Source organism: Bos taurus, chromosome 16 (genome assembly GCF_002263795.3).
Source record: "Bos taurus isolate L1 Dominette 01449 registration number 42190680 breed Hereford chromosome 16, ARS-UCD2.0, whole genome shotgun sequence".
Classification (NCBI taxonomy): Eukaryota; Metazoa; Chordata; class Mammalia; order Artiodactyla; family Bovidae; genus Bos; species Bos taurus.
The window spans coordinates 5,123,909-5,195,997 of NC_037343.1; the positions used below are offsets into that span (position 1 = coordinate 5,123,909).

The 72,089-nt window shown below is 39.6% G+C and overlaps 1 protein-coding gene across 1 annotated transcript; it reads left to right on the forward strand.

The window, feature by feature from the left end:
* Nucleotides 1–18,567: 18,567 nt before the first annotated feature.
* On the forward strand, nt 18,568–25,933 carry LOC515150 (apolipoprotein R). The gene is made up of 4 exons (XM_002693873.7): nt 18,568–18,772; nt 23,803–23,973; nt 24,754–24,929; nt 25,487–25,933. The coding sequence occupies exons 1-4, from the start codon at nt 18,688–18,690 to the stop codon at nt 25,640–25,642; spliced, it is 588 nt and encodes a 195-aa protein (XP_002693919.1). The 5' UTR covers nt 18,568–18,687; the 3' UTR covers nt 25,643–25,933.
* Nucleotides 25,934–72,089: the final 46,156 nt, after the last annotated feature.

Sequence of the window (72,089 nt, forward strand, 5' to 3'; positions counted from 1 at the left end):
TCTCTTTTCAGTGATTCTGAAATAAACAGTTTATGCTTAAATCCTAGGTCCTCCCTTTGTTGTTCTCTTTATTACTTTGATTCCAAGTCTTTGTTTTGATTTATTTCCTCATTTTTGCTGGAACAGATCCTTCAAAAGCTGCATAAGAAAGAGTATCTGGGAAGTAAATTTCTGAGTTGTTACATGTTTTAAAATATCTTTTTCCCCACTACCCTCATACTTATAGACTGCATGTAGAAGTTTGGGTTCTCTCAGAATTTTGAAGGCATTTCTCCATTGCCATGCCCCTTCCAGTTTTGCTATGGAACAATCCATGATATTCCAGTCCTTGATACAGTGTTGACTTTTCTCTCTCTCTGGGAAATATTGAGGCTTCCCTAGTAGCTCAGATAGTAAAGTATTCGCCTGCAATTCAGGAGACCCAGGTTTGATCCCTGGGTCAGAGAGATCCCCTAGAGAAGGAAATGGCAACCCACTCCAGTATTCTTGCCTGGAGAATTCCAAGGACAGAGGAGCCTGGAGGGCTAAGTCCATGAGGTTGCAAAGAGTTGGACACGATTGAGTGACTAACACACACTGAAAAATATTAATATTTTCTTTTTTATCCCTGTGGCCTTGCTGTAAGATGTTTTTCATGCATTAACTTGGGTACTTGTCAGAAATTTATGATCTGTAAACACATGTGCTTTAGGTCAGGGAAAACTTTTAGAATATTTTTCTGTTATTTTTGGTTTTAATTTTCTCTTATCTCCCTGATCCCTCCCCTAGAACTCCCTTTAATAAAATATTGTTTTAACTATTTTTTTCTGTTTTACTTCCCATATTTTGTTTGTTATGTTCTACTTTTGGGAATATTTTCCAGACTTTGTATTTTAAGATTTTTATTGAAGTTTAAAATCTATCATATTTTAATTTCTAATAACTTGCTCTTGTTTTCTGCATTTTTAAAAATGTATCATTATGTTCTTTCTTCAGATTCAGTATGATTTTTTTCTGTCTCTGAAAGTAAAAGTCTCTCAGTGGTGTTCAACTCTTTGTGATCCCATGGACTATACAGTCCAGGGAATTCTCCAGGCTAGAATACTGAGTGGATAGCCTTTCCCTTCCCCAGGGAACCTTCCCAACCCAGGGATCGAACTCAGGTCTCCTGCATTACAGGCAGATTCTTTACCAGCTGAGCTACTAGGGAAGCCTGTCTCTGGAAATACTAATTATAGAGTGGAGTTTGGGGGACATTCTTTTTTTTTTCTTCTATTCATATAAAGGAGTGGAACCCTAAAATATTGTTTGATATCTCTGCATGTATAAGCAAGGCTTCTCTACTGGTGAACTTCTTTGGAGCATGGTAGCAGCAAGGTTTAACTATTTGTATGTTTGTTTTGGGCTTCCCTGGTGGCTCAGTGGTAAAGAATCCACCTGCAATGCAGGAAACCTGAGTTTAATCCCTGGATTGGGATGATCCCCTGGAGGAGGGCATGGCAACCCACTCTAGTGTTCTTGCTTGGAGAATCCCATGGACAGAGGAGCCTGGCAGGCTGCAGATCATAGGGTCACAAAGCGTCAGACATGACTGAGGCGACTGAGCACACAGGCATGGTTGTTTTCTTTTTAAATGGGACATGTATTTATCAGTCTTTGCAGATGCCCAATGTCTTCTGAGAAGATTTCCATAATCCTATTGATAATAGGATTTCCATAATCTCTATTGATTTATAAATCTTAGTTTTTTTTCTATTGAGTTTATAACACTTATTTAAAATGAAGAAATGGGTACTTCTAAGTTTATGTTCAACTTCACTGTCCTTCCACCTGTCAACTTCTGTCAACAAACCATTATTTTTATACTGCATCATTTATAGCCCTGTGATTCTATTGAGTATCTCTGACCACTACCCACTGAAGGTGAAACTAACCTCTGTCATATACTGCCCTTGCTATTTCATTTGTGGATTGTGTTCACAGTAGGTATCCAAAAATCATTTCATAAAAGGATGTTCAAATTTCATGAGCTAAGACTTAATACAAAAGATCAATTTTTAAAAGCCTCTGTTGAATGGAATTTCTTCTGTGGTACCAAAGGCCAAAACCAAGTGGTCTGTTCATTTTCTGGGTTTATCAGAAGACACTCAGGGGCATGAAAACATCCAAGAATAGCCAAGATAATTTTGAAACAGAACAAAGTTGGAGAACTAATATTACTAGATTTTAAGAGAGATGAACTATAAAGGTGTATTAATTAAAACAGTGGGTATTGGTACCAATGCAATTGAGTTGATTATACTTATATGTATTTTATATATACATATATACAAATTGATATTCATAGTAAAATATTTACCTTAATTGTGAAAAATTTGACTCTTCAGTGTTGTGGAAGAAATGATGTCTTTTCAATGCATATTTCATACATTAATTGTAGAGCTACATGGAAAAATTGTAACTTGACTCCTTACCTTACATTTACTGAAAAGAAGTCTGAAGTGATTGTAGATCTACATGTGAAAGGTAAAAAAAATAAGTGACACATGTAAAAGAATTCTTTCATGATCTTAAAGTAGGCAAATAACCTTGTATATAACAACACAAAGCACATTATGAAAAGAGTTGTAAATTTTCTAATATTAAAACAAGCATTTCTGCTTATATTAAGTGTGAAAGGAAAATTAAAAAAATGTTTGACAAAGAAGATGTACAAATTGCCAGTAGGTACATGAAAGATACTCAGCATTATTAGTTTTAGAGAAACACAAACCAGAACTGCAATGGCATACCACTCCCCACCTACCGAAGTAACTATAATTATTTTTAGTAGAAAATAAAAAGTGTTGGGAGGATGTGGAGAAATTAGAACACTAATAAATTGCTGGTAGGAATGTGAAATACTGTAGCTGTTTGAAAAAAAGTTGACAGGTTCTCAAAAATTGGAGTGCCTATGTGATCCAGCAGCTCATTGTCAGTCATATACCTAAGAGAACAGAAAGCGTATCTTCCTACAAACACATGCACAAGAATGTGCACAGCAGCATTATTCATAATAACCCCAAAGTGAAAACAACTCAATGGATGATTGGATAAACAAAATGTGGTCTATTCATACATGTGGTATATACTATGTATGTGTGTGCTAAGTTGCTTCAGTCATGTCTAACTTTTTGCGACCCTATGGACTGTAGACTGCCAGACTTTCCTGTCCATGGGATTCTCCAGGCAAGAATACTGAAGTGGGTTACCATGCCTTCCTCCAGCGGATCTTCCCAACCCAAACATTGAACCAGTGTCTTTTATGTCTCCTGCATTGGCAGGTGGGTTCTTTACCATTCACATCACTTGAGAAGCCCAAATGGTGTACTACTTAGCAACAAAGAAGAATGAAGTATTGACACATTCTACAATGTGGATGAACCTTGGGAACATTATGCTAAGGAAAAAAAAAAAAAACCAGACATAAAGGACTGTCCATCCTGTATGCTTTAATTTATATGAAATGTCAACTCTATAGAGACAAAAGGAGACTAGTATTTGGCAGAGCTTAGGGGAGCAAGCAGAGAAGGCAATGGCAACTCACTCCAGTACTCTTGCCTGGAGAATCCCATGGATGGAGGAGCCTGGTAGGCTATAGTCCATGGGGCTGCTAAGAGTCGGACCCGACTGAGCAACTTTACTTTCACTTTCACTTTCACTTTTATGCATTGGAGAAGGAAATGGCAACCCACTCCAGTGTTCTTTCCTGGAGAATCCCAGGGACAGAGGAGCCTGTTGGGCTGCCGTCTATGGGGTCACACAGAGTCGGACATGACTGACGAAACTTAGCAGCAGCAGGAGGGGAGCGAAAGAATGAAGAGTGAGTGCTAAAGGATAAGAAGTTTCTTTTTGGAGTGATGTAAGCATTCTGAAATTAGATAGTGATGATGGCTGCACACTTTATGAATTATAGACATTAAAATGATAAATTTTGTGTTATGTCAATTATATCTCAAAAAAGAGCTACTGAATTGAGGTGAATTGTGTCCACCCCAAACTCATATGTTGAAATTTGAGGTACTCTAGCACTTCAGAATGTAACACTATTTGGAGATAAGATCTTTTAGTAGATCTTTAGGATGAAAACACTAATTCAAAAACACGCACCCCAATGTTCATAACAGTTCTATTCACAATAGCCAAGACATGGAAACAACCCAAATGCCAAAAACAGATGATTGGTTTAACATAAGAACCTAATAGAAGCAGAGGAGATTAAGAAGAGGTGGCAAGAATACACAGAAGAATTATACAGAAAAGGTCTTAATGACCGGGATAACCACAATAGTTTAGTCACTAACCTAGAGCCAGACATCCTGGAGTGGGAAGTGAAGTAGGCCTTAGGAGCATTACTATGAACAAAGTTGGTTGAGATGATGGAATTCCAGCTGAGCTATTTCAAATCCTATAAGATGATGCTGTTAAAGTGCTACATTCAATATGTAAGCAAGTTTGGAAAACAGCTGTGGCCACAGGACCAGAAAACATCAGATTTCATTCCAATCCCAAAGAAGGGAAATGCCAAAGAATGTTCAGACTATCATATAGTTGTGCTCATTTACCATGCTGGTAAGGTTATGCTCAAAATTCTTCAAGCTAGGCTTTAGTAGTACATGAACTGAGATTTTCAAGACGTACAATCTGTGTTTAGAAAAGGCATAGGAACCAGAAATGAAATTGTCAACATTCCTTGGATCACAGAGAAAGCAAAGGAATGCCAGAAAAACATCTACTTCTGCTTCATTGACTACTCTAAAACCTTTGACAGTGTGGATCACAACAAACTGTGGAAAATTCCTAAAGAGATGGGACCACATTACCTGCCTCTTGGGAAGCCTGTAAGCAGGTTAGGAAGCGACAGTTACAGCCAAACAGGAACAATGGACTGGTTCAAAATTGGGAAAGGAGTATGTCAAGTCTGTATATTGTCACTCTGCTTATTTAACTTATATGCAGACTACATCATGTGAAATGCCGGACTGGATGAAGCACAAGCTGGAATCAAGATTGCAGGGAGAAATATCAATAAACTCAGATATACAGATGACACCATCCTGATGGCAGAGAGTGAAGAGGAGCTAAAGAACCTCTTGATGAAAGTGAAAGAGGAGCATGAAAAAGCTGATTTAAAACTAAAATCATGGCATCTGTTCCCATAATTTCATAGTAAATAGATGGTGGCAAAGTGAAAACAGTAACAGATTTTTTTTTCTTGGGCTCAAGAATCACTGCAGATGGTGACTGCAGCCATGAAAGGAAAGCTATGACAAACCTAGACATAATATTAAAAAGCAGAGACATTACTTTGCCAACAAAGGTACTTTTGGTCAAAGCTGTGGTTTTCCCAGTAATCATGTATGCATGTTAGAGTTGGACCATAAAGAAGGCTGAGTTCCAAAGAATTGATGCTTTTGAACTGTGGTTTTAGAGAAGACTCTTGAGAGTCCCTTGGGCTGCAAGGAGGTCCAACCAGTCCATCCTAAAGGAGATCAGTCCTGAGTGTTAATTGGAAGGACTGATGTTGAAGATGAAACTCCAATACTTTGGCCACCTGATGTGAAGAACTGATCCACTGGAAAAGACCCTGATGCTGGGAAAGGTTGAAGGCAGGAGGGAAAGGGGTGACAGAGGATGAGATGGCATCATAAACTCAATGGACATGAGTTTGAGTCAAACTCCAGGAGATAGTGAAAGACAGGGAACCCTGGTTGGTTGCAATCCATGGGGTTTCAAAGTGTCAGACATGACAGAGCAACTAAACAACAACGTGTCCATTGAGTCAGTGATGTCATCTAACCATCTCTTCCTCTGTCACCCCCTTCTTCTGCCCTCAATCTTTTCCAGCATCAGGGTTTTTTTTTTTTTTTTTTTTCCGGTGAGTCAGCTCTTATCATCAGGAGGCAAAAGTATTGGAGCTTCAGCTTCATCATCAGTCCTTCCAATGAGTATTCAGGGTTGATTTCCTTTAGGATTGACTGGTTGGATCTCCTTGCTGTCCAAGGGACTCTCAAGGGTCTTCTCCAGCATCACAGTTTGAAAGCATCAATTCTTCAATGCTCAGCCTTTTTTATGGTCCAGCTCTCATATCTGTACATGATAACTGGAAAAACATAGCTTTTAGAGAGGTGGCCTCAAGATGGCAGAGGAATAGGATGGGGAGACAACTTTCTCCCCCACAAATTCATCAAAAGATCATTTGAACGCTGGTCAACTTCCACAAAACAACTTCAGAATGCTGGCAAAGGACACCAGGCACCCAGAAAGGCAGCCCATTCTCTTTGAAAGGAGGTAAGGCAAAATATAAAAGACAAAAGGAGAGACAAAAGAGTTAGGGACGGAGACCCATCCTGGGGAGGGAGTCGTGAAGGAGAAATTTTCACACAGTAGGAAACCCTCTCACAGGCAGGTTTATAGGGAGTTTTGGAATCTCAGAGGGCAACATAACCGGGAGGAAAAAAAAAACAAACAAGCAAACAGAGAATAGTGCCTAACTGCAACTGCTAATGGAGAAGTAGCCCAGATGCTCACGTCCACCACCAGTGAGCAGAAGCTGGAGGGCGTGGGCTGCATAATTGTTGCTTAGGGTAAGGACCGGGGCTAAATACCCTGAGGACAATCTGAGGGAGCTAATGTGAGATAGCAACCCAAACTGTGGGATCACCAGAGAGGGAGAAAAAAAAGAAAGAAAGAGAACTTTCCTGCGAAAGTGCAAAAGGCTCTAATGTGCAGCCTGGCCCAGTCACAGAACAAGGAATTGAGTGAACACCAAAGGAGAGCTAACCAGCTGCATACAGACCCCTCCTCCCCCAACTCCCCCAAGGCAGAGAGGCAGGTGTGTGACAGCCAGAGTCGGAAGGCAAGGGGCTGCTGTAATCTTGGTCCCAGAGACAGCATTTTCTCCAAACTGTGAGCAGGCTCCCAGTTGCTAACCACGTCTTTCTGGGATCCTGGATGATTGGCATCTGGCAGGAGGGTTGCAGCCTCAGATCAGCACCCCAGAGGAGACACACAGCACAACTTGAGAAGGTGCTCTTGCGGTGCACCTGCAATCCTGGTGGGGACTGGGGAAGTGTTTAAGATGCTCAGCCTACCTGGACAGTGAGCTCGCCAAGCACCTGGTTGCCTGAGCAGCTCGGACCTGGGAAGGGCACAAAACACATGCCCAGCTGAGTCTGTGCCCTGGCAGAGTACCTGAGAACCTAAGTGGCTTAGACCTGGGAAGTACATGAAACGCAGGGCCCACTTGGGACAGTGCCCTTGCAGAGCACCCTGGAGCCTGAGCAGTCTAGACCTGTAAAGCACATGCTGTTGTGAGCTGTGGCAAACCCAGTGTGTCCATACACTGTGAGCACTCCCCACACATGCCAGTGATATTTGTTTGCAGTGTTCCTCCCTCCCCACAACACAACTGAACAAGTGAGCCTAAATAAGTGACCACCTTCGCCCCCCTTGTGTCAGGGCAGAAATTATATGCTGAAGAAACTTGCAAAAGGAGGAAGCCAAAATAAACAAAGAAGAAGGAACCTCTCTGGAAGTGACAGGCACAATATATTAAAACCCTGTAGTTAATATTGACTAAGCATTGGAAGGGGCTGATAGACCTTGAGGACAAGTACAAGGTGGAACAAGGAACTATCTGAAACTGAACTGACCCCACACTGCCCACAACAGCTCCAGAGAAATTCCTAGATATATTTTCACTATTATTACTTTTTAATTTTGTTTTTCAAATTTAAGTTCCTTATTACTTCTTTTAGTTTTTATAACCTACTATTACCTTGCAAAAAAAAGACCCTATTTTTAAAGCAACTTTCATATATTAAAAAAAAATTTTTGTGACTGATTTTGTTTTGTATTTTTTATATTGCATTTTTAAATTTATTTTTTATATTATATTTTTGAGAGTCTAACCTCTATTCTAGATTTTTAATCTTTGTTTTTTGATATTTGTTATCAATTTTGTACCTTTATGAATCTAATCTTCAGTATCCATTTTCACTTAGGGATGTGATTCCTGGCTTGATTGCTCTCTCCCCTTTTGACTTTCCCTTTTCTCCCCCAGGTCACCTTTATCTTCCTCCTCCCTCTTCTCTTCTCTATGTAACACACCTAACCACCAGTAGCACCCTGTGCATGATGCCTTATCTAAACAAAAAACAAAACAAAAATACAAACCCCGTCATCAGCAGACTGGATTACCATCTCACTCAGCTTTGCCCATCAGAGAAAAAACAAACAAACAAACAAAACAAACAAAAAACTAAGCACAAATCTCACCCTATATAAAGATTCTTAGAAAAGTTCAATCTTCCAAGACTGAACCAGGAAGAAATAGAAATTATGAACAACCCAATTATAAGTACTGAAATTGAAGCTGTGATCAAAAATCTCCCTCAAAACAAAACCCCAGGACCAGATGGCTTCACAAGAGAATTCTATCAAACATTTAGCAAAGAGCTATTGCCTATCCTTCTAAAACTCTTCCAAAAAATTGCAGAGGAAGGAACACTTCCAAACTCATTCTACAAGACCACCATCACCCTGATACCAAAACCGGACAAAGACAATACACAAAAAGAAAACTGCAAGCCAATATCACTGAGGAACATAGATGCAAAAATCCTCAACAAAATTTTGCAAAACAGAATTCAACAACAACATCAAAAAGTTTATATATCATGATCAAGTTGGGTTTGTTCCAGGGATGCAAGGATTCTTCAATATATGCAAATTGATCAATGTGATACACTATATTGACAAATTGAAAGATAAAAACCACATGATAATCTCAATAGATGCAGAAAAAGCCTTTGATAAAATTCAACATGCATTTATGATTAAAGCTCTTCAAAAAATGGGCATAGAAGGAACCTACCTCAACATAGTAAAGGCCATATATGATAAGCCTACAACAAACATTATTCTCAATGGCGAAAAACTGAAACATTCCCCCTAAGATCATGAACAAGACAAGGGTGTCCACTTTCACCACTATTATTCAACATAGTTGTGGAAGTCCTAGCTACAGCAATCAGAGAAAAAAAGAAATAAAAGGAATTCAGATCAGAAAAGAAGTAAAGCTCTCACTGTTTGCAGATGGTATGATACTGTACATAGAAAACCCTAAAGATACCACCAGAAAATTACTAGAGCTAATCAATGAATATAGTAAAGTTGTAGGATATAAAAGTAATACACAGAAATCCCTTGCATTCCTATATACTAACAATGACAAAACAGAAAGAGAAATTAGGGAAATAATCCCATTCACCATTGTGATGAAAAGAATAGAAAACTTAGGAATAAATTTACCTAAAGAAACAAAAGACCTATATATATAAAACTATAAAACACTGATGAAAGAAATCAAAGATGACACAAATAGATGGAGAAATATACCATATTCATGGATAAGAAGAATCAATATAGTGAAAATGAGTATACTACCCAAAGCAATCTATAGATTCAATGCAATCCCTATCAAGCTACCAACAGTATTTTTCACATAACCATGAACAAATTATTTCATGATCTGTTTGGAAACACAGAAAACCTTGAATAGCCAAAGAAATCTTGAGAAAGAGCAATGGAACTAGACGAATCAATGTGCCTGACTTCAGATTATACTACAAAGCTATGGTCATCAAGACAGAATGGTCCTGGCACAAAGACAGAAATATAGATCAATGGAACAACATAAAAAGCCCAGAGATAAATCCACACACCTATGGATATCTTATCTTTGAAAAAGGAGACAAAAATATACAGTGGAGAAAAGACAATCTCTATAACAAGTGCTGCTGGGAAAATTGGTTAACCACCTGTAGAAGAATGAAACTAGAACAGTTTCTAACACCATACAAAAAAATAAACTCAAAATGGAGGATAGATCTAAATGAAGATCAGAAACTATAAAACTCCTAGAGGAAAACATAGGTGGAACACTCTCTGACATAAATCACAGCAAGATCCTCTATGACCTACCTCCCGGAGTAATGGAAATAATAGCAATGGAAAAATAAAAATAAAAGTAATGGAAACAAATGGGACCTAATTAAACTTAAAAGCTTTTGCACAGTGAAGAAAACTATAAGCAAGGTGAAAAGACAGCCTTCAGAATGGGAGAAAATAATAGCCAACAAAGCAATTGACAAAGAATTAATCTCAAAAATATACAAGAAGCTCATGCAGCTCAATACCAGAAAAATAAATGACCCAATCAAAAAATGGGCCAAAGAACTAAACAGACATTTCTCCAAAGAAGACATACAGATGGCTAATAAACACATGAAAAGATGTTCAACATCACTTATTATCAGAGAAATGCAGATCAAAACCAATGTGAGGTATCATGCTGCTGCTGCTGCTAAGTCACTTCAATCATGTCTGACTCTGTGTGACCCCATAGACGGCAGCCCACTAGGCTCCCCTGTCCCTGGGATTCTCCAGGCAAGAACACTGGAGTGGGTTGCCATTTCCTTCTCCAATGCATGAAAGTGAAAAGTGAAAGTGAAGTCGTTCAGTCGTGTCCGACTCTTCGAGACCCCATGGACTGCAGCCTATTAGGCTCTTCCATCCATGGGATTTTCCAGGCAAGAGTGCTGGAGTGGGGTGCCATTGCCTTCTCCATCTGGTCAGAATGGCTTCTATCAAAAAGTCTACAAACAATAAATGTTGGAGAGGGTGTGGAGAAAAGGGAACCCTCTTACACTGTTGGTGGGAATGCAAACTAATACAGCTACTATGAAGAACAGTGTGGAGATTCCTTAAAAAGCTGGAAATAGAACTGCCATCAGTTCACTTCAGTCGCTCAGTAGTGTCCAACTCTTTGCGACCCCATGAATCGCAGCACACCAGGCCTCCCTGTCCATCACCAACTCCTGGAGTTCACTCAGACTCATGTCCATTGAGTCAGTGATGCCATAGGACCCAGAAATCTCACTGCTGGGCACACACACCAAGGAAACCAGAATTGAAAGAGACAGGTGTACCCCAGTGTTCATTACAACATTGTTTACAATAGCTAGGACATGAAAGCAACCTAGATGTCCATTGGCAGACGAACGGATAAGAAAGCTGTGGTACATATACACAATGAAATATTACTCAGCTATTAAAAAGAACACATTTGAGTCAGTTCTAATGAGGAGGATGAAACTGGAGCCTCTTGTATAGAGTGAAATAAGTCAGAAAGAGAAACACCAATACACTATATTAATGCATATATATGGAATTTAGAAAGATGGTGACAATGATACTATATGCAAGACAGCAAAAGATACACAGATATAAAGAACAGACTTTTGGCCTCTGTGGGAGAAGGCAAAAGTGGGATGATTTGAAAGAATAACTTTGAAACATGTATATTACCATATGTGAAAAAGATGAACAGTTCAAGTACTAGAGTGGGGTGCCATTGCCTTCTCTCTTATCTTAAGGTTGGGTAATTTCTATTAATGTATCCTTTGTAGGTTAAGGGAGTTAGAGAAGGCGAGATTCAGAAAAAGAATGAGACTGGCACTTTACAGGAACAGATCACCTTTAATCAGGTGAGAAGGGGCAGCAGTCAGATTAGTGAGCGGCTGCACTAACCCAAGAAAAGAGTAAGTATATATAGGCATATATGTGGAAACCTAATGTCTTAAGGGGGCCTGTTCTTCTCCAAGGTTGTTAGGAGTGGTTATCTCTTAAACAGCTGGGGCAAGGAATTGTGGAGATTGCCCAGAGGCTGGACTGGCTGGGAGCTGGGCCTAATCAACTTTAATGTCCATTTTTTTCTTCAGGTCAGAGAGTTTTTTGTTTTGCATAGAATGGTGGGGAGGACCTGGAGGGGAGTTTTAACTTCAGGTTATTTTGAGCTGTATAACTTTGCTTCATCCTTAAGTTCATTGATTCTTTCATCTGTCATTAAGTTCCTCCAGTAATGTTTTAAAGACTGTATTTTTCAGTTTTAGAATTTCTTTAGGTGGTTTTATATAGTTTTTGTTTTTCTACTGAAATTTGTTTCCTTTCATTAATAAGCTTATATTCCTTTACATCATTGAGCATAGTTTTTGTAGTTATCTTTAGATCTTTATTTACTTATTTCAACATTTGGATAATCTTGAGGATAGTTTTTTTACTTTTTCCCCTTAAGAATGGTTCAGGTTTTCTAGTTTCTTCATGTCAAATAATTTTGGACTGTATACTGGTCATTGTGAATGGATTCTGTTATTTCCCTCCAAAAGATGGGTTAAGGTTTGTTGGTTTAAGCGTGTAATTAGTTGGACTCAAACTGAAAATTCTGTCCTGGATAGCAGCTCAAACCTTAGTTTAGTTCTTTTACCCTTAGCTGGGGTGTTTTCACTAATAAGTGATTAGAGATCAGCCAGAGACAGGCAGGGTTTACAGACAGGAAGGTCTCCCCCTCTTTTGGCTCCTTAATTTTTAGCCCTTCATTTTCCAGTGGCTCTTATTACCAGAAAGTCTGCTGATTTTCTATATATATCCCTCACCAGGCCAAATGCAATCTTCCTTCTTCTAGTAGCTATTGCTCTCTAGAATGTATCCACTGAGGTTCACTCTCTAGTCCCTTTAGGTAGGTACTCCTCGCCTCCATGTCTTGCTCAGAGTTCATACTAGTTATCTGTGAGGGAGTAGAAACATAGAAGCTTACACAGCTATACTGAAAATAGAACTCTCCATACTCTTACACACATCCAGTCAAGTTTGCAGGACATGTTCTCTCTTTCAAGAAATATTTCCGCTGGGTATTTGCACAGTTTACTCTCCATATTTAATTCAAGTCTTCACTCAAGTGTCAATTATTCAGAAAGAACTTCCTTGGACAAATTGTTTAATATATGCTGCTCATTCCTCCTGAGACATTACTATCTTCCAATTTACCCTGCATTATTTTATTTCACAGTACTTATCTTTCTGACTTCATGATATGCATTAATTTTTCTTTTGCTGATATTGATTTTTCTTACTAGACCATAAGCTCTAGGAGTATGGAAATTTTTGTGTGCCTTGAGTAGTGTTGCACCCACAGCACCTAGAAGAGATTTTGGCTCATTTTGGGGGTTCAGTAAACATTTGTTGAATTAACAGCTCATGCTAGATAGTTAAAAACAAATCTACATACAAATATGCTTAACTGATTTTTGATGAAAGCAATAGCAAGCCAATGGAGAAAAGGTAGCCTTTTGGACAAACAGTGCTAGAGCAACTGGACATCTATTGGCAAAAAATGGACTTTGATCTAAACCTCCCACTTTACATAAAAATTAACTCAAAATGAATCCTGACTTAAAAGTGAAACATAAAATTAAAAAAAAATTATGAAAATGTAGAGGAGATACAAATGGAATCTAAGACTTAAATGCAATGTGTAAAACTATAACACTTCTAGAAAAAAACATAGGAGAACTTCTTGGGATATAAGTCTAGGGAAATATTTTAGGCTTGACACCAAAAGACATAAAAGTAAATTCATAAAAGTAAAGTTGATAAGCTGGGCCTCATTAAAATGAAAAACTTTTCTCTGCAAAATACCATGTGAAGGGATGAAAGACAAGCTACAATCTTTTAAATCATATATATGACTAGAACTAATATGCCAGCAAAATTGGAAAACTAAGCAGTGGCTGCAGAACTGGAAAAGGTCAGTTTTCATTCCAATCCCCAAAACAGGCAATGAAAAAGAGTGTCCAAACTACTGTACAATTACACTCATTTCTCATGTTAGCAAAGTAATGATTAAAATCCTTCAAGCTAGGTTTCAGCAGTATGGAAACTGAGAACTTTCGGATATACAAGCTGGATTTAGAAAAGGCAGAGGAACTAGAGATCAAATTGCCAACATCGGTTGGATCATAGCAAAAACTAGAGAATTCCAGAAAAATATCTGCTTCAGCTTCATTGACTACTCTATAGCCTTTGACTATGAGGATCACAACAAACTGTGGAAAGTTCTTCAAGAGATGGGAATACCAGACCACCTTACCTGTGAAACCTGTGTGCAGGTCAGGAAGCAATAGTTAGAGCCAGACATGAAACAACAGACTGGTTCAAAATTGGGAAAAGAGTATGTCAAGAATGTATATTGTCACCCTGCTTATTTAACTTCTATGCAGACTACATCATGTGAAATGCTGGGCTGGATGAAGCTCAAGCTGGAATCAAGACTGGGGAGAAATATCAATAACTTCAGATATGCAGATGACACCATTCTTATGGCAGAAAGTGAAGAGGTGATAAGCCTCTTGATGAAAGTGAAAATTAGTCACTCAGGGTCTGACTCTTTGTGACCCCATGGACTAGGGTCCTCCGTACAGGCTCCTCTGTACATGGGATTTTCCTGGCAAGAGTACTGGAGTGGGTTGCCATTTCCTTCTCCAGAGGATCTTCCCCACCTAGGGATCGAACCTGGGTCTCCAACATTGAAGGCAGATGCTTTACCATCTGAGCCACTAGGGAAGTATTGATGAAAGTGGAAGAGCTGGCTTAAAACTCAACATTTGTAAAGCAAAGATCGTGGCATCCAGTTCCATCACTTCATGGCAAACAGATGGGGAAACAATGGAAACAATGACAGATTTTATTTTCTTGTGACTGAATCCATGAAATGAAAAGATGCTTGCTCCTTGGAAGAAAAGCAGTGACCAACCTAGACTGCATATTAAAAAGTAGAGCATTACTTTGCCTACAAATGTCCATATAATCAGAACTATGGTTTTTCCAGGAGTCATGTATGGATGCGAGACCTGGATGATTAAAAAGGCTGAGTGCCAAAGGATTGATGCCTTTGAACTAGAGAAGACTCTTGAGAGTCCCTTGGACTGCAAGGAGATCAAACCAGTCAATCCTAAAGGAAATCAACCCTGAATATTCATTGGAAGGACTGATGCTGTAGCTGAAGCTTCAATACTTTGTCCACCTGATGCAAAAAGCTGACACACTGGAAAAACCCTGATGCTGGTAAAGATTGAGGGCAGGTGGAAAGGGAACGGTGACAGGGATGAGATGGTTGGATGGCATCACTGACTCAATGGACATGAGTTTGAGCAAGCTCCGGGAGATGGTGAAGGACAAGGAAGCCTGGCGTGCTGCAGTCCATGAGGTCACAAAGGTTTGGACGTGACTGAGTGACTGAACAATAACAACGACAACAATATCTAGAATAAAGGATTCTCAAAACTTTACAGTGAAAAACAATATAATTAGGAAATGGGCAAAAATCATGAAGAAATTGAAGAGCACATATAAATGGCAAATTAGCACAAGAAAAGCTGTTCAACATCATTACCTATTAAGGAAATGCAAATTAAGACCACAAGGTATTACTGCACACTTATTAGAATGGCTAAAATAAAAAATGGTAACAACATCAAATTCTGGCAAGAATGTGGAAACCCTCATTAGGTGAACACTGTGTGATACATCTGTACCATGGAATACCACTCAGCAATTAAAAGGAAAAGACTGTTGACACGTACAAAGACTTGAATGGATGTCAAAGGAATTATGGTGAATGAAAGAAATCTAATGCCCAAAGATTTTACTGTACATTCTATCTACGTAACAGTTTTAAAATGACAAAGTTTTAGAAATGGAAACCAGATTAGTGGTTGCCAGGGGTGAGGAATAAGGAGATAGCCAAGAAAGAGGTGGGTGTGGCTATAAAAATTCCTTGTGATGATGGAATTGTTCTGGATTTTGACTGTGGCAGTGGATACACCAACTTACATACATGATAAAACAGTACAGAACTGACTAAATTCACACACAAGTATAACCATTTGAATAACATGAGTGGGTTGTATCAATATTGTCCATTTAGTGGCTCTTTAGGAGATGAATCTTGGATCAGCCATTTGTTTTTTGTAAATTTTTGGCAAGTCTTAACATTTTTCAATTAAAATTACTTATGGAACTTGCTTGGCACAGAGTAAGGGCTTAATAGAAGTGAGAATTCAAAATTGTCTTCTAGTGGATGTTCTAAGTTGCCTTTTTTCCTAATATTTGGTAATATCTTGGATTCTCTTTCTAAATTAAAGTAAACTCATGGTAAATGTGTTTGTTTTCCTTCATTTCTGGTAAGGCTGAAATTTGGTTGTGCTGTGATCAGTATTGCACCATAATTTACACAGCCCTGGTGAGAGTCAGCACTTTGGATTTTGAACACTTAAAAAAACTCTTTACCCACAGCTGAACTTGCTGGGAAGTTCATTTTCAGGCATTTCCCAAAACTCATTGCCTTCTTTTAATAAACATCAGTATATTTCCAGTTATTCCATTACAGATGAAAATTATGCAGGTAAACCCTTGTCTTTTGCTGTCTTTGTCAGAAATATAACACAGGACTGGATGTGTCTTTTGGCATTCTGAATACATTCTGAATATTCTTAAGGTCTTCTGGAACCTTTCTCTTTTCATACTTAACCACTCCCGACCTCTTCACAGTCTAGTGCCTGATTATTCAGTACTTCAGGCACTACTCTTCCCTCTTCTAACAGATTAGAAAGGCACCAAAGGGTGACTCATTAAGTGTGTTAGGTAAAGCAGCAATAACTACAAGGAATGTCTCGCTCAAATATTGTCTGAGTAGTATTTTCAGTTCAGTTCAGTCACTCAGTCATGTCCAACTCCTTCCGACCCTATGGACTGCAGCACGCCAGGCCTCCCTGTCCATCACCAACTCCTGGAGTTTACTAAAACTCATGTCCATTGAGCCGGTGATGTCATTCAACCATCTTATCTTCTGAAATCCCCTTCTTTTCCCGCCTTCAATCTTTCCCAGTATCAGGGTCTTTTAAAATGAGTCAGTTCTTCACATCAGGTGGCCAAAGTATTGGAGTTTCAGCTTCAACATCAGTCCTTCCAATGAATATTCAGGACTGATTTCCTCTAGGATGGACAGGTTGGATCTCCTTGCTGTCCAAGGGACTCTCAAGAGTCTTCTCCAACACCACAGTTCAAAAACATCAATTCTTCAGCACTCAGCTTTCTTTATAGTTCAACTCTGACATCCATATATGACTACTGGAAAAACCATAGCTTTGACTAGACTGACCTTTATTGGCAAAGTAATGTCTCTGCTTTTTAATATGTTGTCTAGGTTGGTCACAACTTTTCTTCCAAGGAGCAATTGTCTTTTAATTTCATGGCTGCAGTCACCATCTGAAGTGATTTTAGACCCCCCCAAAATTAAGTCTGTCACTGTTTCCCCATCTATTTGCTATGAAGTTATGGTACCAGGTACCATGATCTTAGTTTTCTGAATGTTGAGTTTTAAGCCAATTTTTTCACTCTCCTCTTTCACTTTCATCAACAGGTGCTTTATTTCTTCTTTGCCTTTTTCCATAAGGGTGGTGTCATCTGCATATCTGGAGTTATTGATATTTCTCCCGGCAATCTCGATTCCAGCTTGTTCTTAATCCAGCTCAGCATTTCTCAGGATGTACTCTGCATATAAGTTAAATAAGCAGGGTGACAATATACAGCCTTGATGTACTCCTTTTCCTATTTGGAACCAGTCTGTTGTTCCATGTCCAGTTCTAACTGTTGCTTCCTGACCTGCATACATATTTCTCAGGAGGCAGGTCAGATGGTCTGGTATTCCCAGCTCTTTAAGAATGTTCCAGAGTTTGTTGTGGTCTACACAGTCAAAGGCTTTGGCATAGTCAATAAAGAGGAAGTAGATGTTTTTCTGGAACTCTCTTGCTTTTTTGATGATCCAACACATGTTGGCAATTTGATCTCTGGTTCCTCTGCATTTTCTAAATCCAGCTTGAACATCTGGAAGTTCACAGTTCATGTACTGTCGAAGCCTGGCTTGGAGAATTTTGAGCATTGCTTTGCTAGTGCCTGAGATGAGTGCAATTGTGTGGTAGTTTGAGCATTTTTGGGCATTGCCTTTCTTTGGAAGAGTTGTATTTTCAGGCCCATTTATATTCCTGAGTCTTTTCATGCTTGTCTTTCCCCACTGGGCTTTAGAACTTCAGGAAGGAAACAACTTTCTCCAACAGGTTCTGTTTTTTAAAATTTCATCCTGCTGTTGGCAGTCCAAACTAATACTCAAAGTCACAACTTTTCCTAATAGTTAGTGCTTTTCAGAAATGGCTTCCTCTCACACTAGTATCCAAGCTCCACTGGACTTAATGCTCAGCTTGAGCTAACTCAAGTTTTGTTTTGAGAGTTGTGGAGACTTCCACTCTGAACCAAAGTGCTTTTTAAAAAAAAATCCCTATTTATCTTGTCACTCAGAAATTAATCATTTACACTTCAAAACAGCAATTTCCAGTCCTAGCACACACACACAAAAAGACTGGGGTTACGGTTTCTAAATACTCTCAGAGTTCTAAATACTCTCAAAAGTCCCACTTGCTCGTGGCATCAGATCTTGATGATAATATTGAGGTTTCTAGTGCCCTTTGACTCAGTTGATTGCAAAAGTCCTAATTCTGCCCTGTTCCACCCAGTTTCTTCCTAACTGAGGAGGAAGAAGCTCTCAGTTCAGAGTTTTGACCTGTATTTTTTTTTTACGCTGGGATTTTGCTGACTATTGTGCAGCTGAATTCATTTGGAGAGTGCTGCTGCTAGTTCACTCTCTTCCTTCCAGATATTTTCAGGTGCAACCTGTGATCTTTGAGCTTCCGTTGGTCACAATTGTCAACACTTACCATGAAGCCTGTGTCAGGGAGAAAGTCCCCAGTTCTGTACCTCCTTGGGATTCTGACTGTGCTCCTCTGCCCTGACGGCTTACAAGGTGAGTAAAATCATTGCGGATTCTCAGGTCCCAGAAAAGCAATTAGAAAAGTATTCAATTAATAGCAAGAAGGTAGTTAAACAATCAATTGCAAATATATTCATTCCATATTAGGAATTTTAAAAGTATGATCAAATTGAAATGTTTTATATTACTTTGTGGGAGGTATAATAACTTGTTTTACTAATGTCAATTTCAGTTAACAAATTGCTTTACCAATGTTATAATAAATTGTTTATTAACTTCTATTTTATTAATGGAACAACTGAATTCCCAAATATTTTCAAAATGTTTTTTTAGTACTTTTATATTTATATTATTATCATTATTAGAGAAACAGTTATTTTGTATGAATTCCTGGGGGTCTGCTCTAGTAAACAGATAATGAATTGTGGGAATGAAATGAACAGCATGGGGAACATGGTCAACAGTATTGTAATAGGCTTGTATGATGACAGATAGTAACTAGATTATCGTGGTGAGCATTTATAAAGGGCTTCCCTGGTGGTTCAGATGGTTAAGAATCTACCTGCAGTGCAGAAGATGCAGGTTGCATCCCTGGGGCAGGAATATCCCCTGGAGAAGGAAATGGCAACCTACTCCAGTATTCTTGCCTGGGAAATCTCATGGACAGAGGAGCCTAGTGAACTACAGTCCATGGAGTGACAAAGAGTTGGACATGACTGAGCAATAGAGCATGCATGCATTTTATAAGGTAAATAAATGTGTTGTACACCTAGATTGAACATAATGTTGAGTTCAATTACATTTCAGTTAAAAAAAAGAATAAACTGCAAATAACATTACTTTCATAATGATACATAAATATGAACTCACAAATGCTTGTAATTTCTTAATTTTTCAATTAGTTTATTACACTCAGAGATAATTTTTGTTTCTAATCCATTGACATGTTATTACCTTCTCTTAAGCAAAATTGAAATTGTAACTTTTACCACTAATTCTGAGAAAATGAACTAGAATCTTAAGTCATATGTAAAAAAGCTCTCTGTAAATGACATTTTATATATGTAAAGTTTAATTTTTTGCAGTTTGGTAATGTTTATAAATTAATCAGCATTGAGAAGATTTGATAATACCTGTAGGACTCTATGGAGAAATGTGACTAGAGCATTTAGTTGTGCTTTATATAAATGAAATCTGTGCATTAAAGGTGATTTTTTAAATCAGAAAATGTGATTTCTTTTTTTCGTATTGACAACTTAAAATATGTACAAAGCTTCAAATACTTATTACTCAGATCCAACAATTATCAACTCATGACCATTCTTGTTTTAACCATATCCACATCCATTTTTCCTAGTCTAAGTTATTTAGAAGGAAATCTTGGATATTACTTCTGAATATTTTAGCATATATCTCTAAAAGATAGGCATTCTTTCTTAAAAGCTATGACAAACCATTATCATATGTAAAATTAAGTAATGATTACATAATATCAAGTATCTAGGTTTCAAATTTTCCTGATTGTCTTATTTATAAATGTTTTTGTAACTTTATTCAAATTAGAATCCAAGTAAGGTCTACACATCACAATTGATTCATATGCCTCTTGAGTTTCTTTTAATGTGTAGATCCTTTTCTTTTTCTTATATGATTTTTCTTTTGTCTAATTTAATTTCTAAAGAGGATATGGTGGTATCATTATTTTGGAGGCTTCTTCTGCAAAAAGATGAAAATAATTGAGAGAAGGCTAAAAAAGTCAATATAGAATTATAAACTTCTTCAAGTGTTTGGCTAGGAATTGGACCTGATGATTTTTTAACTTATTTAGCAAGTAATAGATTCTCTTTTGTGTATATGTATGTGTGTGTGTGTGTGTGTGTGTGTGTGTGTGTGTGGTGTATTTATTCTACCAACCTTCCACGTTCATCTTTGAATTTCTATTTCCATTGGGTAAGTCAGTAAAGAAAGGCCATATATCATTGGTCAAGAAGTCTTGTGAGCTATTAATTTATCTTTTGAATAAATTCCTTCTTTTTCATTTCCTTAATTCCTCCATTGTTTATGGAATTATGCCTTTAACCCAACCTATTGTTTAAAACCTGTCATAATCTGATCCCAGTTTCATAGCCTACCTCTCACACTTCTCCCCTATGTGATTCTCTAGTCAAACTAGCCTATTAACCAACCATAAATATTCCCATGTGATTTGCTCCCTCTCATTCTTGCTAACATAATTCCCCCTCAATATAAAATGCCTCATCAATGCAGCTAACTATCCAATACCAAGTCCTGCCCCTAGGAGGCATTTTCCTGGCATATTTACACATGGGATTTCTCTTCCTCTTCTTATAATACATATTTTCTGCTTTCTTTTGACAAATACCATAGTCTGCCTGCTATTTTGACTTAACTATTTATATGCCATCCTCACTATTTTAACGAGGCTCCAATGTGACCCTTAATATTCTCCATGGAGTTTAGTGCAACAATCTTATGTCTATTGTGTTACTAAAAATTTATTTCACGTGAGCCTCAGGAAGGGCTATACTTGAGCTCTAGACTTCCTGTATAGGTAACATCACCTTCTCACAAATGTCTGTTTGGGAACTGCCCCTTTCAGAGGAACATTCTAAGTGTCTGTGGTATGGAGAGTTATGAAATGTGCTCCCTGCCCTCAAGATGCAAAAGGAGAATAAAGATCTGTTCGTCTACTTATCTGTCAGCACAGAGATACACACACACATACCCCACAACATAACTGCCAAACCAGTGAGACAAAAATAGAATGTCTTTAACAGATTTGAAGACTTGTACTTCACTCATTGTGTGATTTATTTGCTTAGTCTTTCTATTTATACTTTATTGATTAGTCTGTTTCTTCATCTGTAAATGAGGATGACAATGACACTCAAGTAAGGTTTTTATGTTTTTGTTTTTTAAAATTAAATGAAATGTTGTAAGTGAAGTGCTTAACACGGTGCTTAGGACATAGATAGATACACCTGTTATTGCTAACAAGAAATGTAGTTCAGAGAAACCAAATATTGTTGTGTGCCAGAGTTGGTCAGGTGCATTCACAAATGTGATAATGTGATTTGAAAGAAAAAAAATTTTTTTTGGTCATTTGGTCATTCAGAAAATGTGTATTTGGTCTTTGTCCAAGGTTCCTGGCTCACAGCTCCCAAAACTCTGATAATATCCTAAGTAAAGATGATGAGAAAGGTGTCTAATGAACTAACTTCAGAACCCCAACTAAAGAAGGGTGCTCAAGTCGCTTCAGTCATGTTTGACTCTTTGGACTATAGCTCGCAAGGCTCCTTTTTACCTGGGTTTCTCCAGGCAGGAATACTGGAGTAGGTTGCCATGCTCTCCTCCAGGGGATCTTCCCGACCCAGGGATTGAACCCAAATCTCCTGTGTCTCCTGCATAGCAAGCGGATTCTTGACTGCTGAACCATGAGTAAGCCCAAAGATGGACAGTGGTTGCTAATCATGATTAGAGGGTTGGAATTATCAGTCTTACCCTCTGCCTCTGGTGAGGAGGCAGGGGTTGGAGGTTGAATCAATTGCTAATGACCAATGTTTTTATTAGCCATATCTATGTGATAAAGCCTCCATAAAACCCCCAAAAGATGGGACTTAGAGAGCTTCTGGTTGGTGAATATGTAGAGGTGCAGGAAAACTGGCATTTCTGGAGATGGCATGGAAGCTCTGTGCCCCTTTCACACACTTTGCCCTTTGCATCTCTTCTGTATGGCTGTTCCTGAGTTATATCCTTTTACAATAAATCTGGTAAGTTAAATATTTCTCTGATTTCTGTGAGGTGCTCTAGAAAATTCACTGAACCCAGGTTTACTCTATAACTTTAATCTTTTATTTATAGAAGACACAAAATTATGAAAGCTTTCCAAGTCCTGATAAACCTAACGTCTGTTTCTTAAAATTATGTGTATTTGCCAATATTTTAAAATTATTAACTAAATCCTCCAAGGCTATGTGAAATTTGATATAATGTCTTTGTATGGGTTAATTCTTATTTCATTATTGAAGTAATTTCAGAAAACATTTTCTAATATTCTCTTCTATAAAAGATGCAAAACCACAGAATATTCTTGGGATTGATGGGTACGGAAGTGATATGGTATTCTGGATTTGCACAGTCCCTACAAGTTTTCACAGAACAATGTCTCTTGATCACGAATGTTTCTTTAGTAACTTTAGTTAAAAAAAAAAAAGACTGACTCTAAGCTTTAATTACTGGAAGTCTTCCACTGTCCTCAAGTAGCCCATTCTCTCTGCTGAGGGCAGTGTATTGACAAGACCATGGTCTGCGTGGAGCAGAACTGCCCTGACTCAGTCCCTCCCTTGTGTGACCTTGGGAAAGTTACTGTACTTCTCTGTGTTTCCTCATCTATGAAATGAAAATAATAATAATAATGCATACCTCATAGGGTTGTTTGGGAGAATTAAATGAGTTAATATTTGTTAAATGCTTTAAGTACTGCCTGACATTTTATGGTAAATGCTTATACTCATATTTTGCTAAATATTTAAACTTATTGAAAAAAAAACAGTTGTATAGAAGGTGAGGATCAGTTCTCTTTCCCTCAGATACCCTTATACATACCTCCTTTCCTTAATTTCCAGCCACATAGTAATAGAGGAGCACAGTCCTTCTTTGGTGCTTCCTTCATAGCTCAGTTGGTAAAGAATCTGCCTGCAATGCTGGAGACCCGGGTTCGATCCTTGGGTTGGGAAGATCCCCTGGAGAAGGAAATGGAAACCCACTCAGTATTCTTGCCTGGAGAATCCCATGGACAGAGAAGCCTGGCAGGCTACAGTCCCTGAAGTCACAAGAGTTGGACACGACTTAGTCACTAAACCACCACCACCACATTTCTTCTTTGTGAATAATTCCAATTATCTTATGGGCAATGAAATTTATTGGGAAGGATAAAAGTCTTTCAATCGATCACTTTAGTTGAATGCTGCTTTGTTTAATGTGCTGCTTTGTTTAAACAACAATAACAACAAAAACCTCTTCTCTCTCTTTCACCATTGAAGGTTGTAGTCCACCACCTGAAGTTAAACATGGACACTTTGTGTATATTCAAAGAGAAATATGGGGAACTGATGTGGTTGAGTATGAATGTCAGGAAGGATATACTCTTGTTGGAGAGGCTAGAATCTCCTGCAGATTTGTCGGGTGGTCACCACCGGCTCCTCAGTGTAAAGGTAATCTAGGTTCTCTGGAGGCAGAATGGCACTAAGAGATAGAGCTACTATGGAGTAATTCAGAAGTGACTCTGAGAGAACGCGTCCTCCCAGCCAGAGGTAGAGTTGTCATGAGCATGTGCTTGAGCCTGAGTGAGGTCCACTGTGGTTTAATTCCCACATATCCAATAAATGGCACCTCAAATTCTTATAGAGGCCAGAACCTTTCATGGGAGAGTTGACTGATAGGGTTGACCTCCTTATTGGGTAAGTGGCTATTATGGCACAATAAGGAAAATGTTCCTAAAGGTTATTTTAATCATTTCACTCATAATAACTCCAGGAGCTGAGTTACTGGTGCTATTTTTTTTTTTTTTTACACAAGATGAAACTGAGGCAAGAAGAGAGGTCCCATAGGGCAGAAGTTAACAGCTCAGAACAGCCCCTAGGCTCTCACTTTTGCTTTGCAGCTGCAATTATGTGATGTGGGGCAAGGCATTTAACTTCCCTGTGTCTCAGTTGCCTCATCTCTAAGGTGGAGATAACCATAGGGCCTCCCTCACAGAGTTGCTGAAAGCTTACTTTAAATGATGTATATATTGTGTTTGCACACAGGTGATTCCAGCCAGAGCTCCATAAATACTTGCCAGTATTGGTAATAGTAATAGTAGTGTATCAGTAGCATAGAAAAGAAAGGTAGAATTCAGCAATATTTTTATCCTTTTTAAATGCTATTATTAGTGTTAAAATGTGTTGTATCTGAGATATTCACAATGCTAAGAAAATGTGTCTTGATTACAGCTCTATGCCAAAAACCAGAAATATCAAATGGAAAGCTGTCTGTGGAGAAGGATCAATATGTCAGCCCTGAAACTGTCACCGTCAGGTGTGACCCTGGCTATAGGATGGTTGGTTCCCAGGACATCCTTTGCTCAGAGAACAAATTCTGGAGTCCAGATGTGCCCAAGTGTGAGAAGGTGAGTAACAGCCAATGAATTTTATGTCATATGACACCTCAAAATTAATTAAAGGGAAATGGGATGGTTCATAAAATAGAAAAAGAAATAATATGTCTTAAAGGTCTATTTCAGTTGAGGGGGGTGAATTTATGAGGTGTCTATTGGCTTTTTCCACCTTACAGTAGGTCATCTCAGGTGTGTGAACAAGAGTCTTATTGACCAGATATCTAGTCTTTAGTATTTCCTCCAATAAATTATGTGGTTTTGCTCCATTTCTGGTTGGTCAGCAGAACTGATGTGCTAGTTGTTTTGGGGGGGGATTTTCTTCCTGCTTATACTTCCTCTGTGTTTGGCACTGATGCTGATTATTATTTGAGAACAAACACAGACTGAGCTCTCAGGAAAATATTTTTCTAGGATCCAAAATATTTTTCTGGAGTTTCCTACCCATCATCAGTCCTGGGGTAGTTCTTCATTTTCCAGTCTTTCTTATGTCATAAGACTTCCTGAAGAAGCTCACCCTTTACAAGGATGAGGAAACTTTCTGAAATCATTCTTTTTGTTTCCTCTTTCAGGTATCTGCTGAAGTTTGTGAGGCAGTCTTTAAAGGCCAAAAACTCCTAAAGTGTCTCCCGAATGCCATGGAAGCAAAGGTGGCCCTGGAGTTACATAAATTGTCTCTGGAGATTGAAAAACTGGAGCAAGAAAAACGCAAATTGGAAATTGCTTGAGGCTTTCTCTTGGATACATTCTCAGGAAAGAAGTTGCAGTATCAGTATGCTTCACTGTGCAGGAGAGTTCTTGCCACACTCACACAAAATACAGGATGCTTGGGGCTGGTGCACTGGGATGACCCAGAGGGATGGTATGGGGAGGGAGGTGGGAGGGCGTTCAGGATTGGGAACATGTGTACACCCGTGGCGGATTCATGTTGATGTATGGCAAAATCAATACAATATTGTAACGTAATTAGCCTCTAATTAAAATAAATAAATTTAAAAAATACAGTATTTTTTACCTTACTAACTTCTACAGTTGTGACTTTCTTATTCTTTGATTAGCTGTAGGATCTATAGTGATGCTTATTCCTGATGCTGATAATTCATATCTTCTCTCTTTTTGCTTCCTGACCAGTCTGCCTTGGATTTATCAATTTTATTGATACATGTTTTATGGCTTAGAATGTGGCACTTGTTCAATATTCCATGTATTCTTGTAAAGACTGTGTGTTTTGCTGCTGAGTGGTACTCCCTATAAATGTCAATTAGGTAAAGTTGGTTGCTAATATGGTTCCAGTCTTCTCTACTCTGGCTGATTTTCAGTCTATTTGTTCTATCAATGATTGGAAGAAGGGGTATCAAAATTCTCTTTGTAGGTTTGTCTATTATTTCCTGTAGCTTTTAGTTTTTGCTTCCTATACTTTAAAGTACTATTATTAGGGGCATAAATGTTTAGAATTTGTATCTTCTTGATAACTGACCCTTTTTTATTATGTAATAAACTTCTTTATCTTTCAGAATGTTTTTTTGTTCTCAAATATATTCAAACATATTTGGTTGATATTAATATAACCCATTATCTTTTATTTTTCTGTAAATTTCTAGAATAAATTCTGAGAGCCAAAATGTATAAATTTCAGTAGCTACATTTAAAAAGTAAAATTAAATATTTGAAATTAGTTTCAATAATGTATTTTATTTAGAGTCATTTTGATATGTAATCAATGTGAAAGTTATTAGCATTGTATTTAACATTCTTTTCTTCATACTAAATCCTAAAAATGCAGTATATATATATATATATATATATATATATAAGTGTATATATATATATAAGTGTGTATATATATATATGTGTGTGTGTATATATATATATATATACACTTAAATGCAGTATATATAAGTGTATATATATACTTATATATATGCAGTATAATAAGTATATATATTTAAATATATATATATACACACTGTATTTAAGTATAGATATATTTAAATTAAAGCACATCTAAATTTGAACTAGCCATATTTGAAATACTCAGTAACCACATGTGGCTAATAACTGTATTAAACAAAGTGATTCCAGATTTTCCACAATGTGTATGTTAACAAGTATTAGTATACCTTGCAATCTGGAAGCTGTAAAGAAGAAAAGTGCAGAGAATGAAGTGCCAGGTACAAGACATGAGGATGTTTCTCTATGGATAAATTATGCAACATTATAGAAATGCTAGTACTTGAAGTTAAGGAGTAATTGAAATTAAAAGAATTCAATATGCTAACTGCTGCAGCTCTTAAAAATTCACATAGTAATGGTATGCTACTCAAACTTTAACTATTGAGTTCCTGATTTGGAAACCATTTATATAGTTGTTTATGAAAATGATAGTCTTTTATCCCAAGCCATACAGAATGGCGCTTTGTGCTATAGACACTAGTGCACATTTGGAGAGCTAGAGATGGTATAGGACATATCCCAGGCTTCTGAAGGGTCCCGTGGGAGTGGAATGAGTACACTAAGTGGATAGAAAGGAAGGAAAGCCTGAGGAAGCCTGAGGCTTTGAAAAGGAAGCCTGAGGCCTGGGTTGGAGACTGCCCTTTTATGGCAGATGGCAAAAAATGGCCACAGATGCTTCCTGTCCTTGTATCTACATCTTTAAGAATCCCTCCAATTTGAGGTAGAAGCTTTCTTCATCCTTTGAGTTTGGGCTACTCTGTCATTTGCTTTGGCCAATGGGACAAAAGTAACAAATATGATATAAGCAGAACCTTGCAAATCACTTTGTGCATTAGGGTTCCCCTTGTTGCTGCTCTTGAAATCCTATGTCCACCATCATGTGAATAAGTCTAGGCTATCTTGCTGGCTGATGAAAAAGATATATGCCCCTTCTTTGTCTCAGCTGATAGCAGATATGTGAGGCCATGGAAACTAGCCAGTCTCCAGTCAACTCGCCGACAGACTACAGGCACCTAAGCTAGGCAAACTGAGACAAGCTGAGCTTGAACCATATCAGAAAGACTTCCCAGAAGAATCCTTGTTTATAAGTAATTGCTTTAGGTAACTACATTTTGGAACTGTTTTGAAGCAAAAACCAGTCAAAAAGCTCTTTTAATTTGCTTGCAGTTTGTAAAACTATGCCACAGAAAGGATTAAAGTTATTGGCGGTCATGTCAAGTTATCCACACCAAGCATCTTGCAGGCAGGGCTTATTATACATGGGACAGATTTAGCTTACAAAGGACTGATTTAGATTTTTAAACATGAGATAATTCCTTTTTTGTTATTTTTTTGAGGTGGACATTGTTCTGGCTTTTGTGGTAAAGGCAACCTTGGAGGAAGAGACTGAGGTGTTCACTCAAAGCATTCTTTCCAACACATGAGAGTAAACCCTGACTTGAGTGCAGATGGAAAGTAAGTGTAACAGAGGCTTGTTCTCCTAATGCTGCTACAGACCATCTGATACCAAGAGCTGTTCTCTGTAACGGTGCGAGAGAAATGCCATGACTGACAGTGCAGACTTCTCCATGGTCCTAATGAATCAGGCCCAGCAAGGAAGCAGGAAACAGGAAGGCTTACAGAGACGCTGCAGGCAATGCCCTGGAAGAACAGCTGTTCCGGGTGAGGGTGCTGAGGCCGATAAGGATATATCTCAAAATAACAATTACATTTTGTCTTCTTCCAGTTTATCTGAGAGAGAATCATGTAGTACATTTGTTTAAAAACAAACAATTCTTTGGAGCAAGGTAGCCATGGATAGAGAAAATTGCTATCAGAAAAAGTCAGCCAGAGAGGATGTTTACTGTATTGACAAAGGTTATGTATCTGAAGCACAGGTCATCAGAAGGGACCCAGAGTGCCCAGCCTGGTCTTGGGGGAAGAAATGAATCAGGAATCCAACATGATACCTTTAGAAACTGTGCAGCCTAGGAATAAATTTACCCAAGGAGATGAAAAAACCTAAACCTGTAAGGCTTGAGGAAAGAAATGAAAGACAACACAAATAAATGGAAAGGTATACTGTGCCCATGGATTAGAAGAATCAATATCCTTAAAATGTCCATACTATTCAAAACAATCTACAGACTCACTGCAATCCTTAACAAAATATAGGACTAGAGCAAGTTATTTAAAAATTTGTATGGAACTACAAAAGACCCAGAATAGCCAAATAAATCTTGCAAAAGAATAATACAACTGGAGATATCATACTTCCAGACTTGGAACTATACTATAGAATTACAGTAATCAAAATAGTATGATTTTGGCACAAAAACAGACCCATGAATCAGTGGTACAGAATAGAATGCAGAAATAAAACCATGTTCATATGATCAATTAATCGACAACAAAGGAGGCAAGAATATACAATGGGGAAAAGACAGTCTCTTTAATAAACAGTGTTGGAAAACTGAAGAGCTACATGCTAAAGAATGAATCTATATAATTTTCTTATATTATGTACCAAAATAAGCTCAAAATGGATTAAAGACTGAAATGTAAGACCAAAAGCCATAAAATTCCTAGAAAAACATAGGCAATAACGCTTTGACATCAGTCTTAGCGATACTTTTTTGTATATGTCTTCTTAGGCAAGGAAAACAAAATAAAAAATGAACAAATGGGTACATCAAGCTAAAAAGCTTTTCATAGCAAAGAAAACCACCAACAAAATGAAAAGGTGAAAATATATTTGCAAATGATATATTTGAATAGGGGTTTATATCTAAAATATATAAACTGTTCATAAAACTCAATTTCAACAAAACAGAACAAAGTAGACAACTTGAATAGATGTTCTTTCCAAAGACATACAAATGACCAACATGAAAATATGCTCAACATAACTAATGATCCGGGAAATGCAAATCAAAACCACAATGAGCTACCACCTCACACACATCTATCAGAAGGGCTGTTTTATTTTATTTTTTAAATTAATTAATTTATTTTAATTGGAGGCTAGTTACTTTACAGTATTGTAGTGGTTTTTGCCGTACACTGACATGAATCAGCCATAGGTGTATATGTGTTCCACATCCTGAACCCCCATCCCATCTCCCTTCCCCATCCCATCCCTCATGGTCATCCTAGTGCACCAGCCCTGAGCACCCTGTCTCATGCATCGAACCTGGACTGGCAATCTATTTCACGTATGATAACATACATGTTTCAATGCTATTCTCTCAAATCATCCCACCCTCATCTTCTCCCACAGAGTCCAAAAGTCTGTTCTTTACATCTGTGTCTCTTTTGCTGTCTCACATATAGGGTCATCATTACTATCTTTCGAAATTCCATATATATGCATTAATATACTGTATTGGTGTTTTTATTTCTGACTTACTTCACTCTGTATAATAGACTCTAGTTTCATCTGCCTCATTAGAACTGATTCAAATGTGTTCTTTTTAATAACTGAGTAATATTCTATTGTGTACCACAGCTTTCTTATCCATTCGTCTGCCGATGGACATCTATGTTGCTTCCATGTCCTGCCTATTGTAAACAGTGCTGAGATGAACATTGGGGTAAACGTGTCTATTTCAATTCTGGTTTCCTCGATGTATATGCCCAGCAGTGGGATTGCTGGGTCATATGGCTGTTCTATTTCCAGTCTTTTAAGGAATCTCCACACTGTTCTCCACAGTGGCTGTACTAGTTTGCATTCCCACCAACAGTGTAAGAGTCCCTAACCCTTTTCTCTGCACTCTCTCCAGCATTTATTGTTTGTAGACTTTTGGACAGCAGCCATTCTGACTGGCATGAGATGGTACCTCACTGTGGTTTTGATTTTCATTTCTCTGATAATGAGTGATATTGAGCATCTTTTCATGTGTTTATTAGCCATCTGTACATAGAAGGGCTATTTTAGAAAGACAAGAAAGAAGCATTGGCAAAGATGTGGGGAAAAGGGAACACTTGTACACTGTTGGTTGGAATGTAAATTAGTGCTGTCATGAAAAACAGTGTGAAAGTCACTTGAAAATTTAAAAATAGAATGACCATATGATTCAGCAATTTTACTTCTGGGTGTTTATCCAAATAAAATTAAAAACAGATTAATTAGAAAAAGTTATATGCACCCCAATGTTCAAATTGAAGCATTATTTACAATAGCCAAGATATAGAATCAATCTAAGTGTTCATCCATAGATGAATGGATAGAGAAGATATGATATGTATACATAGAGAATGAAAAGAATGAAAATTTTCCATTGCAACAATATGAGTGGATCTGCAGGGTGTTATACTAAGTGAAGTAAGTCAGACAGAGGAAAACAAAGACCATATGATTTCATTTATATGTAGAATCTAAAAAACAAGACAAATTAACAAACAAAACAAAACAGAAACAGACTCAAAATGCAGAGAACAAAGAAGTTTGTTGCCAGAGAGGAGGGGGTTGGGGGATGGATGAAATAGTTGAAGGGAATTAAAAGGTACAAACGTCCATCTGTAAGATAAATATGTCATGGGGATGAGATAGATATATAGGGAATGTGGTCATTAATATTAACCGTTATGATGATGATGTAACTGGTCTTCCTGATTATTTCACCATGTGTAAAATATTAAATCACTATGTTGCACATGTGAGACTAATAAAATATTATATGTTATTTACAATTCAATTGAAAACGTCCTTTATAAAAAAGAAGCAGCTGCAAGAACTTGATGTGGGCCTTCCCTGGACCACAGGGAAGTTGGGAGGAGCTAGGTTGGTTTCCTTAGCAAACAATCCCTAAATTTCAAGGGCTTTACAAGCAAGATTTATTTCTTGCTATCATTGCATACCCATACTGTGTTGACAGGGGCAGCTCTGTTCTGGGACCCACGCAAAGGAAGCCTATACTGTAAATGGAAGAACAAAACAATTATGCTGGCTCCTTAAGGCTGCAGCTGGCAGAAGCAAGTCACTTTAAGGGACCTTTAAAAGAGAACAAAGAGTTATCCCACTCTGCGTCTGAAAGAAGAATCAGAATCATTGGTGAACCACATCTTAGTAAGACTAGAGAAATTTCCAGCAAATCCTATTCATCACATATGCTCATTCTTGCTGGGTTTCTTGTTCATGCCAATCAAAAGCAATTTCTTTGCTGGTCATACATGAAACAGAAACCATTTTCGTGAAAGTAGATGGAGGTACACAGATGAGGGGAGCCAGGAAGATATATGGACCAGAAGATGCAACAGGAAGGGTATGAACTGTTGTTCAGGCTAAGTTTATCTGCAAAAGCAATAAACTGAAGATAATTCAAATGTAAATCAATAAAGCACTGCTTTCAAATGTAGTATACTCACTCATAAACAGTATAGTTTGTTCATTCACTTATTCATTAAATATTCATAAAGTAAAAAGTGAAAGTGAAGTCACTCAGTCATGTCCAACTCTTTGTGATGCCATGGATTGTAGCCTACCAGGATCCTCCGTCCATGGGATTTTCCAGGCAAGAGTACTGGAGTGAGTTGCCATTTCCTTCTCCAGGGGATCTTCCTGACCCAGGGATCAAACCTGGGTCTCTCACATTGTAGGCAGATGCTTTACCATCTGAGCCAGCAGGGAAGTCCATATTCATATTCATAGAGTGCCTGCTATTTGCCAGATACTGTTCTAGGAACTGAGGAATGGAGCAGTGAATGATTAAAAACCATGAAAATTGAATGCAGCTCTGATGGTTCAGACAGTAAAGAGTCTGCCTGCAATCTAGGAGACCTGGGTATGATCCCTGGGTTGGGAAGTTCCCCTGGAGGAGGGAATGGCAGCCCACTCTAGTATCTTTGCCTGGAAAATCCCAGGACAGACAAGACTAGTGGGCTACAGTCCATGGGGTCACAAAGAGTCAGACACGACTGAGCAATTAACACATACATTAAAAAGAATGAGGTGTACTTATATGCACTAATTCGGAAAGATATCTAAAATGGAAAAAATGAAAAGAGCAAGTTGCAGGACAGCATGTATCATACAATTCCATTTATATAAGAAATTCTTATACATCTCTATATATAACAAACATATATACACAATCTTATAGCGATTATCTCTGGGGTTTGTATTTGGGAGATGGTTAGGAAGACAAAGGTCCATCTAGTCAAGGCTATGGTTTTTCCACTGGTTGTGTATGGATGTGAGAGTTGGACTGTGAAGAAAGCTGAGTGCCGAAGAATTGATGCTTTTGAACTGTGGTGTTGGAGAAGACTCTTGAGAGTCCCTTGGACTGCAAGGAGATCCAACCAGTCCATTCTGAAGGAGATCAGTCCTGGGATTTCTTTGGAAGGAATGATGCTAAAGCTGAAATTCCAATACTTTGGCCACCTTATACGAAGACTTGACTCATTGGAAAAGACCCCTGATGCTGGGAGGGATTGGGGGCAGGAGGAGAAGGGGACGACAGAGGATGAGATGGCTGGATGGCATCACTGACTCGATGGACGTGAGTCTGAGTGAACTCCGGGAGATGGTGCTGGACAGGGAGGCCTGGCGTGCTGTGATTCATGGGGTCGCAAAGAGTCAGACACGACTGAGTGACTGAACTGAACTGAACTGAGGAAGCGAAAGGATTTATTTGACACTTTGTATTTATGTAATGTGAACATAGTTATATATAACATACAACAATAATCATAATTTTATACTTAATAATAGTAATAAAAGTATAATTTTGAAGACCAGCAAAAGTTACATTCAGTTGCTAAAGAAAGTAAAGACAGAGAAGGCGGTAACTGAAGCAGGACATCAGGTTAAAGGGATAAACTGCCGTGATAGACAGAGGTCAAAGAGTAGCCCGAGTTTCTTGGGAAAGTGACAAGGAAAAGGTTCAGAGCTCAGCTGGAGAAAATGACCTCAGATAGGAGAATGGACATCTTAGTTTTATGTGGGGAATAAGGAAAGGATGGGTGGGATTACTGCTTGAATGTGGAGAAGGAAATGGCAACCCACTCCAGTACCCTTGCCTGGAAACTCTCATGGATGGAGGAGCCTAGTAGGCCCCAGTCCAACCCCTGCAGTCCATGGGGTCGCTAAGGGTCGGACGTGACTGAGCGACTTCACTTTCACTTTTCACTTTCATGCATTGGAGAAGGAAATGGCAACCCACTCCAGTGTTCTTGCCTGGAGAGTCCCAGGGACGAGGGAGCCTGGTGGGCTACCGTCTATGGGGTCACATAGAGTCGAACATGACTGAAGTGACTTAGCAGCAGTAGCAGCAGCAGCAGCTGCTTGAATGAGGCATCCTTTATTATCGATTCTGTTTTCCCACTGAAGAAGTAAGCATGCCCCCTCAAAGACAGGGAGGAGTAGGGAAGTCTGAATGCCAAGCAAGTTAGAGAAGGATTAAAAATGTTCTAGAAAATATAAAATCAGCCTCATGGAATAGAGAATTATCAGGGGGTTAGTGTTGAAGGCCTGGGTGAAATTGGTGTCATAAATTTATAGTGGTATTAGTCTGCTTGATTTTATGTTTTTGGTGTTTCCCAGAGCTCTGTTGGCATGAAGAGCTGAGCCCTGATTCATTTAAGGTTTGGATTTCATTGGATGGGAGTGATGAAAGGACAAAGCAGCAAAGTTTAAGATAGCAATAAAAGATTAAAATATGTGCTGCTGACTCAGTCTGAAGAGGGGTTGATGATGTTGGGAGAAAAAGGTCTCAATAGCAGGTTATTCAGAATGAACAAACTGGAAAGATGGAAAATTGCGGTCACAGAATGGTGTTATCTGAATTTTTTATTCAGATGAATAAAAAGGTTCTGGGTAATGACCAAGTCTAGGATGGCCATTGGAGAGGGTGCTGAATGTCACTGACTGAGGAGAATGTCAGTGCAGATACAGAGCCTGAGGAACTGAGAGGCCAGGCCCTCACTGGGGTTATTTCCTGACCTTATATCTCCCAATCTGGGAGTCAGGGTAAGGGAGCAGAGCTGGAGATAAAGTGATGGCAGAAAAGATGAGGCGTATTTGATGAGGCATAATTTAAGTATTTTTGAGTCCCCTGGTCATACTGCTACTTGTGTGTGTGTGTTGTACGCTTAGTGGCTCAGTCATGTCTGACTCTTGTGGCCCCGTAGGCTGTAGCCTGCCAGCTCCTCTCTCCATGGGATTCTCCAGGCAAGAATATTGGAGTGGGTTGCTATTTCCTTCTCCAGGGGATCTTCCTGACCCAGAAACTGAACCCGGGTCTCCTGCCTTGCCGGCAGACTCTACCGACTGAGCTACAAGGGATTGTCACTCAAATCACTATGTGGTCTCTAATAATGAAATCCCTGGTCCCCTGAAGATCGGTGCTCTCTACCTTAGCTCCTGCCTCCTGGGACATGAAATTTCATCACTGGCCTGACTGATCAGTGCTCCACATCCTCCAAAAGAGGAGCGCTCAGAGATTTTGCGGTAAATCTGTTTCCTTTACCATGCCATTTACTAGGTCTAGTTTGTGGTCACAGTGTATTCACATGGGCTACCAATAGAGGATTAGAGGTAGCAATCCTTGAGGGCCAATTAGTAGAGTTTCTGCTAGAGATGCTTTCCCTCTCTCACAGGTTCTTCTTTTCATGGCTCTCCCAACCCTCCCAGGGCTGCCCTTATTCCAGATTTCAGAATTTGTATGAGAGTTATTTATAGTCATTATAAGCTGTACTAGGAAATTTCTATCTTTTATGAATAGTATGGGTTCTTGGTATGATTAGAAGCCATGGCATTTTGGCATTAGAAGAGATGGCTAGACACCAGAGTGTCTAGCCTGGTAGGGAAAGTGGAAGAAATTATTGGCCATCCATGTAGGACTTCCCTGGTGGCTCAGGTGGTTAAGAATCTGCCTGCAATGTGGGAGACCTGGGTTTGATCCCTAGATCAGGAAGATCCCCTGGAGAAGGGAATGGCAACCCACTCTAGTATTCTTGCCTAGGAAAGCCCATGGATGGTGGAGCCTGGTGGGCTACAGTCCATGGGGTCTCAAAGAATTGGACACAACTGAACAACTAACATGTGGAACCTAATATTCCTACTGCTAAAGATTACAGAACAGTTCTGAACACTATTTGGTAGCATGCCTAACCAGGACATCTTAGCTAATGTTATTGCTTTTTTTTTCCTGCCAAAGTAAAGAGGATCATTGTAAGCCATATTTAAATAACTGCTTGCCTAGAACGTATAGGGATGATCCAAGTGATTAGGGTACATTTCCAAAGTGCTGAGTGGGGCAAAGTGTGTCTCTGGTGATGTACCTACAGTTCACCACCTTCAATTCACCACCAGTTGAGACACATGCACCCAGGCCAGAATTGCACGCACCTACCACTGCCCCTGTGTCCCAGGAAACTATCACACTGGATTTCACAACAGAACAATTCTCTCTCCAACTAGAATACCATTTTAATGTACACCATTAAATGCTACCAGAAATGCACCGAATAGCCTCAGTACTTGGCCACAATTTGCTTTTTAGCTTTGTCATGTGAAAGGCCAAATAGCTGAAAACCCTTGCAATGTAATTTCTGGCATCTGTGAAGGCCATATTTAATCACATCTAATCAGAGCAGCAGTGGTGGTAATCTAAAAAGACTATCATTCAGATTTATAGTTACTTACCAAATATTCTCTCTTCAGTTCAGTTCAGTTGCTTAGTCGTGTCCGATTCTTTGCGACCCCATGAATCGCAGCACACCAGGCCTCCCTGTCCATCACCATCTCCCATAGTTCACTCAAACTCACTTCCATCGAGTCAGCGATGCCATCCAGCCATCTCATCCTCTGTCGTCCCCTTCTCCTCCTGCCCCCAATCCCTCCCAGCATCAGAGTCTTTTCCAATGAGTCAACTCTTTGCATGAGGTGGCCGAAGTACTGGAGTTTCAGCTTCAGCATTATTCCTTCCAAAGAACACCCAGGGCTGATGTCCTCTAGAATGGACTGGTTGGATCTCCTTGCAGTCCAAGGGAATCTCAAGAGTCTTCTCCAACACCACAGTTCAAAAGCATCAATTCTTTGGCGCTCAGCCTTCTTCACAGTCCAAATCTCTCATCCATCCATGACCACTGGAAAAACCATAGCCTTGACTAGACAGACCTTTGTTGGCAAAGTAATGTCTTTGCTTTTGAATATTCTATTTAGGTTGGTCATAACTTTCCTTCCAGGGAGTAAGTGTCTTTCAATTTTATGGTTGCAGTCACCATCTGCAGTGATTTTGGAGCCCCCAAAAATAAAGTCTGACACTGTTTCCATTGTTTCCCCATCTATTTAGGTATAGGTAAATATCCTAGATGTAACTCAGGGTGAAAAGTCTTCTTATGTGCTTTACACTAAGATTCTATCAGTCAGTTGAAGGAAATTTATATATATATATATATATATATATATATATATACACACACACCATTTAGGCATTATCACAAATATACTCTATGATTACTAATTGTTAAAGCTATTAATTTCTTAAATTTTATTTTTTAACTTTACAATATTGTATTGGTTTTGCCATATATCAACATGAATCCACCACAGGAATACACGTGTTCCCCATTCTGAACCCTCCTCCCTCCTTCCTCCCCGTACCATCCCTCTGGGTCGTCCCAGTGCACCAGCCAGTCCAGGTTTGATACACAATAAAGCTATTAATTTTATATTAACTTTTTAACATTTAAATAAGTAGAGAAGTAGTTTGATAGTTAATATATAAATATTGAGAATATATTATATAGATAACTTTAGGGAAAACATAATTTTTCATCCAACAAACATCTCATACATTAAATAATTATATAAGGCAGAATAACAAATTGTATCAAAGTGATCATTTTTATAAAATTGCTTGATATAGTGGCACCTATATTAAACAAAATGACCTTTAAGAGCTGAATTGAATTATTTTACTTCATTTAGGCCACTGCATTTTAAGAGCAAGTCTTATAAGGGACTCACCAAAGCAGAATAGAGGGGAGAATGTCAACACTGGTCACTTCAAATGTGACAAAAAATAAAACTTTCAAATCATATATAACATTCATGGTATAGCACCATCAATCTGAATATAATCACTTATTATAAGACATATGAAGGGGAGAAGAAATTGTTAAGGAAAAATAAAGAAGCCCCCAAATATCTTGCTCTTCTTCTGATGTCAGTTGAAAGTGAAGACCTATAAAGTATCACAATGAGGCAGTTCAGTAACCATAGGAGCATCTGAGTAGCAGGCAGTGCTGATAAATTCCTATTCCTGCATGAGAATATCAAATAAAAAAAAATTGACTATTAAGTATTCATAATACATTTGAAATAATTATTGAATTGATTTGGATAAAAAGTCTAATATTTTTCTGCAGCACCCAAATGCGTTTTGTGATACTGATAGTAAGTATTCATCTCCACTTGTTCAAATATTATTCTTTAATACTTGTCCATTTGACATTAGCACAAAATGTATATTTGATGTTCCCTTAGAGATGCACTTTACAAAGTGGTACACTTCAGGCACTCTGTCTAACAGATCTAATCCCTTGAATCTATTTGTCACTTCCACTGTGTAATCATAAGGGATTTGATTTAGGTCATACCTGAATGGTCTAGTGGTTTTCCTAACTTTCTTAAATTAAAGTCTGAATTTTACAACAATAAGGAGTTCATGATCTGAGCCACAGTCAGCTCCCAGTCTTGTTTTTGCTGACTGTATAGAGCTTCTCCATCTTCAGCTGCAAAGAATGTAATCAATCTGATTTTGGTATTGACCATCTGGTGATGTCCACGTATTGAGTCATCTCTTGTGTTTTTGGAAGGGGGTGTTTGTTATGACCAGTGTGTTCTCCTGGCAAAACTGTTAGCCTTTGAACTGATTCATTTTGTACTCCAAGGAAACTTGCCTGTTACTCCAGGTATCTCTTGACTTCCCACTTTTGTATCCAGTCCCCTGTGATGAAAAGGACATCTTTTTTGGGTGTTAGTTCAAGAAGGTCTTGTGTTTTCATAGAGCCATTCAGCTTCAGCTTCTTTGGCATTAGTGGTTGGGGCATGCTAGGATTACTGTGACACAGAATGGTTTGCCTTGAAAATGAACAGAGATCATTCTGCCATTTTTGAGACTGCACCCAAGTACTGCATTTCAGACTCTCTTGTTGACTATGAGAGCGACTCCATTTTTTCTAAGGGATTCTTCCCCACAGTAGCAGATCTGAATTAAATTCACCCATTCCAGGCCATTTTAGTTCACTGGTTTCTAAAATGTCGATTTTACTCTTGCCATCTCATGTTTGATCACTTCCAATTTATATTGATTCATAGACCTAAGATTCCAGGTTCCTATGCAATATTGTTTTTTATAGCATCAGACTTTACTTCCACCATCAGTCACATCCGCAACTGGGCATTGTTTTTGCTTTCGGTCTGTATCCTCATTCTTTCCGGAGTTATTTCTGCACTCTTCTCCAGTAGCATACTTACTGATCTGGGGAGTTCATCTTTCAGTGCCCTGTATTTTTGCCTTTTCATACTGTTCATGAGCTTCTCAAGGCAAGAATACTGAAATGGTTTGCATTTCTCCAGTGGACCACCTTCTGTCAGAACTCTCCACTATGACCTGTCCATCTTGGGTGGCCCTACATGGCGTGACTCATAGTTTCATTGAGTTAGACAAGGCTGTGGTCCATGTGATCAGTTTGGTTAGTTTTTTGTGATTGTGGTTTTCACTCTGTCTGCCTTCTGATGAATAAGGATAAGAGGCTTACGGAAGCTTCCTGATGGGAGAGACTGACTGTGGGGGAAACTGGGTCTTGTTCTAATGGGTGGGAGGGGCGGGGAGCATGCTCAGTAAATCTTTAGTCCAATTTTCTGTTGAAGGGCAGGGCTGTGTTCCCTCCCTGTTGTTTAGCCTGAGGCCAAACTATGGTAGGGGTAACGAAGGTAATGGCAACCTCTTCAAAAGGACTTGTGCACCCACTGTTGTATTCAGTCCTTCTGACCCTGCAGCAGGTCACTGTAGATCCAAAAGCAGAGGAACCATAGATCAAATTGCCACCTGTTGGATCACAGAAAAAGCAAGAGAGTTCCAGGAAAACATCTACTTTTGCTGTATTGACTATGACAAAGACTTTGACTGTGTGGATCATGACAAACTGTGGAAAATTCTTCAAGAGATGGGAGTACCAGGCCACCTTACCTGCATCCTGAGAAATCTGTGTTCAGGCCAAGAAGCAACAGTTAGGACTAGACATGGAACAATGGACTGGTTCCAAATTGGGAAAGGAGTACGTCAAAGCTGTATACTGTTAACCTGTTTATTTAACTTATATGCAGAGTACATCATGTAAAATGCTGGGCTGGATGAAGCAAAAGCTGGAATCAAGACTGCAGGGAGAAATATCAATAATCTCAGATACATAGATGGCACCTCCCTTATGGCAGAAAGTGAAGAACTAAAGAGTCTCTTGATGAAAGTGAAAGAGAAGAGTGAAAAAGCTGGCTTAAAACTCAACATTCAAAAAACTAAAATTATGGCATCTGGTCCCATCACTTCATGGCAAACAGATGGGGGAACAATGGAAACAGTGACAGACTTTATTTTTGGGGGCTCCAAAATCTCTGTAGATGGTGACTGCAGCCATGAAATTAAAAGATGCTTGTTCCTTGGAAAAAAAGCTATGACCAACCTAGACTGCCTATTAAGAAGCAGAGACATTACTTTCCATCTAGACATCTAGACATTCCATCTAGTCAAAGCTATCATTTTTCCAGTAGTCATGTATGGATATGAGAATTGGATCATAAAGAAAGCTGAGCCTTGAGGAACTAATGCTTTTGAACTGTGGTGTTGGAGAAGACTCTTGGGAGTTCCTTGGACTGCAAGGAGATCAAACCAGTCAATGCAAAAGGAAATCAATCCTGAATATTCACAGACGGACTGATGCTAAAGATGAAGCTCCAATACTTTTGCCACCTGATGCTTAGAACTGACTCATTGGAAAAGACCCTGATGCTGGGAAAAATTGAAGGTAGGAGAAGGGGACTGAGGATGAGATGGTTGGATGGCATCACCGACTGGATGAACATGAATTTGATCAATCTCCAGGAGTTGGTGATGGACAGGGGAGACTGGCACACTGCAGTCCATGGGGTTGCAAGGATTAGGATATAACTGAGTTATTGAACTGAACTGAATTGAACTTGTGCGTATGCAGAATGCCACTGTGATGAGTCCAAAATAACTTTCAATTACTTCTGTTCTTGCAGCACCTGAAGGTTTGGGCTGGGGCCAAAGGTGAGGCAAATGAAGCACCCATCTTTGGCATAAAACTTAAGGCAGCATCAATAACTTGATAATCAAGACAAGTAACATTATAGGGCAATGTTTTAAAAATCAATATTATTGCATAAAGCCTTGTGATGAACAGCTCTGTAGAAAAATACAAATTAGTCTCACTCCCGCTCTAGTATATGACATGATTGCATTATTATGACTTATAGCAAGTATATATTTTGATCTTTGGCTACAGTTCTTGGGTCACAACTCCCCAAACCTTTGGAATTTTCTTAGTGATAAGAGCAATGGCAGAATCTTTTGCTAAAATATTTGGTCTGTTGCCCTTAGTTCCTGAAATGGCCACTGAGCCATAAAGGTGAAATGGTTGTCATTATTCATAACAAGCCCCTTTTTGTCATACCTGAGTTTATTTTAGTGAAGTTGTTACAGGAAACATTGACTGAAACTGCCCACCCTGGCCAGCACCATAGTAAACATTGGCATGCATTATTTTAGGACAGGTGTTACTAGTAAGGAACACGGAACCAAAAAGATGCCACCAACCAGAAGAATTTGGGAAGGGTCAAAAGGAGATGCCACCTGTCTTACCAACCTCCCAGAATCTTCCTCGCTGAAATCCATCTTGGTTGAACAATGTGTGTACCACCAGGAAGGACACTGAGTCAGAATGATTGACCAGAGACAACTGGGAAACTAATCCCATCACCATAAAACTGAGACTGAACCATGTGGCAGAGCAGTCCTTCTGGCTTCGCTTACCCTCCTGCTCTCCGTCCAAGTTCCCCTTCCCAATAAATCTCTTGCTTGTCAACTCTGGTGGGGACTCTTCTTTGCTGTGATTGACATCCTGACCACTCGGAGTACTCAGGAACCAGCTTGCCCACTGATGAACCAAACCCTGTGGCCACAATTGGGACTCCTGAAATGGACTGACCAGAATGCCCCAACTGGGCAAGGAAGAAAAGACTTTATTTGACCTCTCTTCTCCTTCCCTCTCTGTTTCTTCTTCTTAACCTCTCCTATCCTACTGGTTTTTCTTGTCCCCTGGTTTTAGACTCAGAAACCTGGTTAAAGAGTCTCAGCCTGAGCTGAGGGTTCAAGGCGGATCACCTCTGGTGTTGACAGAGAGCTCAAATTCTGGTTCTGGTCTGTTCTGGATACTAGTAGGGCTGCGTTCCAGTCCCTCCTTCCTGGAAGCCTAGGGAAAAGTCCCGTAATGCCTGGGCATCTGCACGTGGCAAGAGACGTCTGTAAGTCCAGCCCGTTTGCCTCCCTCCCCACCTCCTTCCTCCTCTTCTTTCAACCTGGCCTCCTTTGCTCCATTTGCAATCACTGAAGTCCTGAGATATTTCCATTTACTCTGTAAATACAGAATCTGAAGTTCTGTGGCTCCATAGGAGGTTTTTTGAGAGACTGTAATCTTGTATTTAAGGGAGTATCTGACTAGGATTGCCCGGCCTGTGTTTTATACTTTGTGTTCTCTGTAGTGATTTGAGATGGCTATTCTGTCTTGTGAAATGGGATAATATTGTGTGGTCACCATTTTGTTTAAATCTCAGAGAAAGTTGATTTAGGTAAAAGTCTTAAAAACTGGTTCCCCAAATGCTTCTTGCTATATATACAGTTAGTAAAAGCAAGCTTGATCCTATAAACTAGTGAATTTTATACTGTGATATCTGATTCATGACTAAGTTTAGGAAATGAAGCTAGATCTCTCATTGTATCTGTCTGGATATATGTATGTCTCAGTATGTGACTTCATCCTTGGGTAATATTGTTGAGGTTAAGCTGTAAATGAGCTCTATTTAATTTGTTTAAAGAAAAACAAGCACTTACAAATCAAACAAGTCTAAACACAAGAGAAATTAAATTAAATGAATTTTAGGTTCACATGACCTGGGAAATATTCAGTATTAAATTAATCTGGTATTAATGTTTATTTGGTAATCTAACTAATATAGACATCTCTTTAGAACTATCAGAATTAAATGTAATACTTCTTCTGTAATAATTCTGTTGTACCTACGTTTGTTGCTGTTGTTCAGTTGCTAAGTCATGTCCAACTCTTTGCAACCCTATGGAATGCAGCATGACAGGTTTTCCTGTCCTTCACTATCTCCTGGAGTTTGTTCAAATTTATGCTCATTGAGTCGTGATGCCATCCAACCATCTCATCCTCTGCTGCTTCCTTCTTCTCCTGTCATCAATCTTTGGTAGCATCAGAGTCTTTTCCAGTGACTCTGATTTTCACATCACTTGGCCAAAGTATTGGAACTTCAGCTTCAGCATCAGTCCTTCCAATGAATATTCAGGACTGATTTCCTTTAGGATTGAGTGGTTTGACCTCCTTGCAGTCCAAGGTTCTCACAAAAGTCTTCTCCAGCACCACAGTTTGAAAACATCAATTCTTTGGCACTCATTTCAGTTCAGTTCAGTCGCTCAGTTGTGTCCAACTCTTTGCAACCCCATGAACCGCAGCATGCCAGGACTCCTTGTCCATCAGCAACTCCCAGAGCTTACTCAAACTCATGTCCATTGAGTTGGTGATGCCATCCAGCCATCTCATCCTCTGTCGTCCCCTTCTCCTCCTGCCCCCAATCCCTCCCAGCATCAGGGTCCTTTCCAATGAGTCAGGTCTTCACATCAGGTGGCCAAAGTACTGGAGTTTCAGATTCAGCATCAGTCTTTCCAATGAACACCCAGGACTAATCTCCTGTAGGATGGACGGGTTGGATGTCCTCGCAGTCCATGGGACTCTCAAGAGTCTTCTCCAAAACCACAGTTCAAAAGCATCAATTCTTCGGCGCTCAGCTTTCTTCAAAGTCCAACTCTCACATCCATACATGACCACTGGAAAAACCATAGCCTCGACTAGATGGACCTTTGTTGGCAAAGCAACGTCTCTGCTTTTGAATATGCTATCTAGGTTGGTCATAACTTTCCTTCCAAGGAGTAAGCATCTTTTAATTTCCTGGCTGCAATCACCATCTGCAGTGATTTTGGAGCCCAGAAAAGTAAAGTCTGCCACTGTTTCCACTGTTTCCCCTTCTATCTGCCATGAAGTGATGGGACCAGATGCCATGATCTTCGTTTTCTGAATGTTGAGCTTTAAGCCAACTTTTTCAGTCTCCTCTTTCACTTTCATCAAGAGGCTCTTTAGTTCTTATTCACTTTCTGCCATAAGGGGAGTGTCATCTGCATATCTGAGGTTATTGATATTTCTCCGGGCAATCTTGATTCCAGCTTGTGCTTCTTCCAGTCCAGCGTTTCTCATGATGTACTCCGCATATAAGTTAGATAAGCAGGGTGACAATATACAGCCTTGACGTACTCCTTTTCCTATTTGGAGCCAGTCTGTTGTTCCATGTCCAGTTCTAACTGTTGCTTCCTGACCTGCATACAGGTTTCTCAAGAGGCAGGTCAGGTGGTCTGGTATGCCCATCTCTCTCAGAATTTTCCACAGTTTATTGTGATCCACACAGTCAAAGGCTTTGGCATAGTCAATAAAGCAGAAATAGACATTTTTCTGGAACTCTCTTGCTTTTTCCATGATCCAGCGGATGTTGGCAATTTGATCTCTGGTTCCTCTCCCTTTTCTAAAACTGGCTTGAACATCTAGAAGTTCACGGTTCACATATTGCTGAAGCCTGGCTTGGAGAATTTTGAATATTACTTTACTAGCGTGTGAGATGAATGCAATTGTGTGGTAGTTCGAGCATTTTTTGGCATTGCCTTTCCTTGGGATTGGAATGAAAACTGGCCTTTTCCAGGCCTGTGGCCACTGCTGAGTTTTCCAAATTTGCTGGCATATTGAGTGCTGCACTTTCACAGCATCATCTTTCAGGATTTGAAATAGCTCAACTGGAATTCCATCACCTCCACTAGCTTTGTTCATAGTGATGCTTTCTAATGCCCACTTGCCTTCACATTCCAGGATGTCTGGCTCTAGGTGAGTGATCACACCATCGTGATTATCTGGGTCGTGAAGATCTTTTTTGTACAGTTCTCCTGTGTATTCTTGCCACCTCTTCTTAATATCTTATGCTTCTGTTAGGTCCATACCATTTCTGTTCTTTATCGAGCCCGTCATTGCATGAAATATTGCCTTGGCATCTCTAATTTTCTTGAAGAGATCTCTAGTCTTTCCCATTCTGTTGTTTTCCTCTATTTCTTTCCACTGATCGCTGAGGAAGGCTTTCTTATCTCTTCTTGCTATTCTCTAGAACTCTGCATACAAATGAGTATATCTTTTCTTTTCTCTTTTACTTTTCACTTCCCATCTTTTTACAGCTATTTGTAAGGCCGCCTCAGACAGCCATTTTGGTTTTTTGCATTTCTTTTCCATGGGGATGGTCTTGATTCCTGCCCTGTACAATGTCATAAACCTTCATCCATAGTTCATCTAGCACTCTATCAGATCTAGTCCCTTAAATCTATTTCTCACTTCCACTGTATAGTCATAAGGGATTTGATGTGGGTCATACCTGAATGCTCTAGTGGTTTTCTCTACTTTCTTCAATTTCAGTGTGAATTTGGCAATAAGGAGTTCATAATATGAGCCATGGTGAGCTCCTGGTCTTGTTTCTGCTGACTGTATTGAGCTTCTCCATCTTTGGCTGCAAAGAATATAATCAACCTGATTTGATGTCTACCATCTGGTGATGTCCATGTTTACTGGGAGAAATAGCAACAACCTCGGGTATGCAGATGATAACACTCTAATGGTAGGAATTGAAGAGGAACTAAGCCTCTTGATGAGATGGAAAGAGGAGAGTAAAAAGCTGGCTTAAAATTCAACAGAAAAAAACCAAAGATCAGGGTATCTGGTCCAATCACTTCATGGCACATAGAAGGGGAACTGTAGAAGCAGTGACAGATTTTATTTTCTAGGGCTTCAAAATCACTGCAGATTGTGACTGCAGCCATGAAATTAAAAGATGTTTGCTTCCTTGAAGGAAAGCTATGACCAACCTAGACAGCATATTAAAAAGCAAAGGCATCACTTTGCCAAGAAATGTCTGTATAGTCGAAGCTATGCTTTTTCTAGTAGCCATGTATAAATGTGAGAGTTGAACTATAAAGAAGGACTAGATCTGATAGACAGAGTGCCTGATGAACTATGGATGGAGATTCGTGACATTGTATAGGAGACAGGAATCAAGACCACCCCCATGGGAAATCGATGTAAAAAAGCAAAATGACTGTCTGAGAAGGTCTTACAAATAGCTGTGAAAAGAAGAGAAGTTAAAAGCAAAGGAGAAAAGGAAAGATATAAGCATCTGAATGCAGAGTTCCGAAGAATAGCAAGAAGAGATAAGAAAGCCTTCCTTAGTGATCAGTGGAAAGAAATAGAGGAAAACAACAGAATGGGAAAGACTAGAGATCTCTTCAAGAAAATTAGAGATGCCAAGGCAATATTTCATGCAATGACGGGCTCGATAAAGAACAGAAATGGTATGGACCTAACAGAAGCATAAGATATTAAGAAGAGGTGGCAAGAATACACAGGAGAACTGTACAAAAAAGATCTTCACGACCCAGATAATCACGATGGTGTGATCACTCACCTAGAGCCAGACATCCTGGAATGTGAAGGCAAGTGGGCATTAGAAAGCATCACTATGAACAAAGCTAGTGGAGGTGATGGAATTCCAGTTGAGCTATTTCAAATCCTGAAAGATGATGCTGTGAAAGTGCAGCACTCAATATGCCAGCAAATTTGGAAAACTCAGCAGTGGCCACAGGCCTGGAAAAGGCCAGTTTTCATTCCAATCCCAAGGAAAGGCAATGCCAAAAAATGCTCGAACTACCGCACAATTGCATTCATCTCACACGCTAGTAAAGTAATATTCAAAATTCTCCAAGCCAGGCTTCAGCAATATGTGAACCGTGAACTTCTAGATGTTCAAGCCAGTTTTAGAAAAGGGAGAGGAACCAGAGATCAAATTGCCAACATCCGCTGGATCATGGAAAAAGCAAGAGAGTTCCAGAAAAATGTCTATTTCTGCTTTATTGACTATGCCAAAGCCTTTGACTGTGTGGATCACAATAAACTGTGGAAAATTCTGAGAGAGATGGGCATACCAGACCACCTGACCTGCCTCTTGAGAAACCTGTATGCAGGTCAGGAAGCAACAGTTAGAACTGGACATGGAACAACAGACTGGCTCCAAATAGGAAAAGGAGTACGTCAAGGCTGTATATTGTCACCCTGCTTATCTAACTTATATGCGGAGTACATCATGAGAAACGCTGGACTGGAAGAAGCACAAGCTGGAATCAAGATTGCCCGGAGAAATATCAATAACCTCAGATATGCAGATGACACTCCCCTTATGGCAGAAAGTGAATAAGAACTAAAGAGCCTCTTGATGAAAGTGAAAGAGGAGACTGAAAAAGTTGGCTTAAAGCTCAACATTCAGAAAACGAAGATCATGGCATCTGGTCCCATCACTTCATGGCAGATAGAAGGGGAAACAGTGGAAACAGTGGCAGACTTTACTTTTCTGGGCTCCAAAATCACTGCAGATGGTGATTGCAGCCAGGAAATTAAAAGATGCTTACTCCTTGGAAGGAAAGTTATGACCAACCTAGATAGCATATTCAAAAGCAGAGACATTGCTTTGCCAACAAAGGTCCATCTAGTCAAGGCTATGGTTTTTCCAGTGGTCATGTATGGATGTGAGACTTGGACTTTGAAGAAAGCTGAGGGCCAAAGAATTGATGCTTTTGAACTGTGGTTTTGGAGAAGACTCTTGAGAGTCCCATGGACTGCGAGGACATCCAACCAGTCCATCCTACAGGAGATTAGTCCTGGGTGTTCATTGGAAAGACTGATGCTGAATCTGAAACTCCAGTACTTTGGCCACCTGATGCGAAGACCTGACTCATTGGGAACGACCCTGATGCTGGGAGGGGTTGAGGGCAGGAGGAGTAGGGGATGACAGAGGATGAGATGGATGATTGGATGGCATCATCAACTCAATGGACATGGCTTTGGTTGGACTCCGGGAGATGGTGATGGACAGGGAGTCCTGGCGTGCTGCGGTTCACGGGGTCACAAAGAGTCGGACACGACTGAGTGACTGTACTGAACTGAATCTTAATTCCAGCTTGTGAGTCTTCCAATAATTTTAAATTATATACTCTGCATATCAGTTAAATAAGCAATGTAACAATATGCAGCCTTGTTGTACTCCTTTCCCAACTGTGAACCAGTCAGTTGTTCCATGTCTAGTTCTAACTGTTGCTTCTTGACCTGTATATAGGTTTCTCAGGGGACAGGTAAAGTGATTGTGTACTCCCATCTCTTGAAGAATTTTGCACAGTTTGTTGTGATCCACACAGTCAAAAGCATTAGCATAGTCAATAAAGCAAAAGTAGTTTTTCTGAAATTCTCTTGCTTTTTCTATGATCCAGTGGATTTTGGCAATTTAATCTCTGGTTCCTCTGCTTTTTCTAAATCCAGCTTGTACATCTGGAAGCTCTTGGTTCACACACCGTTGAAGCCTAGCTTGAAGGATTTTGAGCGTAACTTTACTAGCATGTGAAATGAGTGCAATTGTACAGTAGTTTGAGCATTCTTTGGCATTTCCCTTTTTTGGAATAGGAATGAAAATGGAACTTTTCAGTCCTGAGACCACTGCTGAGTTTTCCAAATTTGCTGACATCCTGACATCCGCTGGATCCTCGAAAAAGCAAAAGAGTTCCAGAAAAACATCTATTTCTGCTTTATTGACTATACCAAAGCCTTTGACTGTGTGGATTACAATAAACTGTGAAAAATTCTTCAAGAGATGGGAATACCAGACCACCTGACCTGTCTCTTGAGAAATTTGTATGCACGTCAGGAAGCCACAGTTAGAACTGGACATGGAACAACAGACTGGCTCCAAATAGGAAAAGGAGTACGTCAAGGCTGTATATTGTCACCCTGCTTATTTAACTTATATGCAGAATACATCATGAGAAATGCTGGGCTGGAAGAAGCACAAGCTGGAATCAAGATTGCCCGGAGAAATATCAATACCTCGATATGCAGATGACATCACCCTTATGGAAGAAAGTGAAGAGGAACTAAAAAGCCTCTTGATGAAAGTGAAAGAGGAGACTGAAAAAGTTGGCTTAAAACTCTACATTCAGAAAATGAAGATCATGGCATTTGATCCCATCACTTCATGGCAGATAGAAGGGGAAACAGTGGAAACAGTGGCAGACTTTATTTTTTTAGGCTCCAAAATCACTGCAGATGGTGATTGCAGCCATGAAATTAAAAGATGCTTACTCCTTGGAAGGAAAGTTATGACCAACCTAGATAGCATATTCAAAAGCAGAGACATTACTTTGCCAACAAAGGTCCGTCTAGTCAAGGCTATGGTTTTTCCTGTGGTCATGTATGGATGTGAGATTTGGACTGTGAAGAAAGCTGAGCGCTGAAGAATTGATACTTTTGAACTGTGGTGTTGGAGAAGACTCTTGAGAGTCCCTTGGACTGCAAGGAGATTCAACCAGTCCATTCTGAAGGAGATCAGCCCTGGGATTTCTTTGGAAGGAATGATGCTAAAGCTGAAACTGCAGTACTTTGGCCACCTTATGCGAAGAGTTGACTCATTGGAAAAGACTCTGATCCTGGAAGGGATTAGGGGCAGGAGGAGAAGGGGATGACAGAGGATGAGATGGCTGGATGGCATCACTGACTCGATGGACATTGGTCTGAGTGAACTCTGGGAGTTGGTGATGGACAGGGAGGCCTGGCGTGCTGCAATTCATGGGGTCGCAAAGAGTTGGACATGACTGAGTGACTGAACTGAACTGAGTGTAGTATTTTCAGAGCATCATCTTTTAGTATTTGAAATCACTCAGCTGGAATTCCGTCATCTCCTCTCACTTTGTTCATAGTGATGCTTCCTAAGGCCCACTTGACTTCACACTCCAAGATGTCTGGCTCTAGGTGGGTGACCACACCATTGTGGTTATCCTGGTCATTAAGACCTTTTTGTATAGTTCTTCTGTCACCTCTTTTTAATCTCTTGTGCTTCTTTTGGGTCCTTACCATTTCTATCCTTTATTGTGCCCATCCTTGCATGAACTATCCATTGATATTGCCACTTTTGTTGAAGAGATTTCTAGTCTTTCTGATTCTATTGTTTTCCTCTACTTCTTTGCACTGTTCATTGAAGAACGCTTTATCTCTCCTTGCTATTCTCTGGAACTCTGCATTCAGTTAGGTATATCTTTCTCTTTCTCTTTTGCGCTTTGGTTCTCTTCTTTTCTCAGCTATTTGTAAGGCCTCCTCAGACAACCACTTTGTCTTCTTGTGTTTCTTTTTCTTTGGAATGTTTTTGGCCACTCCTCTCCTGTACAATGTTTTGAACCTCTGTCCATAGTTCTCTAGGCACTCTGTCTATCATATCTAAACCTTTGAATCTATTCTTCACTTCCCCTGTGTAATCACAAGAGATTTGATTTAGGTTACACCTGAATGGTGGAAACAGTGTCAGGCTTAATTTTTGGGGGCTTCAAAATCACTGCTGATGGTGACTGCATCCATGAAATTAAAAGATGCTTAATCCTTGGAAGGAAAGTTATGACCAACCTAGATAGCATATTCAAAAGCAGAGACATTATTTTGCCAACAAAGGTTTGTCTAGTCAAGGCTATGGTTTTCCCTGTGGTCATGTATGGATGTGAGAGTTGGACTGTGAAGAAGGCTGAGTGCCGAAGAATTGATACTTTTGAACTGTGGTGTTGGAGAAGACTCTTGAGAGTCTCTTGGACTGCAAGGAGATCCAACCAGTCCATTCTGAGGGAGATCAGCCCTGGGATTTCTTTGGAAGGAATGATGCTAAAGCTGAAACTGCAGTACTTTGGCCACCTCATGCAAAGAGTTGACTCATTGGAAAAGACTCTGATGCTGGGAGGGATTAGGGGCAGGAGGAGAAGGGGATGACAGAGGATGAGATGGCTGGATGGCATCACTGACTCGATGGACGTGAGTCTGAGTGAACTCTGGGAGTTGGTGATGGACAGGGAGGCTTGGCGTGCTGCGATTCATGGGGTCGCAAAGAGTTGGACACGACTGAGCGACTGAACTGAACTGAACTGAACTGATACCTGAATGGCCTACTTTTTTCCCCTACTTTCTTCAATTTAAGTGCCTGAATTTTGTGATAATAAGCTGATTGTGCAAGCCACATTTAGTTCCAGGTCTTGTTTTAGCTGATTGTATAAAGCTTCTCCATCTTTAGTTGCAAAAAATATAACCAATCTGATTTTGGTATTGACCATCTGGTGATATCCATTTGTAGAGTTTTCTTTTGTGTTGTTGGAAAAGGATGTTTTCTATGACCAATGGATTCTCTGGACAAAACTCTGTAAGTTTTGCCCTACTTCATTTTATACTCCAAGGCCAAACTTGCCTGTTATTTCAGGTATCTCTTGAGTTTCTACTTTTGCACTCCAATTCCCTATGATGAAAAGGATGTCTTTTTTTTAAATGTTAGTTCTAGAAGGTCTTGTAGGTCTTCATAAAACTGGTCAACTTCAGTTTCTTTGGCATCAGTGGTTAGGACATGGACTTGGATCACTGTCAACAAGAAAAGGAACTCAATGTGGGGGAAAAAAAAAACTTAAGGAAACTAAGATAAGTATTTTCAATAAAAGAAGATGTAAGGAATGTAAAAGTATTGAAAAGAGTTATGCCTGATTAGGATTTTCTATGATTGGATTGAATTTAGTTGGGTAAATGGATTTTGTTAGGAATGGGCTGGAATAAAACAGGATTTGATTTCTCTCTCCAAAGTATTCTTACAATGCTGCTTTTGACAATAGGTTGAGTATTCCTTTGCTTTTAAATGATTTGCATTTGCTTTTAAGGTCTCATGTTACATTGGTTAAGGAATAAGTTTTGTCTTACCATGACTGAAGATTTTATTTGACCAAATGTTTTAAAACTTTTTGACAGACTTCTGAAATATCAAATTTTTGATTTCCAGCTAAGTCTGGGATACTTTAGAGGTATCTTAAAGAGAAATACTTGACTTGGATTATTTGGTATGTTAAGTTAAATGTAATTATTTGTAATTCTTGTTGCTGTAACCAAGTTCTGATTACACTGTAATCAAGGGTTTAACCATGTCTTTTAAGTCTTTTGTCATTTATAGACATTTTTGTACTTTGGTGCTGTTCCCAATAAGCTCTTCATCATCAAGCAGATTCATAGAAAGGCTGTGGAAGCAGTCACAACAGTTCCACATCAAGATGATGTCTATGTGGGGATTCTAGCCCATACAGATTAAAACAAGGAGCTATCCTGCCCCTGGGGCCCCCTAGGAGGGAGGGGGGCAGGGCACAACCTTAAAAGAATGATGTAGACATAGGATATGATAAAAACTGGTTAGGACCAACTAGGTCCAAGATGACAGTCGACTTTCACTAGACTTTGAGCCTCAGTATATACTCATTATAACACATCAGCAAACTAAGTGACACGTCCACCAGTCCCGGCTAAGTGAATAACCGTTTTTTCACAGTGATATCTGCGATCCTATCTGACTGAGTGTTCTAAATCCTTTTGTTATTTTTCTGACAAAACTTCCCAAATCAAATTGTAATGAAGTTTCTTTGACCTTTAGTTAACTTTGGGATTCTACAAAGGTCCCTAAAATATTCCAAAAAGAGATATTAAACTATGAATATTAATTAGGTTTATTTGGTACTTTAAACTACATAGGAAACATTGTCAAATGAGTAATAAATCCTGGTTATAGTATATGGTAAATGATACTAATATAGATATTCTACTGGTTATATCGGTCAGTTGGTTCAGTCGCTCAGTCGTGTCCAACTCTTTGCGACCCCACAGACAGCACGCCAGGCCTCCCTGTCCATCACCGGCTCCCAGAATTTACTCAAACTCATGTCCATTGAGTCAGTGATGCCATCCAACCATCTCATCCTGTCATTGCCTTGTTCTCCTGCCCTCAATCTTTCCCAGCATCAGGGTCTTTTCAAATGAGTCAGGTCTTCGAAGCAGGTGGCCAAAGTATTGAAGTTTCAGCTTCAACATCAGTCCTTTCAATGAACACCCAGGACTGATTTCCTTTAGGATGGACTGGTTGGATCTCCTTGCAGTCCAAGAGACTCTCAAGAGTCTTCTCCAACACCACAGTTCAAAAGCATCAATTCTTCGGCGCTCAGCTTTCTTTATAGTCCAACTCTCACATAGCCCAATTCTCACTGGTTATATAGACTTCTTAAATATCTAATATGTCCTGGTAAATTGTTATCAATCGTAATTCTAGTTATTATAAGAAAGTATTGTATGTCACAGCAGTAACCAAGTTATTTCATCAGTTGCATTGTAATCAGAGTTAATTATGCTTGCATAAGTTTTTTGTCATTAAAGACAGTTATGGTTTTATTCTGTTGCCTTTGCAAAAATGATTCCTCTTTAAGAATAGTTATAGAAGGAAATTTTGGATAAATACATGTTTCTTACTTTCAGACTATAATGCTAAACTGGATTAGATGCCCCATGACTGGTGACTAGGGGAGTATACATACTGGAAAAGACTTAATTTAAAGGACTATCTCCAACCTGCAGGGAAAGACCCTTATCAGGTATTCATAACTATCTCATGCAAAGTAAAACTGAAGGACATTGACTCTTGAATTAATTTCCACTTACTGGAAGGGGTGGAAGGGCCCCTGCACTGGACCGGCCCATAGAGAGGGTGGCTGGGTTCAAATTTACTTTAAAATGACTCTCAAACAGAGGAGAAACTACATTCACACCAGGATGAGAAAAAGACGACAGCAGAAGTAGACAACTTGCTCAAGATCCTCAACATGACCTGTATGATCATTTATAATGTTTTCTTGTCTTCTTGGACCTTTGCGTATGAATCAAATGGTATTCTATCATAGGCATGATTCTATGCTAGTTTTAGAAATCAACTGCATTGTTGGGTTTGTGGCCAATTACCCGTGTCTAGCACTTGGTTACCTTGTGAATTTCTGCACTCCAAGGCTGGCCCTGAGGAAATTTACTTTAAAAGGAAAATTATCACCATGATCAGGTCACTATTGATATTACTAGGTGAAATCCACTCACCTGGTCAATTAAAAATATCTACTTTGACCCTGGCCATAAATATGAGTTTTCTTATATTACTCAAGCTCAATCAGCAACGGGCAAAGTTTCAGCCAATGAAACCTCCCACAATTATGGGATGCATTTATGTGGCTAACACCAGACTGTGAAATTTAAGTTTAAAGTCTCCTGTATGTTGTGAACAATTAATTCATTCTAAGGACAATCAGTCTAGTAAAGCTAGGAAAATTATGTATGCCTTATGGACAATGCCAATATATATAATTTCCCTAAAAGGTAAGGACTGGTACAGAATAGACTAAGTCAGGTGAACTAGGATATTACTGGGTTGCACCTAATGGAAGTTCTTGGCTTACTTCTTACTTTGCTAACATGAATAGTTATATTATTTGTATTTCATCCATTTTACAAAAGTGCTGTTTCTTTCATTACCAAATGTGTGACTGAGCTTCTGATATGAGATCCATGATGGCAACAGTATGACTCTAGATACAGGAAGAAGCAACAAGAGGGAATGTACTCCTGGGCCATAAGAGGCTAATATAGACAAGCGGTCCAGAGAATTTTGGATGCTGTTCCTTGGCCTAACCCAGTAACAGCACACTGAGTAGCCTATCAGTGAAATCTTTGCCAGACCTGGGCATTCCCAGGACCACGGGACAAGATGGTCATGAAATGTGCCCCCCTCAAACCATGGTAAAGTTTGTAACCATAAAGGGGCCCTGCCAACTGGAAACTGCACTTGCCATCTAGCTTTAAAAGGTTAAAAGCTTTAAAAGGTTAAGCCACTGCAGCTGCTGACCTTCAACACCCCTGAAAGGAGTTCAGGGTGGAGATCAGGAATGAGCACTCTGTGTTCTGGAAAAAACTGGCTGAACAGGCCTTCATATAGTTAGATATTTTCAGAAGATTTTTATGAGTCCCAATTCTTGCATCTTCTCATTCCTAGAGAAAGGCTAACACCATTAACAGTGACATCTGCTTTGGCTATTAAGGAGATTATTACAATTAAAAGTCAAAATGAAGCAGCTATGGCTCAGACACCCGAGGAAATAACTAGGTGATATTATGGGTATAATTCAGACAAGTTCTTACAGGAACTTGAGTTTTCAGAGCTGTGTCACCAGATGTCACTGGACTTTCTCAAAACAATGTCTGCTGGCAGCTAGTAACTGCAAACTTACTTTTTAAAGGTCTTCTCTTGTAACTATTACATTTCTAAACAAGGAAATTGTTTTAGGTCATACATTAACAAAAAGCAGAGACATGTATAATGACCAATAGCACTTATTATCTATATGTTAATACTACATTAAGAGTTAAAACCTACTTACATAAACTAGTAAAAGCCTACTTGGCTACAAGTCTCCCCCAAGTGCCTGACCCAGACTGGGCTTTAGGCTTATTCTTCTGAAAAGAAATGAGATTTATTTTGTCTGTTAAAAGTCCAGTTGTCACTCCTCCAACTACTTCTAATTGGTCTGTTACCTAAATGGCAGATCATGGGACTGAAATTTTAATCAGACAAGACTCAGATCCAGGACTTGGAGCTCAAATACTTCCAGTTCAATGTCACTCTCCAACTGAGGCAGCACTGTGCCACATTTTGATGGGAAGCTGTTGCCCAGTTCCCTGAATTCGAACTGAGCAGGACTCTGGGGCTCTGGTGCACATATCCTTCCTGTTTCCTCCATTTCTTATTTGTAGGATATAGGCTTCATTCACTCCTTGACCTTTCCTGAGTTCCAAAGGGCAGTCTCAAAGAGTTGCTCATCAGGAAAGGGAGGGGTGCAGAAACAGAGGAGGAGCAGTCAAATGGTGGTACAGACTTGGGGCAGGGTCCTGGTTCCTACTCAAGGAATATGCCTAAGACTATCTTTGAGTCCTTCTGTAGAACTGGTACCCACCCAGGTGGAAGATGGTGACTTCAGACTGAGTTCAGGATTCCTGTAGCACTGCTCTGTTACCTCACCACCAACCAATCAGAAGAAAGTCTCACATCCTGCAGCCCTTATCCCAAATCTTGCCTTCCTTTTTTGGGCTCCTGTTAGCTTTCTTGTTTGGCTCCTGTCTGTTTCATCTCCAACTGAATCCAACAGTTTCAAGCTAAATTGCTGTTACCAAGAGGGTGAATGCTGGTTTCAGGCACTTGATTTAGATCAGATAGAGAGAGACTTCTGCTCTCCTAGGCAGGACTACAGCCAGTTTCAGCTGGAAGTAGTAGTAGAAAAAAGAGACTGCCACCCTAAATTCCAACAGATATCTTTTTTCTTTTTTTTTTGTCAATAACTGAATTTATTTCTGTTTTTAAAACATCATAGAGGATGCTGGTGTCCAGCAAATGTAGATGCCAGCATTACTTAAAAAGCAACTGAGCAGAAAAATGAATTTTTTAAATTTAAATTTATTTATTTTAGTTGGAGGCTAATTAGCCAACAGACATCTTGAGTATTAAGTCTCTCACTGGGGAGTTGTTAGGGGAAGCACTGAAACCACCCACCCAGGCCAGTTAACATAGTAATCATTTGTGTGAATTATTTTATGACAAGAGGTCCAAGTAAGGAACACAGAACTAACAAGCTACCGCCAACCAGAAGAATTCAGGAAAAGTCAAAAGGAGACACCACATGTCCTACTGATCTCCCAGTATCTGTCCTTTTTAGTGGAATTCATCTTGGCTGAACAATCTGTGCACCACCAGGAAGGACCCTGAGTCAGAATAATTGGCCAGAAACAACCTGGGTATGGTAATCCTGTTACCATAAAACCTGAGAGTGCAAACCATGCAACAGAGCAGTCTTCCTGGGGTCTCTTACCCTCTAGTTCTCCACCCAGGTGCCCCTTCCAAATAAAGTCTCTTGCTTTGTCAGAATGTGTGTCTCCTTGGACAATTTATTTCCAACTGTTAGACAAGAGCCCCCTTTCAGGCCCTGGAAGGGTCTCCCTTCCTGCAACAAAGTGACTTTTGGAAAGTCTCTAAGGATAGGGGCTGGTTGCCAGGGGAACAAAACATGTGATTACAGAGTTTGAACTTTTAGCCCCATTCCCCAACCTCAGGGGAGGGGAGGGAGGCTGGAGATTGAGTTTAGTACAATGACCAGTCATTTAATCAATCATGCCTATGTAGTAAAGCCACCATCAGTTCAGTTCAGTTCAGTCACTCAGTCATGTCTGACTCTTTGTGACCCCATGAATTGCAGCACGCCAGGCCTCCCTGTCCATCACCAACTCCCGGAGTTCACTCAGACTCACGTTCATCGAGTCAGTGATGCCATCCAGCCATCTCATCCTCTGTCGTCCCCTTCTCCTCCTGCCCCCAATCCCTCCCAGCATCAGAGTCTTTTCCAATGAGTCAACTCTTCGCATCAGGTGGCCAAAGTACTGGAGTTTCAGCTTTAGCATCATTCCTTCCAAAGAAATCCCAGGGTTGATCTCCTTCAGAATGGACTGGTTGGATCTCCTTGAAGTCCAAGAGACTCTCAAGAGTCTTTTCCAACACCACAGTTCAAAAGCATCAATTCTTCAGCGCTCAGCCTTCTTCACAGTCCAACTCTCACATCCATACATAAAAACCCCAAAAGGATAAATGGGGTTCAGAGAGCTTGTGTGCTGGTGAATACACACAGATTCAGCGAGAGGCGTGAAAGCACTCTCTCCCTTCCCATGTACACTGCACTATGTATCTTTTCCGTCTGGCTGTTCCTGAATTATATCCTTTTTCTAATAAACCAGGAATATAGTAAGTAAAATGTTTTCCTGAGTTCTATGAGCTACTCTAACAAATAAATTGAACTTGAAGAGGGGATCATGGGAACCTTAGATTTATGTCCCATTGTTCTGAAGCACTGGATCTGTGATTGATGTTGAAAGGTGGTGATAGAGTCAAAGCTTAGAGCTCTTTAAGGAGGAGGTGCACATTCCTGCTCAGGCTTTCCTTAGGCCTTGTGCAACAAGGTATCTTGCCCAAGAACTGGCTTTTCTTTAGAAGTAAAGAATTGGACAGGACTGAGTGACTGAACTGAACTGATCACACAGCACCATTTCTTAGTTATGGAAATGCTTTTCTTAGACTCTATTTTAATGATTATAGTTGTAACAGATCTTGCCTGGGAATCTGTTCCTCCAGACTTGTACCCCTGATTTCACAGCAACTGCATATCTCTCCCAGAGATGTTTCCCAGAACCAGTTCTCCCTGGCTGATCTTGTGCTGAAATCGTCTTAGGATGTATGCCTTGGGAAAGGGTCTGGTGAAACTTGTACAGCCTTGACATATTCCTTTTATCTATTCTCAGCAGCCAGTTGAAAAGTGTATGATGCCCTGCTTAAACTAGTGAGGCTGGGTCCACTTTCAGTGCCTTTTGCTGGTGGCTTTCTCTATCTTTTCACTCTAAGAAAACTTGGTTACACAAAGCTCTGAGCAACTGAGACTGTGTCTTTTGAGTCCCAGAGTGAAATTTTCTCCTTTGGAGACCACGGATGGATACCAGTACCATTCACAGTATGCTATCACTATCAGTGGGAAGGAGCCTAGTAGGATTGAGTCCTTAATCTAAGAGATCTGATACCATTGACAGGTAGATAAGAGTCAGAATTGAGTTGAGTTGTAGGATATCCAGTTGGTGTTGAGAATTGCATGATGTGTAGAAGTTTCAGCAGTGAATTAGCATTGTAGTGAAGTACTGAGAGTAGTGGAGATAGAGGAGTTGTTTTTCCTTAGTAGAAAAACATACAGATTAGTCTTATTCCTGCTCATCCATATGCTGATATCATCTAGAGAAAAATAAACTCGCCAGCACTTGCTGGTTATGTCCTGCCTCTGTAGAAGTTTCTGTGAGATGTAAATACACGCTACTCAAAGCAGAAGACAACAGCCATCAGAAAGAACCAGCTGGCTGACAATTCCTTGTCAGTTAGCATTTTGAAACCAGAGAAAGCATGATGTAACATTGTTGCCTAGAACAAGTAATTTAATTTATTATATAAATTTAAGTACCTTAAATATACTTTCAAAGAAGTTTCCTGGTTTGAAAAGTAACAACAATAATACAAATAAATAAGTAAGACTGAAGAAAGAACATGAACAATGCTAAAGAAGGAAACACTTTTGGAACATGAAAACCAGAAATAAGAAGTCTCCTCAAATTATTTTAAACAATAATTAATGACTAAATCCACAAATATGGCCACCAGTTTTTGTAAGCAAGACTGATTATGATTTTTAAATGAACAATACTGTAATTTCTAATAAATTGCTATGCTACATTCAGTGTAATGTTAAGAATACAGAATCTGGAATTCACTGTAATTCAAATTGTGGGTCTTCCATTTACCTGCTGTGTGTCCTAACCTTTGTGTGTCTCAATTGGCTTCCATGGCGGCTCAGACAGTAAGAATCTGCCTGCAATGCAGGTGACCTGAGTTTGATCCCTGGGTCAGGACGATGGAGAAGGAAATGGCAACCCACTCCACAGAACAGAAATATTTGTCTTCTTTTTTTTCCCACCCCATTATGAAAGTGCAGAGTAGGTGGTCTATAAATATTTTTTTTTCCTCTGGAAGCCACAACTCTATAAGGTAACTAATTTTTAAATCTTCATTTTATGAATGAGGAAAAGTGTTAGTCGCTCATTCTGTGGGATTTATATTCTGGAAAGAAAACATAGGGAATGAACAGCAAGCACATTAAGCAAGTTAACAGGAAGAAAAATAGGATGATACATGATGGAGTACCAGGGCCAGGCAAAATTGACTTCAAGTCATGGAAAGTTTTAAAGTTAAGAAAAGGCAGTCAGTGACAGGTTATAGTGGAGGGACAAGGTCCAAGAAGGAAACAGAGAAGGGAAAGAAGAGAAGTATGTCCACGGGGGCTAAGAGAGCATGGTTATAGACAGGAATAATCTGAGGAAGGAATACAGAGGCGGTTACACTGAATGCATTCCACCTCTGTGGGATGGGAGGTTGTCTAAGGCTGTGTGGAGTGAGAGGCGTGGAGCTCTGCCATCTGTGTTCCGCCGCAAGAAGTCATGACTTGGCTGCTGTGGACAGTACCCGAGAAACTGAGCAGATGACTTGAGAAAATGCATAACCTTTGTCTCTAAAAATAGATAAACTATGGGTGGGAAGAAAACATTCAGAAGATTTATATTGCAATCCTGGAAAAAGCACAACCACATATTTTAGTTTTTGCTCTGTAAAAGTGGTTTTCCTCCTAACCCCTCTCCCTCCCTCTTCCATTGTCTCCTACCGCCTCTTACAAGGAACTGTGTGATGACAGTCAGAAATCCCTTACACAGAAGAACGCGCCCAGGGGCTCTGGGTGACGTTCCTTGTGCTGTTATTTTCCTTGGCCCTACTTTTCCGACGAGTGACCAATTCCCATCAGTACTAGCCCCCGTTTCCCTCCTGGCTGGGCAGCATACATCAATTCTACTGTACTACCGCTCTGGTCACAGCGCACAGCTTCCACTCTGCTAGAGCCTCCTGCTCCCAACAGTTTCTCATCAACAACCCTTCCTCTGGTATCTGCAGTTCTCTCCATTCCAAGTGGATGAATGTTTCCACGAGAAGTGTCACATCTTTTAGTCCAACTCAGATAATCCAGCCTTTAAGCAATCATATTTCTTTTGATCCCTAAAAGGTAGCTTCCAGAGGAATGGTATGGGGAGCGATGTGGGAGGTGGGTTCAGGATTGGGAACATGTGTACACCTGTGGTGGATTCATGTTGATGTATGGAAAAACCAATACAATATTGTAAAGTAATTAGCCTCTAATTAAAACAAATAAATTAAAAAATAAAAAATCAAGCCCTTCAGTCTATGACCAAGTTCTCCCAAAGACTGAGTCTGAGTGAGGGATATTTGTGTTACACCTGCTTGTAAAAGAACTTGAACTCTTCTTTTACCTGTGAGCAATGTTCCAGGCAGTGCTAATCTTTTTTGTTTTTTTCTCTAATGTAGCTGTTAAACCCAGGCACCCAGGATTCCTACTCTCAGTTTCCAATCCTTATGGCATTTACCCTAAGGGGCTAAGTGGTCTGTCTTGATGTCCAAGAGTTCCTACAAATATATATAAGTCAGATCTCACTATAACTCCTGATACAAAAGATATTTAAGCAACAATTGAAGTCCAATGGGAAATGGATGTTAATTATGTTAAGGTGTGCTAATGGCTATGACAAATAAGCTCTTAAATTTCAGTGATTTAATAAGATGAATCTTCTTTCTTCATTTTGTAAATTCCCAAAAGGTCATTCCTGGTCAGCTTTCTTCCAAGCGGTGATGTGAGGACTTGGGCTTCTGTTCTTGTGTCTCCATCGTTTTCAAGAAGTGTTTTCCAAAATCATGCTATTTATTTGCATCAAACTGTCAGGAGGGAAAAGAGAAAATATAAAGAATGTAGACTCATCTCTTAACCACTTCTTCCTGGAAGAATTATACCTCACTTATGTTCATACTGCCTTGTCTTTAAACCTGTTTGAGCAGCTGCTAAGAAAGGGTTACAGATCTTTGGTGGGCACATAGCCATCGTTGCCACACTTGCCATGAGCCAGATTTTCATAGTTCTGGATCTTTCCTCAAGATACAGCAGCCTGGGACCAAGTGCAAAGTACACAGATGATACTAAAAGCATTCCAGAGTTGGAAAATGGCAAGGCAAGTATGCCAAAGGGTGAGCAGGACCGCCTCCTTGACATCTCCACTTGGAAATCTCATCGGCAGTTTAAACTTAACGTGTACCAAGAGGAGTTCTTTACCTACTCTGTCATGCCTGGTCCATAGTTACTGTTAAAAAGAAACAACAGGCCCCAAATGGGGTTCCTTAGGCAAAGCTCCATGTCAGCAAACCAAGTCTTAGTATTAATACTTAATCTAACTGAGCTTTCAGCCCCTCCCAGTTAGTCTTGAATTTCCTGGTTGGTATTAGTAAGGTAATCTGTCTTTCTCCAATAGAAGATGACCTTGCCTGAAAGAGTCCTTCCTTTTCTTTGTGATGTCCTTGTCTTATGCCTTTTCTGACTACAAAAGCCTTCCATTTTGTACAGCTCCTCAGAGCTTCTTTCTATTTACTAAATGGAATGCTGTCTGATTTAAGAATTGTTGAATAAAGCCAATTAGATCTACAAATTTACTCAGTTGAATTTTGTTAACACTAATGAATCTCTTGTCTCCCCATCATGACTGTGTTAGCATGTAGTATCATCACACACTCAAGGCCCAAGTAACAATCTTAAAAAATTGCCCGTAATTTCAGATTCTCAGTTTCAGATCACATCAGATCAGTCGCTCAGTCGTGTCCGACTCTTTGCGACTCCATGAATCACAGCACGCCAGACCTCCCTGTCCATCACCAACTCCCGGAGTTCACTGAGACTCACATCCATCGAGTCAGTGATGCCATCCAGCCATCTCATCCTCTGTCGTCCCCTTCTCCTCTTGCCCCCAATCCCTCCCAGCATCAGAGTCTTTTCCAATGAGTCAACTCTTCACATGAGGTGGCCAAAGTACTGGAGCTTCAGCTTTAGCATCATTCCTTCCAAAGAAATCCCAGGGCTGATCTCCTTCAGAATGGACTGGTTGGATCTCCTTGCAGTCCAAGGGACTCTCAAAAGTCTTCTCCAACACCACAGTTCCAAAGCATCAATTCTTCGGCGCTCAGCCTTCTTCACAGTCCAACTCTCACATCCATACATGACCACAGGAAAAACCATAGCCTTGACTAGATGAACCTTTGTTGGCAAAGTAATGTCTCTGCTTTTGAATATGCTATCTAGGTTGGTCATAACTTTCCTTGTAAGGATTCTCAGTTTAATCTCAATTTAATCATATTCTGCTGATTCTGCTTCCAAGTACATTTCTATCTCTTCTGCTATTTGTCTAGTCCATACCAACATTATCTCTATTTAACTAAAATGGACTGAAATGGGCGAATTTAATTCAGATGACCAGTGTATCTACTACTGTGGGCAAGAATCCCTTAGGAGAAATGGAGTAGCCTTCATAGTCAACAAAAGAATCCAAAATGCAGTACTTGGGTGCAGTCTCAAAAATGACAGAATGATCTCTGTTCATTTCTAAGGCAAACTATTCAATATCACAGGAATCCAAGTCTATGCCCCAGCCAGTAATGGTGAAGAAGCTGAAGTTGATTGGTTCTATGAAGACTTACAAGACCTTTTAGAACTAAAACCCCAAAAAGATGTCCTTTTCATCACAGGGGACTGGAATGCAAAAGTAGGAAGTCAAGAGATACCTGGAATAGCAGGAAAATTTGGCCTTGGACTACAATATGAAAAAGGGCAAAGGTTAACAGAGTTTTTCTAAGAGAATACACTGGTCATAGCAAACACCCTCTTCTAACCACACAAGAGAAAACTCTACACATGGATGTCACCAGATGGTCAATACCAAAATCAGATTGACTACATTTTTTGCAGTCAAAGGTGGAAAAGCACTATACAGTCAGCAAAAACAAGACCAGGAACTAACTGTGGCTCAGATCATGAACTCCTTATTGCCAAATTCAGACTGAAATGGAAGAAAGTGGAGAAAACCACTAGACCATTCAGGTATGACCTAAATCAAATCCCTTATGATTCTACAGAAGAAGTGACAAATAGATTCAAGGTATAAACTCTGATAAACAGAGTGCCTGAAGAACTATGGACCAAGGTTTGTGACATTGTACAGGAGGAAGTGATCAAGATCATCCCCAAGAAGAAGAAATGCAAAAAGATGAAATGCAAAAAGACGAAATGGTTATGAGTCGTCTGAGGAGGATTCACAAATAGCTGAGAAAAGAAGAGAAGTGAAAGGCAAAGGAGAAAAGGAAAGATGTACCCATCTGAATGCAGAGTTCCAAAGAATAGCAAGGAGAGGTAAGGAACCCTTCCTTGGTGATCAATGCAAAGAAATAAGGAAAACAATAGAATGGAAAAGACTAGAGATATCATCAAGAAAATTAGAAATACCAAGGGAACATTTCATGCAAAGATGGGCACAATAAAGGACAGAAATGGTATAGACCTAACAGAAGCAGAAGATATTAAGAAGAGGTGGAAAGAGTACACAGAAGAACTATACAAAAAAGACCTTCATGACCCAGATAATCACGATGATGTGATCACTCACCTAGGGACAGAAATCCTGGAATTCTTAAGTCAAGAAGGCTTTAGGAAGCATCACTACGAACAAAGCTAGTGGAGGTGATGAAATTCCAGTTGAGCTATTTCAAATCCTGAAAGATGAAGCTTTAAAAGTGCTGCACTCAATATGCCAATATGGAAAACTCAGCAGTGGCCACAGGAATGGAAATGGTCAATTTTCACTCCTATCCCAAAGAAGGACAATGCCAAAGAATGTTCAAACTATCGCACAATTGCATTCATCTCAGACACTAGCAAAGTAATGCTCAAAATTCTCGAAGCCAGGCTTCAGCAGTACATTAACCATGAAATTCCAGATGTTCAAGATAGATTTAGAAAAGGCAGAGGAACCAGAAATCAAGTTGCCAACATCCACTGGATCATCAAAAAAGCAGGAGAGTTCCAGAAAAAAAAATCTACTTCTTTATAGACTATACCAAAGCTTTTAACTGTGTAGATCACAAGAAACTGTGGAAAATTCTTCAAGAGATGGGAATACCAGACTACCTGACCTGCCTCCTGAGAAATCTGTATGCAGGTCAAGAAACAACAGTTAGAACCAGAGATGGAACAACAGACTGGTTCCAAATTGGGAAAAGAGTATGTCAAGGCTGTATATTGTCACCCTGCTTATTTAACTTCCATGCAGAATGCATCATGTGAAATGCTGGGTTGGATGAAGCAAAAGCTGGAATCAAGATTGCCAGGAGAAATATCAATAACCTCGGATATGCAGATGACATCACTCTTATGGCAGAAAGCAATGAACTAAAGAGCCTCTTGATGAAAGTGAGAGAGGAGACTGAAAAAGCTGGCTTAAAACTCAACATTCAGAACACTAACATCATTGCATCCAGTCCCATCACTTCATGGCAAATAGATGGAGAAACAATGGTAACCGTTTAGAGACTTTTATTTTTAGGGGCTCCAAAATCACTTCAGATGGTGACTGCAGCCATGAAATTAAAAGACTCTTACTTCTTGGAAGAAAAGCTATGACCAACCTAGACAGCATACTAAAAAGCAGAGACAGTATTTTGCCACCAAAGGTCCATCTAGTTAAAGCTATATTTTTTCCAGTATTCATATATGGACGTGAGAGTTGGACTATAAAGAAAGCTGAGTACTGAAGAATTGAAGATTTTGAACTGTGGTGTTGGAGAGTCCCTTGGACTGCAAGGAGATCCAACCAGTCCATCCTAAAGGAAATCAGTCCTGAATATTAATTGGAAGAACTGATGCTGAAGCTGGAGCTTCAATAAGTTGGCCACCTGATGCGAAGAGCTGACTCCTTGCAAAAGACCTGGATGCTGAGAAATATTAAAGGTGGGAGGAGAAGTGGATGACAGAGGATGAGGTGGTTGGATGGTATCACCAACTCGATGGACATGAGTTTGAGCAAGCTCGAGGAGTTGGTGTTGGTCAGGGAAGCCTGGTGTGCTGCAATCCTTGGGGTCACAAAGATTTGGACACTACAGAGTTAATGAACTGGCCTGACAGTAGCCTAACTCTTCCTACTACTTCTACTCTTGCTCTATTTAATTCATTTTCCAGCAACAAACCCGGAGAACTTTTTAGGGTTTCTTTTTTTTTAATTTATATGGAATTTATAAAGATGGTAATGATGGCCGTATATGCAAGACAGCAAAAGATGTAAATAACAGACTTTTGGACTCTGTGGGAGAAGACGAGGGTGGGATGATTTGAGAGAACAGCATTGAAACATGTATATTACCAGGGACCTTTTTAAAATGCATATTTTTTACATTAATCTGCTTAAAACTCCTACTGATGTTCCATTGCACCTAGGACATATTTCACATCATAACATGGTTTATAAGATCTTGAATGACTAAAATCTTACCTAACCCTCCAACCTCATTGTGAGCCGCTTTCTTCCTTGTTCCTGCCACGCTGACCTTTCCCCAAGTACACCCGACACGTTCTTATCTTAGCTCCCAGATTCATGTTACTCCTCCTCATTCATCATACCTAGCTTTAATGCCACTTCCTCAGAGAGCACTTTCATAAGCCTCCCAATCTAAAGTGGGCCCATTATTTTTTCCTTAATACTTTTCATAAATCTTAATTTGATATCTTGTAATCATATATTTGCTCATTTACCTATTTGATATGTCTTTCCTGTTGGACTGCAATTCCCCTGAAGGACAAGGTCATTTTCCTCAATCATATCTCAGCACTTAGTGCATAGAGAATATTTAAAATGTATTTGTTGTAAGAATTAATGGATAGGTGGATGATGGGAAACTATTGAAAAACCTGGATTCAGTGTTAAACTGGGAATTGTATAACAGATTGAACAAAAAATTTTGATTGAAAAATTCTGGTGGGAGTCAAAAGTTGGTTCAGTGGTTATAGAAAAATGGAACATGTGTGGGTAGAGATAGAAGAAAGCAAGAGAATGGTTCAATAGGAGAGTATGGAGATAGAGTTAGTTCAGTTCAGTTCAGTTCAGTAGCTCAGTCGTGTCTGACTCTTTGCAACCCCATGAACTGCAGCACACCAGGCCTCCCTGTCCATCACCAACTCCTCGAGTTCACCCATTGAGTCAGTGATGCCATCCAACCATCTCATCCTCTGTCATCCCCTTCTCCTCCTGCCCTCAATCTTTCCCAGCATCAGGTCTTTTCCAGTGAGTCAGCTCTTTGCATATGGTGGCCAAAGTATTGGAGCTTCAGCTTCAGCATCAGTCCTTCCAATTAATATTTAGGACTGATTTCCTTTAGGATGGACTGGTTGGATCCAACAGACTCTCAAAATCTTCTCCAACACCACAGTTCAAAAGCATCAATTCTTCAGTGCTCTGCCTTCTTTATAGTCCAACTCTCACATCCATACATGACTACTGGAAAAATCATAGCCTTGACTAGACGGACCTTTGTTGCCAAAGTAATATTTCTGATTTTTAATATGCTGTCTAAGTTGGTCATAACTTTCCTTCCAAGAAGTAAGAGTCTTTTAATTTCACGGCTGCAGTCACCATCTGAAGTGATTTTGGAGTCCAAAAAAGTAAAGTCTGACACTGTTTCCACTATTTGCCATCTATTTGCCATGAAGTGATGGAACTGAATGACATGATCTTAGTTTCCTGAATGTTGAGCTTTAAGCCAACTTTTTCACTCTCCTCTTTCACTTTCATCAAGAGGCTCTTTAGTTCTTCACTTTCTGCCATAAGGGTGGTGTCCTCTGCATATCTGAGGTTATTGATATTTCTCCCAGCAATCTTGATTCCAGCTTGTACTTCCTCCAGCCCAGCGTTTCTCATGATGTGCTCTGCATATAAGTTAAATAAACAGGGTGACAATATACAGCCTTAACATACTCCTTTTCCTATTTGGAACCAGTCCTTTGTTCCATGTCCAGTTCTAATTGTTGCTTCTTGACCTGCATACAGATTTCTCAAAAGGCCAGTCATGGTCTAATATGCCCATCTCTTTCAGAATTTTCCACAGTTAGTTCAAGGGTTTTGAAATGACTAGGGTGAGCATGAAGTCATGGGAAGTGCAGAACTGATGAAGATCAGCAGAGCTGGAGAAGCAGGAATTGAGCTGTAAAGATGTCAAAGAGGTCAAAACAGTAGATATAAATAGACTTGACACATAGATGTTTTCAAAGGGCTAGTTCACAAAGTGAGTGATAGTAGCAGAAATCTGGGGAGAGAACAAAAATGTGAGAACAAATGCCATCAGTAAAAATCATGTGGCGGGGTATCCTGGTGGTCCAGTGGTTAGGACTCCATGCTTCCACTGGAGGGGTTATGGATTCAACCCCTGTTCAAGGAACTAAGATAATGCATCCCACATGCTGTGCAGGGGCATGGCCAAAAAACCAAACAAAGCACACAAACAAATTAAAAAGCCATGTGGATAGTGGGTTAACATCCTAGAAGTAAGTAAATATAAAGAGCAAGGGCTGGAAAGACTTCTAATGAAAATATTTTAATGGGTTGAAAGGCACAACAGGATAGAAATTTTTCTTCTATCAAAAAACAAGTGGGAAACACAGGGACAGGGGAGATGAGGGTGAGATGTATGGAAAGAGTAACGTGGAAACTTACATTACCATATGTTAAAAATTTGCTGTATGACTCAGGAAACTCAAACGGGGCTCTGTATCAATCTACAGGGGTGGGATGGGGAAGGAGATGGGAGGCAGTTTCAAAAGGGAGGGGATATATGTATACCTATGGCTGATTCATAGTGAGGTTTGACAGAAAACAGCAAAATTCTGTAAAGCAATTACCCTTCAATAAAAAATAAATAAATTAATAAATTAAAAAAAAAACCACACCAGTGGGAGTGGAAGGTGGAGATTTCACAAGGAAAGGCAAGCTGGGCATGAAGTAACAACAAGATAGCTAGGTTTCTGTTAAGATAAGAGTCAGCCAAGGTGAGCCTGTCTGACAAAGCCAACTGTGGGTGTGGGCCAATGGGAAAGTCTAGCGATGGAGGGCAGGATTGGATTATTTTCATGGGAAAGCAGGAGTGACAATTTTGGTTTGTTTGCTTTTGGTGTTTTTAGGTTAAGTAGTAGAAGTAACAGAGAAGCCAATGGCACCCCACTCCAGTACTTTTGCCTGGAAAATCTCATGGACGGAGGAGCCTGGTAGGCTGCAGTCCATGGGGTCGCTAAAAGTCGGATGTGACTGAGCATCTTCACTTTCACTTTTCACTTTCATGAATTGGAGAAGGAAATGACAACCCACTCCAGTGTTCTTCCCTGGAGAATCCCAGGGACGGGGGAGCCTGGTGGGCTGCCGTCTCTGGGGTTGCACAGAGTCGGACACAACTGAAGTGACTTAGTAGCAGTAGAAGTAAATAGCAAGGATGAAGGAAACTGAAGGTTTACGTAGCAGGCTGGGAACAAAATTCAGCACAAAGGCAGGGAGGAACAAGCTAAAGCACATTCTACTGGTTAAGGGTGTTGAGGTGGGTGGCAGGAAGGTTCCAAGTGGGCAGATTCATTCATGTAGGCATAGATTATTCCATATAAACACCCTGAATTTAGTTTGACATTTGAGAGCTGGGCAATGAATATTTTCTAGACCTACTTCCAATAAATAGAAAACTTTTTTTTTTTTTTGGTCTGAATTCCTGTTTATGAGCTTAGCGGAATCAATAGGTCAGAAGTCCACATCCTGCTTTTCTCAGGCTTCAGAGGCCAGCCATGAGAAGTGGAGATTTTTGTTTCAGCTCATTTATTATTTTCTTTTTAAAAGAGGGGAGTCGATATATGTGCCCAAATCTTCACAGCAGCACTATTTACAGTAGCCAAGACACGGAAGCAACCTAAATGCCTATCAGCAGATAAGTATATAAAGAAGATGTGGTATATATGCATACCATGAATTACTAGTCATTAAAAAAGAATGAAATTCTGCTTTTTGCAACAATGTGGATGGACCTATAGGGTATTATGCACACGTGCTAAGTCACTTCAGTTGTGTCCAACTCTTTGCAACCCCATGGACTGTAGCCCACCAGGCTCCTCTGTCAAAGGGATTCTCCAGGCAGGAGTACTAGAGTGAGTTACCATGTTCTCCTCCAGGAGATCTTCCCAACCCAGGGACTGAACCCATGTCTCTTATGTCTCCTGCATTGGCAGGTGGGTTCTTTACTGCTAGCACCATGTGGGAAGCCCAGTGGGTATTATGTTTAGGGATAATAAGTTTGACTGAGAAAGACAAATACACCTGTGAGCCAACTTCAGGACCATCTAGGTATGAGCTTCTGATTAAACAGACTTAAAATGACCCTTATGCCAAATGCATCATAACTGACTTACATACAACCATGACTGGTTTTCTTTTCTGAGAGATTTGGGCATTAAATTTTGAAAATTCTGATAGATATCTATGTCTAAAATAGGAAAAAAAATGATAATATCAATCTCAGTTTCAGTGCAGAGGAGCCACTTATTGGAGAAAATAATTTTCAAAGGTTATAAACATATCGATTAATTCATCCTCCAGAAAAACATCTAAAATAAAAGAGTAAGTAGCTTCAGTATTTCAAAAATCACAAAATTATAGGCATGTAAAATTCAGAGCGTTAAATTTCAGAGCTCTTATCTCCAATGAACTGATACTAATTAAACAAAGTCTTCTAACTGAGGATGCCCCCAAACTGAATTAAGGGTTTATAATCTTTGTAGGCTGATTTATTGCATTTCTCTCTGACCAGTATTATACTAAAGCTATACTAAAGCGATTTCTATCAAAGATAATTATATGACAGCCTTTTAAGCAGATCCAGTCAATAATAGTTTCACTACATGGAGATTAACATTTCAAAATTAAAATTTTAGTAACTGCAAAAAAATAAAAATAAAAATAAAAGCGGGAGTCTAGCTATAATTTAGCAGGTTCCTTTCCCTATTCATTAGCTTCCTGACATTCATCATGCAGTTAGAATGTCTGAATTCACAATGGCAAACATTACAGACCAAATATCTAATTCTCTATTTTGGGAACTTGAGTTTGTCTATTGCAAGTCCAGTTTCTCCCAACTGACACCACATATCTTGTCCTTGCAAAAACTCAGGCAATCTTATCAAATATATTCAGGGTCCTGTGTAAGTTTGGGAAAGCTGATCTCATGAGACCAGAGTAAAGGAAAAATTTTATTGATGGGAATTTTGTACAAATAAATCAGTAGTCATCATTTTATGTAAATAGTACAGTGCTGGAAAACTCAGTAAGTCTTCAATAAACCCTTTAATGACATGAAACCAATGAAAAGCCCCTGGGAAAGAAAACACTTGGTGGTTTTCTATGTTAATTCAGGGGTGGGGAATAGGTTATCTGAATTTTATGGGGGAAGTACAGATAGATAGCATCACCGACTAAATGGACATGAATTTGAGCAAACTCCAGCAGAGAGTAGAGGACAGAGGAGCCTGGCAAGCTATAGTCCACGGGGGTCGCAAAGAGTTGATTACAACTTAGCGACTGAACAACAGTACAGCTCTTGAACTGCCCCATCTCCTGCCCCACTTTCCCTGTATGGACAGGGGAATGCTATGTTAATTAATCATTTATGTATTTTATATTATTAGACCTCTATAGGATGAATGCGTCTTCTGGTGTGGGAGTAGGAAACACTCACCTAAGGAAAAGAGTCATTCATGGCATCAATCAGTTGACTAAAATATGTGTTTCTCTGGGATAGCAGTGGAAAGATTTTCTTCTACTCTCTAGGTTTTTCTGGCTGGTCTGAAATTTAACTTGGCATGAGACAGATTAACAAGAGAAAATCAAACAAAAGTTTAATAACATATATACATGGAAGAGACCGAGGAAAACTGAGTAACTCATCAAAATGGCCAAAGCTCTCAATTTACTTTTTTTAAAATTACAATTATAGTCTTTATTTTTGCAACTGGTCATGTGATTATAGGAGGGCTTCCCAGGTGGCACTAGTGGTAAAGAACTTACCTGCCAGGGCAGGAGGCATAAAAGATGTGGGTTCGATCACTAGGTTGGGAAGATCCCCTGGAGGATGGCATGGCTACCCACTCCAGTACTCTTGCCTGGAAAATAGAGGAGCCTGGTGGTCCACAGTCCATAGGGTTGCAAAGAGTCAGACATGACTGAAGCCACACACGCACAGGCACGTAATCTGCTCTTGAAGGAAGTTTGACGAATGAGTAAGTGATCGTCAATGGA

What these genes read in the sequence shown, in the direction of transcription:
- LOC515150 (XM_002693873.7), top strand. Translation starts at nt 18,688, where the DNA reads ATGAAGCCTGTGTCAGGGAGAAAGTCCCCAGTTCTGTACCTCCTTGGG. An exon ending in ACCGGCTCCTCAGTGTAAAG is followed by an intron (nt 23,974 to 24,753) that starts GTAATCTAGGTT and finishes TCTTGATTACAG; the next exon opens with CTCTATGCCAAAAACCAGAA. An exon ending in ATGTGCCCAAGTGTGAGAAG is followed by an intron (nt 24,930 to 25,486) that starts GTGAGTAACAGC and finishes TTCCTCTTTCAG; the next exon opens with GTATCTGCTGAAGTTTGTGA.